Consider the following 72,089-nt stretch of genomic DNA (forward strand, 5'->3'; position numbering starts at 1 on the left):
ATAGGTAATAACAGAGAGTAGCAGCAGAGCAAAAGAGGGGGGGGGGGCAGTGCAAATAGTCTGGGTAGTCATTTGATTAGATGTTCAGGAGTCTCATGGCTTGGGGGTAGAAGCTGTTTAGAAGCCTCTTGGACCTAGACTTGCCGTGCGGTAGAAGAGAGAACAGTCTACGACTAGGATGTCTAGAGTCTGACAATTTTTAGGGCCTTCCTCTGACACTGCCTGGTGTAGAGGTCCTGGATGGCAGGAAGCTTGACCCCAGTGATGTACTGGGCCGTACGCATTACTCTCTGTAGTGCCTTGTGGTCAGAGGCCGAGCAGTTGCCATACCAGAGACAGTGATGCAACTGTAGCACATTTTGAGGATCTGAGGACCCATGCCAAACCTTTTCAGTCGACATGTTGCACACACCTGGACCTGGTCCAGAAAGACAACAATAGTCTGAATGTAGACTAAATGAATGGGTGTGTGTGACCTATACTCCCAATTGCTGATAATATTAAAGTAATCCTTCATTCACATTACCTTAGTGATGTGAACAAAACAGCCTACATGAGTCAAAAGGAACACCAAAATATAATCGTATTACATACAGTGCTTACAGCCACCTTATCCACCAACTCTAATAGTTTTCATTCTGTTGCTATCATAAAGAAATATTGGAGTAATATTGTCTGTAGTCTACAAAATCTGGGGGGCAAAGAGACGTAGAGACAACCGTCGGCAGGAACATACCTTGAAGTGCCGGCGCTAGGACCATGCGGCGTTAATCAGGCAGATGCAGGCTCTCGGTGTGCCCCATGCGCCACAATCCTCCAAGCACTGTTTCGTGCATTGTAACCTGCATTCATAAAAGCCCTATCACCACCAAGAAGCAAAGGAGCCTCTACTGCTAGCTGCCTTTCAGTTTATTTTCCTCCTGGAAAAGTAGCCGGCAAAGCAGTCCAAGTGAACGAAAATGGCCAGAAGTGATAGGCAGAAAAGAGAGTTGAAGAGCGAATATGTGTTTTTGGACTCCGAAACGTCTATGGATCGGCAAGATTTTGATATGTCTAGATGCTCTATCAATGACGTATTCAACTCCAGAGACTGCGCTTCTTCTCCATTGAGCCAGATTGATACTTTTCTGAAAAACGTTCAAGTTTTGCTGGAAGCAGCAAGTTTTATCGAGAACGCCGAGAGGAAGGATGGAAGTAAGTTTATTTTGTGTAACGGTTTCCCCCCAGTAGTATTCAGGGAAACAAGAGTTTCATTGTCAACAGACGCGAGACAACAAAGGGCTGAGTTCATTCAACTGATCTACTTATTATTCTCATGCATTATTATGCACTCGCGCTGATATTGCACCGCACTAATAGCCTAATATTCTGAATGTAATACATGATCTATTACTTTCCCTGTAGCCTAGATTTCTGATATGATTAAGATATATTTATTTTGTTGATTGTACGTTTTTCTACCCCTAAAAAGCATCATTTGCTTTGCACCTGCTCACTGTAACAATTTCATAATTTAGCCTAAATTCCTATTTCACCACATAGGCCTATTTCACCATATAGGCCAGGCCACTGACAAAGCCGAGATTGATTAAACCCCACAATGGTTTGGGGGTGTGGGTGCACAGAACATTGCATTGGCCACTACTTTGAGATTAGATATATCTGACCACAGCATCGCAGCGCCCTCCAACTCATTTTTAGGTGACGTCATAGTGCCCCGCATCCTTCTCTGTAGCCTAAACAGCTCGATTGTTAGGGGGGAGAGATAGGCCTATTGTTCGATGTTTGCACATGTTTCAAATAGGATGCCTTTTCTCACTATTTTGACGCTAGCCTAGAGCACCTGGTTTCAGTTGTATTGCTTTATATTTATGTTCATTGTGCAATAGTTTCACAATCTGTAAATCTCAATCTCAAGATGATTTTGTTGATTAGATGCTTGCCTACATTATTCGATTTTTAAAATAAAAAATACTTTATTTTGTACACTATTTATGTATCAGGTTATTGTAAAAAGTGTAATATAATAATTAAGTTTCAAAGTTACACAACATGGATTACTATTCTCTTATTATCTAACAAATAATGAGATCTTTCGTGCAACACTTTCATCTCCTCTTTTTCCTTCCCGATTGTTGTTGCTTCCTGATACCTGCGGGTTTTCCACATGGCGCGAAACCACTTTGTGATTGGTCAAGTGCAAGTTCGCACGAGATGCCTGTCACAAGGTATCACCAATCGAGCGTCTCCTTTGCGGTGATGTAATTTGTTGCTGGGCCTGGCTTCAGTCGGCTGGTACACCCCCACTCTGGTGTTGATTCATGGGACTTGCAGTCTTTTTTTGCCAGAAATTAATGCGAGAAGAGATATGATCATCGAGAATAGCATACAGACCTGCAGTCCAGTGGACAATATTCATGTTTGATGTATTTGGTCTGGAGTGATCAGTAACCCATTCCTGCTTTTAAACCCATTATAGACCAGCTAATAACATCTTATAACAACTTAATAACATATGAGTATCAGGCTATTAGAATATGGCTTATTCATATAATTTATCTCTTTCCTTTAAATTTCCAATTAAAAGTAATTATTTCAATAACATGAAACGTTGTACGTGGACCGAACCACCTTGCAAAGTTTCATAGCAGCCATAGCATAAGGGTCATATATTCAGTGTGGAGATCAGCGTAGAGATATTGTGTAATTTAACCATTTGTACATTGTTACAACACTGTGTATATATATATATATATATATATATAATATGACATTTGTAATGTCTTTATTGTTTTGAAACTTCTGTATGTGTATTGTTTACTGTTAATTTTTATTGTTTATTTCACTTTTGTATATTATCTACCTCACTTGCTTTGGCAATGTTAACACGTTTCCCATGCCAATGAAGCCCCTTGAATTGATCTGTAGAATAAAGACTATATATCCCATAAAGCTTTGCGTCGAGACCAGCCCCCAGCTTGTGCTAGGTCTCCGCCCCTCAGCTGTGGAGCTGGGTAAACAAACTGGGAGGACTGAACACAGGCAGCAGCAGGGACTTTTCAGGCTTTGGTTGGACATTTGATGTAGTTTCTATTCATTTTATACCATTTGTAACTGTTTTTCATGAATAATTTGAATACTTTGCCACACTCGTTTTTCGATTTTTGAAACGGCTGAAAACCTGAATCACTAGGCTGCTTAGCTACCTGTGTTGCATATTAAAGCTGGGCAGATATTTTTCGACAGCGCTTTTAATTACAGAGCCAGCAAACAAAATAGCTAACAAGACGAAGACATTCATGAAGTAACGTTTTGTGTTATACTCAACGAGGACCAATTATTCCGATTTGGATCTTGAACCGCAATAGTACCTGTCTTTGAAATAGTATAACAAGTTGTAGAAAGGTTTCGCTAACATTCGCTAGCTCCAGCAGAATGACGGCAGTGCAGTTGATGAACATCCAGAGGTTATTGGAAGCGGCAGAATATCTTGATAGAAGGGAGAAAGGTATGCAAAATAAAAACACGTTACACATTTGTGGTTAGATTAGTTTAATTTGATTATGTAGGTTAATTTGTGTCGTTTCAGAGTTGTAAATCATTTGCTTGTCATGTTCGACAACTTTAAAATACACCACAGACAAATGTAGCTAGGCTATGTGAGTGTTCTGTGTGTGTGTTGATGCTGTTTTCAAGCGTCATCCCCGAAAAACAAACGATTCATTCCGTTAACGGTAGATATGTGGGTGGCATGAGTTGCCCCATATATTCAGATGACCTAGCACCAACATTGTATATATTTTTCCATTGTTTACAAAATGTTGCATGTGGTGGGGGACGGTCCAACTCGCCCTAACCACAATTTTATTTCAACAGAGTGTGAACACGGATATGCATCGACGTTTCCGTCGTCAATTCAGAACACGAACTACCAGAGGCAAAATAAATTTCGAAACAAGAAGTTCCACAATAACCATAACAGGTAAGAAAAACGTTTGTTGGTCAATAGCTTCAAGCATGCGATGCCAATGTGTTATTTTCCTGGTTATGTATGTTGATCTAAACAAATAAATTAACTGTCATTCAGTTGACTTTCTCAATAATAAGCTGAATGACCGATAATAATGCTGCCATAATGTGATATTACTCGACTGTCAGTGCAACGTTGTAGCCTAACAGCTGGTAAAACAAGCCTAGATGTGGTTGCCACAACACCACTTGAGTGTCTTAACCTACTTCTGCCCTCTGTCGCAGCATGTAAGCTCGCTTATAGAACATCGTGGCATGTTATAAGCGGGAGTTAACATATATTCAGAGAAATTGTCCAAGCATAAAATATACACGTGGAATAAAGACCGTGTAGCCTACAGAGAGTGAATGTTAGAGCACTCTTTGCTTGGGGCATGGGGTAGCACTAGCAGATCGAGCTGCTATCATCAGCTGATTGTCAAACTGATGGAGGTTAGGGACTGGGAGAAAAATGGAGATGGAAAAACAGATGAACACCACAGGGTTTAAAATTATTTTATGTACAAAACAAATCATACTTGGTTATAATATAGTCGTTATTACAGTCTTACAACTGTTTGCCATTTTACAGTGTTGAAACATGAGTTAATTCTATATGTTGCTATACTCTTCCCAAGCTATAATATTTGGTTACTTTTGTCCCCAACCTTGAAGGGAAAAAGCTCCTATTTGCTGCTGGTGTTATATGTAGGCAGGTTGGTGTTGTATGTAGGCAGGCTGGTGTTGTATGTAGGCAGGTTGGTGTTGTATGCAGGCAGGCTTGTGTTGTATGTAGCCAGGTTGGTGTTGTATGCAGGCAGGCTGGTGTTGTATGTAGGCAGGTTGGTGTTGTATGTAGGCAGGTTGGTGTTGTATGCAGGCAGGCTGGTGTTGTATGTAGGCAGGCTGGTGTTGTATGTAGGCAGACTGGTGCTGTATGTAGGCAGGCTGGTGTTGTATGTAGGCAGGCTGGTGTTGTATGTAGGCAGGCTGGTGTTGTATGCAGGCAAGCTGGTGTTGTATGCAGGCAGGCTGGTGTTGTATGTAGCCAGGTTGGTGTTGTATGTAGCCAGGTTGGTGTTGTATGTAGCCAGGTTGGTGTTGTATGTAGCCAGGTTGGTGTTGTATGTAGCCAGGTTGGTGTTATATGTAGCCAGGTTGGTGTTATATGTAGGCAGGCTGGTATTGTATGTAGGCAGGTTGGTGTTATATGTAGGCAGGCTGGTGTTATATGTAGCCAGGCTGGTGTTGTATGTAGCCAGGCTGGTGTTGTATGTAGGCAGGCTGGTGTTGTATGTAGGCAGGCTGGTGTTATATGTAGCCAGGTTGGTGTTATATATGGGCAGGTTGGTGTTATATGTAGGCAGGCTGGTGTTGTATGTAGCCAGGTTGGTGTTATATGTAGGCAGACTGGTGTTATATGTAGCCAGGCTGGTGTTGTATGTAGGCAGGCTGGTGTTATATGTAGGCAGGCTGGTGTTATATGTAGCCAGGCTGGTGTTGTATGTAGGCAGGCTGGTGTTGTATGTAGGCAGGCTGGTGTTGTATGTAGGCAGGCTGGTGTTATATGTAGGCAGGCTGGTGTTATATGTAGCCAGGCTGGTGTTGTATGTAGGCAGGCTGGTGTTGTATGTAGGCAGGCTGGTGTTATATGTAGCCGGGTTGGTGTTATATATGGGCAGGTTGGTGTTATATGTAGGCAGGCTGGTGTTGTATGTAGCCAGGTTGGTGTTATATGTAGCCAGGCTGGTGTTGTATGTAGGCAGGCTGGTGTTATATGTAGGCAGGCTGGTGTTGTATGTAGGTCCTATGTATGTGGGTCCTGTGTGGCTCAGTCGGTAGAGCATGGCGCTTACAACGCCAAGCGTCGTGGGTTCGATTCCCGCTGGGGCCACCCATATGCAAAAGTAGTGGCCCCAGCCGACTTGTAAGTCGCTTTGGACAAAAGCGTCTGCTAAATGGGATATATTATTATTATTATTATTATTGTATGTAGCCAGGTTGGTGTTATATGTAGGCAGGTTGGTGTTATATGTAGGCAGGCTGGTGTTGTATGTAGGCAGGCTGGTGTTATATGTAGCCAGGTTGGTGTTATATATGGGCAGGTTGGTGTTATATGTAGGCAGGGTTGTGTTATATGTAGGCAGGCTGGTGTTGTATGTAGCCAGGTTGGTGTTGTATGTAGGCAGGCTGGTGTTGTTTGTAGGCAGGCTTGTGCTATATGTAGCCAGGTTGGTGTTATATATGGCCAGGTTGGTGTTATATGTAGCCAGGTTGGTGTTATATGTAGCCAGGCTGGTGTTATATGTAGGCAGGCTGGTGTTGTATGTAGCCAGGTTGGTGTTATATGTAGGCAGGCTGGTGTTGTATGCAGGCACGAGCAAGGTGAATACATAGAACCTTTTAAAAGAATGTCGATGTGGCTTTATGACCCCCCCATTTATATGTGTATTCTGATTATAACTTAAATGTATATGCAGTTTAATCTAATGTATAAACGTTAGCCTGCACTTTAATGGCCAATCTATTTGAAAAATGACATTCTACAAAGAGCCTTAGACGAGATTGATACTACTGCGCGTAATGCTCTTTCAGAGGAAAATGCATTGAAGACTAGAGACTGTATAGACTATAATAGCGTAAGGTGGTGTTTTCGGGTTAAGAACATGGACCGACTATTGTCCTCTACTTATACATCCATCTTATACATCCATCATGGACAGCCAGCCATGATTCAATCCTACTGAGAGACTGAGAGCCCTTTTCATCTTAAACGTGAGAGGAATGAAAAACAGGAACCAACATTTGACTCACAGCTATAGTGTAGCCTAGTTATGCATGGCGACGATAGTGATCAGATTGGCTCCGGTGTGTGTGTGGCCAGGTAAGGCCTCCTCATTTGTAGCATGTTGAGGCTTATAGGTGATGGGCTTATCTCACTCTCTCTGTCCCTCTTTCGCCCTATACAGCAGGAACATGTTTATCTCATCTTGCAGGGTTCCTCCATTCAAGTCATCCGTATCTGTTGAGTTATAGCTACAGACATTCTGATCGCTCTCTGATAGCTGATTTGATGTGTCCTGTAACCTACTGTAGAGGGTGATTATACACTATTGTCTACTGTGTAGGCTGGTGCAGCGTTTCCCGAACTCGTTTTGTGTTGGCTAACAGTAGCCTAGGCTAACAGCAACAGTGGAAGAGGAGTCTGATGCTCACCATCGTGGAAATGATACTGTGTTGTGTATTGATCTAGGTCATGTCTGGTGGACCCTCCGTTGGTGCGTGGCGGGCTGGTTGGTGCGTGGCAGGCTGGTTGGTGCGTGGCGGGCTGGTTGGTGCGTGGCGGGCTGGTTGGTGCGTGGCGGGCTGGTTGGTGCGTGGCGGGCTGGTTGGTGCGTGGCGGGCTGGTTGGTGCGTGGCGGGCTGGTTGGTGCGTGGCGGGCTGGTTGGTGCGTGGCGGGCCGGGGATGTCACTGATTCAGACTGTTGGTCGTCAGCCGCCATTAGAACAACTCAATAGCAACAGACACAGTTTGTCTGCACCCCTTTAATAGCTCTCCATCATTTTTTTTACATGGTGGGAAATAAACTGGCAAGGGCATAAAGTTTTAACGTTGTATACGAGACGGCTTTGTACAGTTTATGAGCTGAGCTGTAAATGTTGTGGTATTTACACAAATACATGGAGTCTGGCTCCTGGCTGGCTGGTGGACTATAGGCTCTATAGATAAAAACGTTTTGGATTCATCGAGATACGCTTGTGTGTGTGGTGGGTGTATGTTGTGTGTAGCCTAACACGCAGAGCCCAGCACTGCTGTTTATTTATACCACAGAGATGCAAAATGTTTTGGGTGAGGATGACGTTTTTGTACATAATTATTTAAAGTTAGCACAGGAACTTGGTTGCATCTTGGTCTTGCTCGGCAATGATGGCAGGCTTAGCAGAGTCCGGCTTCCCTGGTCCCGAGACCCTGTTAATGAGAAATGACTGTCACGGTTCAGTTGTTAACCCAGTCTTGCATACACAATAAGCACAAGAGCAGCAGCGGTGGTAATGTATTCTAATGGAGACATATGGTCTTTTTTATTTACATCAATAATTAAACATTAAAAAAAAGGATTTGGAGTCGCTCTGAAGAGGCGCCAACTCCCAGAATCCCTTGTAACCTGGCAGTGTCTTTTTTCCTCCCATTCTGTCTTTCTCCTTCCTCTCTTCCGCACTCGTCCCTTGTTCCCTGTAGCAGGACAGTCAGCTATCCAATCAGGTCAGCCACTGCAGACAGAGGCCATTTTTTTGCGTGTGAAAATGTTGCGACTGTAATAGTCCCTCTCCAATAAAGAGAAGTGTCTATATGACCTGGGAACCAATAAATGGTTCCTCCCTGCGGCGAGTGGGTTGAGGAGCTGAGGAGGAGTTTGTTTAAAAAGACACACACTCTCATACACACACACACACTGGGCGGGCAGGCAGGCCATTTAGGCCAAGGCAGGAGGGCCTGATTATCTTCAATGTGTTGCCATACAAAGAGGCTCTTAGGGGACCAGCTGAATCACTTTGCATTATTAACACAGCACTGAGTCTGAGGCCTGGACTGACACACACACACGCCACACTCAGGCAGCCATATACATGGGGCTACATGGACTATGCACTGTTGGAGGAAGAGGAGGTTGAAGTGTGTGACGATACAGGCCCTTTGTATGGGACTTAAGCCTGGCCGGGCGTATCGACCAAACGCACAGTTCATAGTGCACACTGACTCTCAGGCACGGTCTTGGTATGGTACATCACAGTCCAGCTGGCCCGTGTGTGTGTTGTTGTTGGTTTGTACAGTACTTCTCAATTGGGATTAATTGATCAGTCCAATTCATTCTAATCAGACCAAGTCAAAGTAAGTGCAGTATGCCACCAATACACTGTCGCCCTCAACTGAATTTGTGGCTGTTTGTTAAAATAGAGGCCAATTGACCTTTGAATTGAAGCTTGTTTAATTATTGGATGTGTTGAAATGTCACAGGTCTTTGCGATGTGTTGGTTCCTTGGTTAACAAGTTCCTTTCTTGTTTTTCTGTTTGCAGGTCTACACATAATGAGTTGGAGAAGAACAGGTGAGTTGGTCTTTCATTTTCATACTTATTAGACTTAAAACAAAAAGTAAACTTGTCCAAATCTATACTGAAAAGTCCAACTAGCTCCTCAAATTGCACTGAAAGAGCACTTGCTCTTAGCTTGCCAGTTTGGAGCTTTCCACCAGGCAACTTTACCCAGCAACAGGTTATTAAAACCAACAGTAAGATTTGCCCTAGTTCCTCTTAATCTAAGGACATTCCCTTCCTCTCTCCTATACTCCGCCCTCTCTCTCTCTCTCTCTCTCTCTGCTCTCTCTCTCTCTCTCTCTGTGTTGTCTCTATCTCTGCCCTTTCTCTCTCTCAATCTCTATGCCCTCTCTCTTCTGCCCTCCCTCCCCTCTCTCTCTCTGCCCCCTCTCTCTCTCTGCCCCCTCTCTTCTCTCCCTCCTCTCTCTATGTTGAGTCTCCACTGTACAGTACATTGGGTTCACTACTCTACAGTACATTGGGTTATGCAATGGGGCCATTGCTAAGGGCTTTGAGTTACACAGTTACAGCTAGGCAGGGCAGGGTAGGGTGCAAGCACAGCAGACTGGGCCTGAAACCAGAGGCATTTTCAGCGTCTCAAATGGCACCCTATTCCCTATAAAGTGTAATACTTTTCATCCGGCCCCATAGGGCACTATATAGGGAATATGGTACAATTTAGTCCCTTGTCAAAACTAGTGCACTGCTGAGTAAATAGGGTGCCATTTCAGACACACCCGGGGTTTCATGGTTGCTTTGTACAGACAGAACACAGTGGATCCTTAGAAGCCCTTATCAGATTTGGAGTTCAGCCGCCCACTTTGGAGGGTTTAGGCTTCATCAATCGCCTGGCAGGAGAGGAAGGTCTGGAAGGGTTCACCTGGAAACCATCAATAATACGAGGCGAGGCTGCGGAGGATTTCTAGTAAAATCAAGCCCACTCATCTCATAATGTAGCCACAAGCAATCCATTTAATTACATACCACCTCCTTATTTATTTTGTGACTTTTCTAAATGACAGGGACATTGGGAGAGGAGATGTGTTGGATGACCAACTAACTAGTTAAACAGACATGGTTATGATGTCATATCATCTCATGACTGTCCTGTGTTCTTGTGATACCATGCCATCCTACCATCCTGCCACAGAGACTGGTTCTGGCAGATAGTGCCCACATGGCTTTGCATTGTCAGTGCTGATGCAGCGTGTGGCTCTGTGTGGGTTGTGGCCGAGATAAGTGATGAGGAGACGTACAGATGTAGGATCTTCATTTGAGCCAGTTCGCTACAGCAGGAAAATAATCCTGCAGCAACTGAAAATGTGAATGAATATGTGGATTATAATTAATGGATGTTTTTGTAAGGGAAATCAAGTCTGAAATGTCAAAGTGGAAATTACAAACTTCAGAAGCCTTTTTAAACCTCAAATACACTACGAGTAAATAAATAAATAAAAATAAATACAAAAGGGAAGATCTCCTACGACAGGGTGATCAAATTAAGCTCCTACATCTGTAGGCTTTTACCGGTGTAACTAAGTGATGTGCTTGCCTAGCTGGTTTGGAACATCCCCTGCTCAGTGCAGTATGCTAAAACAGCACTGTAGCAGCCAAGTGCATCTGCTAGTTGCTGTTGGCAAGGTCTTCAACCTACCACATGACATTCAGACCTAGGCCACAGTGAGTGGTGTTGTTGCAGGGTAGATTAAGCCTAAAACAAATCAATATTAAATGAGAGAAATTAGTTTCATTCATGGAGCAATCGTAAACCGGCCCTTTAAGAAAAAACATGAAAAACTCTGAATATAACTTCTAATCCCTATATTTGCATGCTGTAAGCAAATTTAACGTACTTTATATGTCACGGGCCTAATAAGCCCGTTTGGCAGTGAATTGTCCAAGCCAGCCGCGCTGCACTCTGGATTCTGGCATGGAACACTCACCAGTTCCATTTTGTCAAGTTTATCAAACGGACTAGTTCCATTCCATTCTTCTTGCTACCGCAGCAGATCCGTGAGGTGATAACCCTGTAGTGAGAGAGCCGTGCGGCAGACAGAGATGACAGGGTAGGAGATGAAAGGGACCTGAAACCCAGAAACCACATTCCAGATGCTCACATACTGTAGCAACAGCCTCCACCGCCACCAGACTAGATAACGCCTCGGTTTCACCTTCTTTGATTATTTAGCGGCCTCTTATAAACCAGTTTCGCTCATACATGCAGACGTGAAATTATAGACTACTGCATTAGAGCCCGAGTTTAAACTGGTTGGTTTAGCTGGTTTGTTAGGGTATGCTGGGTGCTTCCCAAAACGTCAGTTAACATTACACAAAACAAATAATACCTAAGACAATTTATAAACTGGGTGGTTTGAGCCCTGAGTACTGATTTGCTGAAAGCCGAGGTACATTTGAAGTCGGAAGTTTACATACTCTTAGGTTGGAGTTATTTACACTCGTTTTTCAACAACTCCACAAATTTTTGTTAACAAACTATAGTTTTGGCAAGTCGGTTAGGACATCTACTTTGAACATGACACAAGTTCATCTCTACAAACAATAGTACGCAAGTATAAACACCCTGGGAACACGCAGCCAGTATACCGCTCAGGAAGGAGACGCGTTCTGTCTCCTAGAGATGAATGTACTTTGGTGTGAAAAGTGCAAATCAATCCCAGAACAGCAGCAAAGGACCTTGTGAAGATGCTGGAGGAAACAGGTACAAAAGTATCTATATCCACAGTAAAACAAGTCCTATATTGACATAACCTGAAAGGCCGCTCACCAAGGAAGAAGCCACTTGCAAGCCAAAGAACACCATCCCAACTGTGAAGCATGGCGGTGGCAGCATCATGTTGTGGGGGTGCTTTGCTGCAGGAGGGACTGGAGCACTTCACAAAATAGATAGCATTATGAGGGAAGAAAATGATGTGGATATATTGAAGCAACATCTTAAGACATCAGTCAGGAAGTTAAAGCTTGGTTGCAAATGGGTCTTCCAAATGGACAATGACCCCAAGCATACTTCCAAAGTTGTGGCCAAATGGTTTAAGGACAGCAAAGTCAAGGTATTGGAGTGGCCATCACAAAGCCCTGAACTCAATCCTATAGAACATTTTTGGGCAGAACTGAAAGCGCGTGTGCGAGCAAGGAGGCCTACAAACCTGACTCAGTTACACCAGCTCTGTCAGGAGGAATGGGCCAAAATTCACCCAACTTATTGTGGGAAGCTTGTGGAAGGCTACCCAAAACGTTTGACCTAAGTTAAACAATTTAAAGGCAATGCTACCAAATACTGATTGAGTGTATGTAAACTTCTGACCCACTGGGAATGTGTTGAAAGAAATAAAAGCTGAAATAAATCATTCTCTCTACTATTATTCTTACATTTCACATTCTTAAAATAAAGTGGTGATCCTAACTTAGTTTTTGCTGTTCTAATTCCATTGGTAACCAGTTTATAGTAGCAATAAGGCATCTCAGGTGTGCCACGACTAAGGGCTGTATTGTCCATATACCACACCGCCTCAGGCCTAATTGCTTAATTATACCATTTGATTGTTTCTTTGTGGGGTGCTTCCTTGCAAGAGTAGTATGTCAGTTAGCATTTTGCTTACCAAATAGCCCAGCCCCTAATGCACCAGTTAGTATTCTACTCACTAAACCCTACCATTAGCTTGTTTGCTATGCGTGATGCTAGGCTAATTATTGTATGTACGGTATACATGCTGCTAGTGAGGGATTCAATGACAGTAGTCCCTATTGAACCAGCTGTGTGTTCACCTGGCCATGTTGTTTAATGATGTCTCTGTTTATGGGTAATCAAGAGGGCCAGGCTTTTACTCTGGGACATAAATCTAGAGATGCCGTCTCTCTCACCCCTCCCTATTCATTTCATATTGTGTATTAGGCCAATAATACACCAGACAATAATAAAAACTCCCTAAATGATATTGGTGCTGGTGGTTGGGTGGCGCTGATGAAATGATATTTAGTTTTTACCCTCTACGCTTTATGACAACGGCTTGTGCAAACAGACTCTCTCTTACACGCCTTTCAGCAAACAGATGTTTGTGGTATATTAAGGGTACAATCTGCAATATTTACTGCAGTTCAATTGCCATTTCAATTACCCACTACCCAATTACCCACTACCCAATTACCCACTACCCATTGATTCTTGAAGTGGTCAGGGCCTCCATAGGAGTTCAGGGTTGTCCCTTTGCACTCATCTTTTCCCCATTGCGTCTGTCTGTCTGTCTGTCTGTATGTCTGTCTGCCTGTCTGTCTGTCTGTCCGTCCTTTGGTGGCATCCTGTCTGGTAAGGATGTGCATCGTTCCCTTTCAAAGTGAATCGATACGTATCTAGATACATCGGCTCTGATACAGGAATTATATGTTTTATTTGTTGCGATTGGGATTGATGAGAGAACAATACGATACACCAACATTTTCCATTCTAAATTCAAATCTGCTGCTGATGGAGCCCATAAGCTGAGCCTGTCTGAGCTGGGTGTGTGTGTGTGTACGTGTGTGTGTGTGTATGTGTGTGTGTAAATTATGTATGTCTATGGTGTATACTATGTAGGCCTCTGATCTGAACCATAAGGGAGACTAGGCGTCTACCACCCCACTATCAGATTAGGGGGGTAATGTGTTTTTGTACCGTCACTGTGTTTGAGCCAGTAATGTCAAATCTCCAAATCCAATGGTTTTTACCGCTTGGACGTTTTTAAGTGAGCTTCTTTTCTCCTTCTGCAGATAAGTGTTGTGTCTCCGGTAACTTGCTTCTATTCTGGTTAAACAGAACTTTCAACAGTGCATAGATAACAATAACCTAGCAAATTCCACAGGTTGTCACGCAACTAATAAAGCCTAATGTTTGCGCAAGATCAGCTGCCTAGTTGGCGCTGGTCAGCACTCCAAGCTGGGCACAGTGAGCAATTTGACTAGGCTTGGTTGTTCTGCATGAAAAATAACTTGTAGGTCAATGACTGTCAACACAGTAACAGGCTCAGTTTGACACTGAAGGAGAGGACGCATCAGTTGTCACAAAATATGAGAGGTATTTTCAGAAGATAAAAACTAATATGAGCAGAACATTGTAGAGAACCGGCAATTCGTTACGTTTGAATACATTTTCTGACCGATGAATGCTACATTTGAATCGGTTCTGAATCAGCTACAGTCTTATCTTAATCATTTGAATCAGTCTTATCTTAATCATTTGAATGGGGAACGATGCGTATCGGTGACTTGTTACATCCCTACTGCCTGGTGTTTGTTTTGGCTGGCCGACAGTCTGATGAGAATGTCCATGGCTCATTACCAGGGGGCATTTGGAATGGTGTGGGACAGAACGACGGCTGCTTCTGTTGTCACTCAAAACATTTCTTTGTGTCTGCATTTCTTTGTGTCTGCTCGTGTTATATATTGGATAGCATGCATGTGATGTTCTGAACAATGCTGATGAAGCTTCTAATATAAAACTGTATGCCATGGCATTGTTGAATACTCGTTTCTGATTGGCTTGAAGGGCATTCTAGAGTGTGCATTATTCCCCTACAACACACAGTATATCAGCATGGTGGTATGTAATGGCTTTAGTTCATTCTTACATGTTCTATGTTTGAGCTCACATTGAAAACATTATTGGCAATGTTGAATTCGATTTTCGTAATAGCAAGCTAGGACTAATGGTTTGGTTAGTGTAATTACCAAGTCTTATTTGTTTGGTTACCAAGGCAACTACTGTAGCTATCTAGTTAACTAAGCTACTTCAGTGGAGGTTAAACACATTTCTACATACAAATACAAATGAACACATTTGTAGCTGCAATTGTGTTAATTTTAGCCATGGTATAAAAGAGGTTGTCAACTCTGGGTTCTGTGCGTCCTCTGGAAAAGAATGCAACTCCGTAAACGGGTAGTTTCACTCCGTCGGCGCGTAATGGAACACACCTTCCACGTCGTTCATTATTTCCCATTGGACGCATTGCCCCTCATTGATTATCCCTTATGTGTTGCATTCAATTGAACATAAGTTCAGAAGAACCTCATGTCTTCTCTCAGCTGAGTATTCAGAATGACTTTAGGGGAGCACAATAAGACAATGAGGCACAAGTCGTGACTTTACATTGACAGCTGTTTTTGTCTTTTGGCCCAGGCTTTAGTACTCTCACGTGCTCAGGCCTACATCCTTCATGGCGTGTGAGAGCATAGTTTGCCCCAATTCTCCTCCAACCATAGCAACAACAATACCCACCCTCCCTGTTGTCAGGCCTTGCAGCCAGGCCCAAACTGGCCCTAGTTGGGCTTCATCCCAAATGGCAACATATTCCCTATATAGGGCACCACCTTTGACCAGTACCCTATCGGCTCTGGTCTAAAGCAGTGCACTAAATAAGGAATAGCATGCGATTTGGGACCTATTTGTTCCTAGCCAACCAACATGATGCCTTGTAAGCTTTTCTTGGCTCAGAAAAGCAGCTTACGGGACTTGATCTTTGGTTTGGCGAGCACAGCAGAGTCAGAGTGGAGCACAGCAGAGTCATGGTGGAGCACAGCAGAGTCGGGGTGGAGCACAGCAGAGTCAGAGTGGAGCACAGCAGAGTCATGGTGGAGCACAGCAGAGTCATGGTGGAGCACAGCAGAGTCAGAGTGGAGCACAGCAGAGTCATGGTGGAGCACAGCAGAGTCATGGTGGAGCACAGCAGAGTCAGAGTGGAGCACAGCAGAGTCAGAGTGGAGCACAGCAGAGTCGGGGTGGAGCACAGCAGAGTCGGGGTGGAGCACAGCAGAGTCGGGGTGGAGCACAGCAGAGTCGGGGTGGAGCACAGCAGAGTCGGGGTGGAGCACAGCAGAGTCGGGGTGGAGCACAGCAGAGTCGGGGTGGAGCACAGCAGAGTCGGGGTGGAGCACAGCAGAGTCGGGGTGGAGCACAGCAGAGTCGGGGTGGAGCACAGCAGAGTCGGGGTGGAGCACAGCAGAGTCGGGGTGGAGCACAGCAGAGTCGGGGTGGAGCACAGCAGAGTCGGGGTGGAGCACAGCAGAGTCAGGGTGGAGCACAGCAGAGTCAGGGTGGAGCACAGCAGAGTCAGGGTGGAGCAGGTGCTGGGGGCTGGAGCACTTTCCCCTCTAGTCAGCCAGAGCCGCTACGCTAGGCGAGGCTATTCTAACCGCTAACTTCCGGGTTTGGTAAAAGAGTTCATTAGGCATTTCTAGCCGTTAGCATTAGCAAAGCTAGCAAAGTTATATTCTGTTATAGGAGTTAGTTAGCGGTTAGCATAGTGTAGCGTTAGCTGATCTGGCTGTCAGAGTGTGCAGGGTGAATAGAGACAGAGAACACCTGTCTCACGAAGGGCCTGACTCTGAATGACACATATTTAGCCAATCGTGTGCACTTATCCACTCACATACACAAACCTAGATGTACTGTGTCCACACAGTCCTACATCAGCTCATTACACACACACACACTCCGTGGAGGAGACACAGGAGAATCTCTAGGTCATCCTCGTTACGCACGTCTTTCTGACTGCCCTACATTCTCCCTCTGCTGAGTCGCTCTGTAAGAGCACGCTGGTTTAGTGACACACACACACACACACCCTCCAGCTGGATTAGGTGCAGGACACTCGTCCTTTCTTACCTGACCTTTGACTCCGGATATCTTTTCACCTCCTTGTTGTGCCCTTACACAGGGGATGTTTGTGTTTATACAGGATATTTGCATTAGCACGTACAGCATTCCAAGATGTGCAGGATACGGGAGGGCCAGTTTGTTTCGGGATTACACACTGATGTTTGTTTAGGAGGATAGAAATAGAAACGTGTGTTGATTGTTTTTGGAATATCTCCCTGATAAGTCTGTAAAAAGCTTTCAAATGACACAAATTGATACCGACAGTGCTTTCAATCAAATCAACATCTCTCCCTCTTTCGCCTTTTACCACAACTGATACCTTATGTGGTGGCATTTTAACAAGCACCCCGTAACGATCGTGGGTCACGCTTCTTGACAATCCAAACCCACATCCCAAGGGGCTGTTTAGTTGGAGTGTTCCAGGACGGAATGCACTAATGTTCCGTCCTCTCCGCTACTGCTGCTGCTAGTCTAGATTTGTGTCCCAACTGGCACCCTATTCCCTATGGGCCTTGGTCAAAAGTAGTGCACTGCATAGGGAATCGGGTGCTATTTGGGACGCACACTAGAGAAGCGTGTCAGTCGGTTAGCATTCCAGCTAACCAAATCATCCAACGTTAAAGGAAGAACTAGAAGCCTGTTGGAAATGAACCACCTCAATAAATCTGTCTGGGGTCTATATTTAGACAGCTAGAGGGGAAACTGCTCCGTTTCCACCAATCATGGATTTTTAAGGATTGTTGCCCTCCAATCAAAATGCGGTATCTTCTGACGCCATCATATCCTTCCTGGATGGTTTGCGTGGGCGGTGGAGTGTCATTGTTTACAGTTAGTGGTCCGGAACAGGGACAGAGCTAGCTTATAGGGTCCTGGGTTGGTGAACTACTGTATCTAGACTCTGTTACAAGGCAGGGTTAAGTGGATATGCTTTTAGGCTTTGAGGCGGGGGTGGAGAGACAGCTGTGTGTGTGTGTGTGTACAGTATTAGCATAAACCAGAGCAGCGTGAGATGAGAGAGGATAGCAGGGATAGCAGAAGGACAGTTGTGCCCCAGAAGCCAACATCTGGTTGGTTGGATGTCGGAGGGATCTCCCTTGGTTTTATCTGTTCCAGCCCAAAGCGGTGTTTTAGGACAGTAAAGCCTTCTGGGTATTGGAGTTTAATCTAAAGCTCCTCTGACCTCAGGTCACTATAGAAGGGGGGATGGAGGCATGGGAAGATAGGGAGGCATGGGATGAGAAGGAGGGATGGATGGGGAGTGATAGAGAAGAGAAAGAGATGAATGGATGGAAGAAGGGGAAGCAGGGAACAATAAATGAAGGGATACGGGTCACCGTGGAGATTGAGATTGAGGAGGGATTGCCACACTTCTTGTTTTGAGTAGTAGAGGGTTTGTGGATGCCAGAATCACATGGGTCTGCTCTCTCTCGCTCTCCCGTCCCTCCCCATCTCTCCACCCCTCCATCCCTCTCTCCAGTGGACCAGATTAAAAGCTACAGAGCAGAGTGATATTAGGCATGTGTGAACTAATCCATGTGTGTTAGTGATGGGCTTCAGCTCCAGCCCCTTAGTCCCAGTCTCACTGGGGCCCTGCCTGCTATAACCTCCTGGACACTGCACAGCTGGCATAGCCTGCAGAACCCCCTCCTCTACCTCTAGTCATCCCCCACTCTGACTATTTCTAACTCTCGCGCTCTCTCAATGCAAAAGGCCAAAGCAAGCGACATAGACAATAGACAAGTATCTCTCTCTTTCACCTGCCTACTTTTCTCTCTTTCTTCAAGCTCTCTCTTTCTCTTTCACTCACTTGGTTTTTAGTTTTTACTGTACACCAGCTCTCTATCCCTTACATTTCACCCCCCTCTTCTCTCGTAATGTTTCCTTCTCATCCCTCCCTCTCCGTGTTGCTCTGTTGCCATGCGTCATTGCAGATTCCTCTCTGTGGTTTGGCAGGGGTTCAGTGAGCAGGCGTGACGTGAGGTGGAACAGACTACGGTGTATATCTGCCCGACAATTATCCTACAATTGGATTTATTTACCAACCAACCCTCTTCTGTGCGAGTGAGTGATGTGGTGCGGGGTTCCCGGATATTCCAGGTGTCCCGTGTTGATTCAACCCAGTGGTTTTGAGCGCAGTTCCACTGTGGCTCCAGACTAAAAAACCCAGTGGTTGTCGGGACGGATCCACAGGATGTGCTGCTCTCGACCAGCCAATCAAATCTCAAAGGAATGAAGAAAGGGAATGATTGATAGCCAAAAGAGAGAGAGAGAGAGACACACACACACACACACTGAATACCACCATACCCACACACTCAAAGTGATAAATCCCACCTCCACAGAATAGCTATATTCCCAATGTTTCTCTGTCATTCCGACATGGAATTTGGGTCACCATCTGACTTAATTCCGAGAGGGAATTCCGACTCCCGAGACTTACTAATCAGCCTCTCAGATCCCCAGTGAGTGTAGTAGGCTGTTACACACTTCTACAGTGAACACATTCCACATTCCTTTCATTCTTCAGTGCTGTTTGTTACATATATAACAATTGCCTGTCAGTGAAGAGCTCAAAAGGACGATTGTCCTCTAAGGACGTCCCCGACTCAGAAGACAGCGAAGGAGGGATCTCTCTCTTTCTCTCATTTACTATGTACCAGTCTAAGAGTCCCAGATAGTCAGCTAGACAGGCTTCATGTCCTTGTGTTTGTTGTCTTTTGTCCTATTGGCTTAATGAGGGTTTTCACTATACAAGGATGTTGTCTATGTTATCTCGACCGCGAAGAGCTGGAGCACTCTGTCTTTAGTAGCCCAGCTAACGACGCAACGTTCCATACATTTCTGTAGGCTTCAGATGCTAGTTTCTGGGCAGATTACACAGAGACGGACTAGTTAGATCTTTAATGACGGTCTCTCCCCCCTCTCTCTCTCTCTTTCTCCATCTCTTTTTTCCCCCCTCTCTGTTTCTCCCCACCTCTCCCTCCCCCACTACTTATTGTATGCCCCCCCCCTTCTCTCTCCCTACGTCCATCCCTCTCTCCCATCTGTCTATATTTTATAATAGATAACAGTAAAGTGGCCTCCAGTCCTTTAGTGTAAAGAAGCCATTGGCAGGACAGGGGTGTGTGTGTGTGCGTGTCCAGAAACGTGGCAGATCACGATGTCACCACTGGGTAAGATATTACAGTCCACCGCTCGCCAGGAATATCAATGTATTTCTTTTATTACATTCACGTCTTAGCTGTCGCTCGGATTTACATCCAATTTGCTTTGAGGGGGACAGTGACACTTCCTATTGTCCTATGGGAAGGTGGCTCTGTGTCGATCAGCTGTATGATCTGGCATTGGCATAGAATAAGTAGCCTTTTACTAAGGAATCAAATAGGGAATCGCAAAGTAATGAATTGAATCAAATAGATCATAACATGTTAATTTTGCTCTTTGATGATCATGGCAGTATGGTTCTTTAGGACATTCTGTTCCATTTAGAAAACCACGTGTTTGCTACAAATAAAACATTTTATAAACTGGGTGGTTCGAGCACTGACTGCTGATTGGCTGACAGCTGTGGTATATCAGACCGTATACCACAGGTATGACAAAACATGTATTTTTACTGCTCTAATTACGTTGGTAACCAGTTTATAATAGCAATAAGGCACCTCGTGAGTTTGTGTTATATGGCCAGTATACCACAGCTAAGGGCTGTGTCCACGTTGCATCGTGGATAAGGACATCCCTTAGCCGTGGTATATTGGCCATATAACACACCTCATTGCTTATTAGCATTGCGTAAATAGAGCATTGGAAAAGGTCAATCTAGTACAGAACCTCGACGTGGCATTGACTGACTCTTCCTGGTGTGGTCGTCCTATGGGAAGGCGGTGATATGTTGAGATGAAGGTGCTTTTGGGAGTTAACCATGTGGGGGCTTCAAAACAAAGACTAAGTGGGAGTTAACCATGTGGGGGCTTCAAAACAAAGACTAAGTGGGAGTTAACCATGTGTTTTAAGCATGCAGAACAAACCGTCCATTAGGCTACGTGACCTGTTGAGTCAGTTAGTTGGTCAGGTGCTGCTGGCACAACATGTGACCTGCACCATAGCAGTCACCACGTGACAGCACAGTGAGCAGTCGGCCTAAATGAAAGAGAAAGAGAACAACACACACACACACTGAACCACACAGGGCATCCTTACCAGAAAAACAACATCGCCATTGTGTTGGTAGCGTGATTCAACATTGGAGCCTGTGTTCGTGTGCTTGTGTGTGTGTGTGTGTGTGTTTGTGACTATGATACAGTAAGCTATCTTAGTTGTGTGTTTTTATAAGACGGGTGGGCGTGCACGTGACACAGAGCAGGGTTCATGTACTCACACGGCTGCATGTATGTAATATTTATGTAACATGTATGTGGGCTGTGAAGAGTGACTGCTACATGCATATTGCATTTCACCATCTGCAAAATGTACGTGGGGGGGGTGGATCAACGCTCTGCATGTTTGGCCCATATATTCATTCCAGATTATTCCATATGATCTACAGGGGCGTAAAGCGATTTCCCAAGAGAACACAGCTAAGCCAACATGCCCTGTTTGATATTTTTTTGCTTAAATTATAGATTTAACCTACACTTGAGTGTACAAAACATTAGGAACAGCTGCTCTTTCCATGACAGACTGACCAGGTGAAAGCTATGATCCCCTATTGATGTCACTTGTTAAATCCCCTTCAATCAGTGTAGATGAAGGGGAGGAGACGGGTTAAAGAAGGACTGTTAAGCCTTCAGACATGGATTGTTTTTATTGATTTACTTTTCTGCTCTTTTACACACCAGTATCTCTACTTGCACATGACCATCTGATCATCTTTCACTCCAGTGTTAATCTGCTAAATTGTAATTATTCGCTCCTATGGCCTATTTATTGTCTACCTCCTCATGCCTTTTGCACACAATGTATATAGACTCTTTTTTTTCTACTGTGTTATTGACTTGTTTATTGTTTACTCCATGTGTAACTCTGTGTTGTCTGTTCACACTGCTATGCTTTATCTTGGCCAGGTCGCAGTTGTAAATGAGAACTTGTTCTCAACTAGCCTACCTGGTTAAATAAAGGTGGAAAAAATAAATAACATTGTGTGTGTGTGCCATTCAGAGGGCGAATGGGCAAGACAAAATATTTAAGTGTCTTTGAACGGGGTACTGTATGGTAGCAGGTGCCAGGCACACCGGTTTGAGTGCGTCAACTGCAACGCTGCTGGGTTTTTCACACTCAACAGTTTCCTGTGTATCAAGAATGGTCCTCCACCCACGGAACATCCAGCCAACCTGACACATGGAACGCTTTCCACACCTTGCAGAGTCCATGCTTCAACGAATTCGGAGGGTTCTGAGGGCAAAACGGAGGGTGCAACTCAATATCAGGAAGGTGTTCCTTGTGTTTTGTACACTCAGTGTATGTTTAAAAAAATGTCCTCTTCATTGAAATCATACAGAACGTCTGTGTGTGTTTGGTGTGTATAGCTCTCAATTTTACTGCTCAGTAAAATACATAATAGTTCCAATCTATTTGGATTTAGGCTGTGGCTCTGGGCCCTCAGATAAGGCTGGACGAAGCTGGAAAGAAAGAAGTGGTGGATTTTATTATCCTTCCTATCCCTGGAAAGAGGCATGGTGATATTGGTCAGCGTCATGCTAACAAGAGAACATGTTCATAATGATTGTGGCTGCATCCCAAATGGCACCCTGTTCCCAAGTTGTGCACTTCTTTTGACCAGGGCCAATCAAGGTTCTGGCCAAAAGTTGTGCCCTATGTAGGGAATAGGGTGCCATTTAGGGCGTAGTTCATAATGACCATGATGTCTCCATTTCCTGACTGCCTTGTCGGCTTGGAGATTTACCACCGCGCTCCCACAAGGATCTGGAATAGTATAATATCCTGGGATGCGTGCCAAATGGCGCCCTGTTCACTACATAGTGCATGACTTTTGACCAGGCGCTGGTCAAAAGTAGTGCACCGTGTAGGGAATAGGGTGCCATTTGGGATGCCTGCAGCCTATGTGAAGGATCTGTAATTAGTTTAATATCTATGTGAAGGCTCACTTGTCAGCTCGCTACATACATAACTAGGTCATATGGGAGGTGGGGTTGAGGGTGTGGGGCAGAGTAGCAATGTGATCTGTGTTGATTAATCAGGAATGGGTGTTTTAATGTCATTACCCTCTTCATAGGCCTACATCATTGAAATTGATCTACCGCCAAACCAATATATTTTTTTACAACTTTTCCTGATGTTCTATACCGTCCTGATCACATCCTTCAAATATATGGCGTTCTGTCTGTAGGGTCTGAACGGTCCCTTTAAGAACATATGTAATGTATATCAGACATCTTGGATGGCCCGTGCCGTCAAGTCATGCATTATTTAAGACTTGTTCAAAAGTTCCAGGAAATGTAGGCCAGCTATAGTGTAAAGCTCCTTTATCTCTCTGCCTCGTGTGTTCCACGAAATACTGTCGAACTAGCAGGACTTGATGTCCTCAGCCAGATCAGTGTTTTACCCATGGGAAAAAATCTATTTCTAAAATAAGCTCTTTCTTTTTTAGGTTTGGGGTTATTAGACTACACCTTGGCTCTAGGTTTTCCCTGGGTTTGTTTCTCAAACAAACCCACCTTTAATTAGCCTTATCTGCAAAACATTACAGAAGCTACTATTTAAGCTACTCTGTTAAACTGGGAGACAGCATCCTGTGTTAATGTGATGCTGCAAGCCACAGACCATAATGAAACAGTCTACACAAAGACCACTCACATCTACCCTCTAACCTCACAAAGACCTCTCACTACCTCTAAAACAGCAGTTACCTCACAAACATAATGTAACAGTCTGTATAAAGACCTCTCACTACCTCCACTACAGCCTCTGTAGCTGCAGGAGGTGACGGTTGAAAAGAGCAGTGTTAAAAACACCAACCACAATAAAGGCTTGCTGCCTGTCTGTGTGCACAGCTGAGCCATCCTTTCAACTCTCTTTTCAACCTCTCTTCAAACCATTTTTCAACATCTTGTCGGGGAGTTTTTTATTTTTATTTCCTTTCAAACTCTCTCTTGATCTGATGAAACAGAAAGAGAGAAGAGTAAACGAGGAACCTGTGGAGGGATGAATAGAGAGAGAGGAGGAGTGCGTAGGCCAAGAGCCGTGAGCAGTGCTTGGGGCGATTCTGCTGGGTTACGAAGGAGGGTTTTGAAGTGCGGATGGCCTTTTTTCACTGAAGGGTTAGCCCTTATGTTGGAGGCAGGCTAGAATTGAGGGAAAGGAGAGGTGGAGGTTAGAGAGCGTGGAAGACCATCTCTCCACACAATTTGTTTATTTGTACCATCATCATGCAATCAGCGTCACAAACTACAACATTACGCATCCATTTACCTTTGTTGTTATTCAAAATCTTAGCTTTGATTTCCTGTGTGTGAGTTCTGAGGACTTCGCGGTAGCATCTGCATGCTATTAGCACGCATTGTGTAATCTGCATGATGCAGATGGGATCCCCATACACGTAAAGCTAATGCTAGGTAATGCTATTCATGGGATGACCCGGAGAACAGGGCTCTTTGGCAGGCTAACGTGAGCACACGTTCTAGGCTATCAATAGCTAAAGCAACAAGGCTCATTGGCGGGCTAACGCTAGCAAGCGCTAGGCTATTCATAAGGAGTGGCGCTAATGCCATCCAACCCCCTGCAGTGCTAAATTAGCTTAGCAGGTTATCTATACCCAGCACACTACTAACACTGAGGTTAGCGTCCTGGCATGATCCTTCCAGTAGCTAACTCTGGTGTGTGTGGTGTTGCAGTGTCCTACCACAGCAAATTAAATCCAATGCCATTTATGTAACGAGATAGGCCTAGCAGGGTTGGGGTTAATTCCATTGCATTCAGGAAGTAAACAGAAATTCTCATTTAAATTTTTACTCTGCATTTCAGTTTTACTTACCAGTTTGACTGAATTGAACCCAACCTTGAGACCAAGTCCCGTTACTAGGTCTATATTCCCTGTTTGCTATTTTGTCCTCAGGAGGCCCCAAAGGAGATTACAGTGCAGAATGCCTGTGTTTAAAATCCCACTTGGGTATTTAAGCCCACAAATGACTCATTCATTTTTTTAGTCACCTATTAGGGCATAAGCCCAGGTCTTTGACCCGACCGATAAACAACTTCCCAGCATGCTTTAGGGATTACCACCATTAACTCTTAAACCTAACTGGTAAATAACCACGCTTTAGAGGTTTAGGAACATTTAACCCTTGGTAGACATTGTGTATGGACAGTGACAGAATTATAGGGACATACTTCTCTATCTCGTTCTCACTCTCTATTTCGCTCTGTTTGTCTTCCCCCTTTTTCCCCCCGCCTCTGTTGATCTCTGTCTCTACCTCTGTCAATCTCTCTCTCTCTACATCTCTATTTTCTCTCTCCCTCTCTTTCTCCTTCTGCCTCTCGTGCCCCTTCTTCCTCCTCTCTCTATCTCTCTGTCCCCCCCATCTCTCTCTGGAGGAGTTGAGAGAAGAGGCAGAAGAGGGGAAGGAGAGAGATATTAACCTTAGTTACATTAACCTTGCGTGTGTAGAAATCAAGGCTGAGAAATGTGCTTTGAGAAGTCATCACATGGGTGTGGAGGTGGTTAGCTGCTGTGACTCACTATCAGAATAGGCCTACGCATTCAAACTTTATCCAGCCAAGTTCTGTGCGTGAAAGAACAGGAGGCCGTGACTATATAGACCTACAGTGATTGTGGTTAACTAGCCTTAGCCTACTCGTGAAGAGGTTAACCTTCACTTGAGACAGATGGACAGATAGGTCTGTGAACGGTGCCTGCCGTCTTCCCCCCCCCCCCTCCCTCCAGTAAGGGAGGGTTATCTAGGGTCAGCTGCTGAGACTGCAGTAGAGTGCATGGTTGTCTTTATCAGTGAGAGGTGAAGTGGAGAGGGGAGGGGAGGGGGGAGTAGAGGCCTGTAGAACTACTGTCTGGAGGAGCTCCATTCACCTCACACGCTGTAGCCTGACAGGCATGTCTAGACTTGTCTAGGATACCCCTCCCTTCTTTTCTTTCTCTCAGTGTGTGTGAGAGAGCATGTGTGTTCAGCCAGCTCAGCTTTACTGGCGTACTACAGCCATCTTCCAGGTCAAATAGTGTGATAACCTGAGGTCTCCAAACCTGTCTGTAGCCTGCTGTTAGCGCTATAAAAGCGGCACTCTCCTAGCCACGCCAGCCTCACCCTCATGTGGGTGCTAGCAAGCACGCTAAGTGGTGCTACGTATCAACAGCCATTGTCAGCCAATCCAGTAGAGGTTGGAAGCTGTGGTGAGCTTCGATTGGTCACTAACGTCACGCGACATCCCAGAGGATTTGAATAAAGTTCAGCTTTCCCCAACTTAAGCCCCGCCCTGTTCGGCTCCCTGGCTTTCCTTCCGTTTGAAGTGAATGGCTTCCGATGTTTCACCGTGCGATGCCGCTCCCGAGTGTAACCTCAGAGTAAGGCCTTGGGCACCGCTATGGAGAGGACACCCACACACACGCTAGAGATCAGAGATGAATCTGGATCGTAGTCCATCTCTGTGTAGGCCTGCTGGGTGAGAGGAGATGGTCACACACTACGTGCTGCACTAGGATAACTGAGATAAAGACTAAATGTGGGCTGGCCTGCCCTCTGAATGGGGCTGTTTACTGTCAGAGACAGACAGATATTTATCATATATAGAGACGTGTGTACGTGTTTTTGTACATGTGTGTGCTTGTGTGTGTGTGTGTGTGCGTGCGTGTATCTGTGTGTCTGTGTGTGTGTGTGTGTGTGTGTGTGTGTGTGTGTGTGTGTGTATCTGTCTGTGTGTGTGTGTGTGTGTGCGTGTGCACACGTTTATTATTTAGGTGTTATAAGCAATGCTGCCCTCCCATCCTGTCCCCAGACATCCCAGAGGCATAACGTTCACGTTCTTCACATAGTTGAACACACACAGACACACACACACAGACCGACAGAGACATACACACACACACACACACAGAGGAGAGTCGTTTCTGAGTAGTTGCTGGTGTCTTTAGGTTGTAATCTAGCCTCAGGGCCGAGACACTTTGAATGTCCTAGTCTGAGCAGCCTAACACCCTAGGTTAGCTAAAATACCTCTTCACTATAGCCTAATGCCCTAGGTTAGCTAAAATACCTCTTCACTATAGCCTAATGCCCTAGGTTAGCTAAAATACCTCTTCACTATAGCCTAATGCCCTAGGTTACCTCTTCACTATAAATGCCCTAGGTTAGCTAAAATACCTCTTCACTATAGCCTAATGCCCTAGGTTAGCTAAAATACCTCTTCACTATAGCCTAATGCCCTAGGTTAGCTAAAATACCTCTTCACTATAGCCTAATGCCCTAGGTTAGCTAAAATACCTCTTCACTATAGCCTAACTAAAATACCTCTTCCTAGGTTAGCTAAAATACCTCTTCACTATAGCCTAATGCCCTAGGTTAGCTAAAATACCTCTTCACTCTTCACTAGGTTATAGCCTAACTAACCCTAGGTTAGCTAAAATACCTCTTCACTATAGCCTAATGCCCTAGGTTAGCTAAAATACCTCTTCACTATAGCCTAATGCCCTAGGTTAGCTAAAATACCTCTTCACTATAGCCTAACACCCTAGGTTAGCTAAAATACCTCTTCACTATAGCCTAACACCCTAGGTTAGCTAAAATACCTCTTCACTATAGCCTAATGCCCTAGGTTAGCTAAAATACCTCTTCACTATAGCCTAACACCCTAGGTTAGCTAAAATACCTCTTCACTATAGCCTAATGCCCTAGGTTAGCTAAAATACCTCTTCACTATGCCCTAGCCTAAAATACCTCTTCACTATAGCCCTAGGTTAGCTAAAATACCTCTTCACTATAGCCTAATGCCCTAGGTTAGCTAAAATACCTCTTCACTATAGCCTAATGCCCTAGGTTAGCTAAAATACCTCTTCACTATAGCCTAATGCCCTAGGTTAGCTAAAATACCTCTTCACTATAGCCTAATGCCCTAGGTTAGCTAAAATACCTCTTCACTATAGCCTAATGCCCTAGGTTAGCTAAAATACCTCTTCACTATAGCCTAATGCCCTAGGTTAGCTAAAATACCTCTTCACTATAGCCTAATGCCCTAGGTTAGCTAAAATACCTCTTCACTATAGCCTAATGCCCTAGGTTAGCTAAAATACCTCTTCACTATAGCCTAATGCCCTAGGTTAGCTAAAATACCTCTTCACTATAGCCTAATGCCCTAGGTTAGCTAAAATACCTCTTCACTATAGCCTAATGCCCTAGGTTAGCTAAAATACCTCTTCACTATAGCCTAATGCCCTAGGTTAGCTAAAATACCTCTTCACTATAGCCTAATACCCTAGGTTAGCTAAAATACCTCTTCACTATAGCCTAATGCCCTAGGTTAGCTAAAATACCTCTTCACTATAGCCTAATGCCCTAGGTTAGCTAAAATACCTCTTCACTATAGCCTAATGCCCTAGGTTAGCTAAAATACCTCTTCACTATAGCCTAATGCCCTAGGTTAGCTAAAATACCTCTTCACTATAGCCTAATGCCCTAGGTTAGCTAAAATACCTCTTCACTATAGCCTAATGCCCTAGGTTAGCTAAAATACCTCTTCACTATAGCCTAACACCCTAGGTTAGCTAAAATACCTCTTCACTATAGCCTAATGCCCTAGGTTAGCTAAAATACCTCTTCACTATAGCCTAATGCCCTAGGTTAGCTAAAATACCTCTTCACTATAGCCTAATGCCCTAGGTTAGCTAAAATACCTCTTCACTATAGCCTAATGCCCTAGGTTAGCTAAAATACCTCTTCACTATAGCCTAATGCCCTAGGTTAGCTAAAATACCTCTTCACTATAGCCTAATGCCCTAGGTTAGCTAAAATACCTCTTCACTATAGCCTAATGCCCTAGGTTAGCTAAAATACCTCTTCACTATAGCCTAATGCCCTAGGTTAGCTAAAATACCTCTTCACTATAGCCTAATGCCCTAGGTTAGCTAAAATACCTCTTCACTATAGCCTAATGCCCTAGGTTAGCTAAAATACCTCTTCACTATAGCCTAATGCCCTAGGTTAGCTAAAATACCTCTTCACTATAGCCTAATGCCCTAGGTTAGCTAAAATACCTCTTCACTATAGCCTAATGCCCTAGGTTAGCTAAAATACCTCTTCACTACAGCCTAATGCCCTAGGTTAGCTAAAATACCTCTTCACTACCCTTAGCTACAGTCTAATGCCCTAGGTTAGCTAAAATACCTCTTCACTATACTAACTAAAATAACCCTTCACTACAGCCTAATGCCCTAGGTTAATGCCCCTAGGTTAGCTAAAATAGCCGCCCTAGGTTCTAAAATAACTACAGCCTAATGCTCTAGATTAGCTAAAATACCTCTTCACTGCAGCCTAATACTCTAGGTTAGCTAAAATAACCCTTCACTACAGCCTAATGCCCTAGGTTAGCTAAAATAACCCTTCACTACAGCCTAATGCCCTAGGTTAACTAAAATAATCCTTCACTACAGCCTAATGCCCTAGGTTAACTAAAATAACCCTTCACTACAGCCTAATGCCCTAGGTTAACTAAAATAACCCTTCACTACAGCCTAATGCCCTAGGTTAGGTAAAATAACCCTTCACTACAGCCTAATGCCCTAGGTTAGGTAAAATAACCCTTCACTACAGCCTAATGCCCTAGGTTAGCTAAAATAACCCTTCACAGCAGCCTAAATGTTATTTTGTTACACCCTCAGTGATCTCTCTCTACCTCTCTACTCAGCCATTACCTAGGTATACTGTCCTACCTTCAGTAATGTAGTCTAGCTAGCTATGATTATAATGAGCCAGAGAGGGAGAACTGTAGTGGGATGGGGTGCAGGAAATGCCATTACACCTCTCTGTGTCATTTGAGATTGTGCGTGTTGTGGTGTAATGTGGGCTCAGACAATTTCATTTACATTTTATTAGTCAGGTCACATGGTCAGCCACGGAGGGGGGAAGTAAAACTGAGTAGGGTGCAGGAAACACCATTACACCTCTGTCTGTCTGTCTGTCTGTCTGTCTGTCTATTTCTCTCTTTCTCTCTCTCTCTCTCAGTATCATCTGGACCTATGTGTTGTCTTGTTATCTGGCTCCTGAATCCTTCAATATTATGTTTTTAACCCCCCCCCCCCTCTCTCTCTCTCTCTCTCTGTGTGTTCCTCTCTTCCAGGAGAGCCCACCTGCGTCTGTGTTTGGAGAGGTTGAAGGCCCTCATCCCTCTGGGAAAAGACTGTAACCGCCACACTACCCTGGGGCTGCTCAACAAAGCCAAATCACATATTAAGGTAACTATACCGCACAGACACACATGCATACTTGTGACCCGTTCATGTCTAAAAAACACATACATACTTATGACCTGTTCAAGTGTAAAACACACACACTTGTGACCTGTTCAAGTCTAAAGCACACACACGTATGACCTGTTGAAGTCTAAAACAGCTCTCCAAATGCTTTAAATATGTATGACAAATATTTGACATTTTCCATTGATTTATTTGAGTTATGAAGCTTTACTATTTAAACTCCAACAACACATTTGAGTAGTAACCAATGTTCCCTCTGAGCCGAGTTTCCCCGTCAGTTAACTCTATCGACGTTTCCCTTCACTGTGGGAATTGTGATCGTATCAGAGCAGTCATTATTAGCCCCTTTCAACACAACATACCGAAACAAAACAAACTGTGCAAGAGACTGTGTCGTGCGCAGAGCGCGTCGGATTTCAATTGCACTGCCAGGCACGTGTCACGATCGTCGAAATAACATTCGGACCAAGGCGCAGCGTGATATGGGTTCCACATCTTTTTATTCGTGAAAAAGCAAACGATACGTGAAGCTATGAAGTGCTCACAGGCAACTACACATAAACAAGATCCCATAAAACACAGTGGGGAAATGGCTGCCTAAATATGATCCCCAATCAGAGACAATGGTAAACAGCTGCCTCTGATTGGGAACCATACCAGGCCAACATAGAAATAAAACAACCTAGATTACCCACCCTAGTCACACCCCGCCCTAACCAAAATAGAGAATAAAAAGTCTCTCTATGGTCAGGGCGTGACAGCACGACTCTACACAGTCCGGTACTCTACACAGTCCGGTGCGCCATAACCAATCAGAGCTTCAATAGGCCTATATGCAAATAGACCATTTTCAAATATGGTTTTGTGCCATTCACTTTGAACTGGACTGTTTTACAGCATGAGCGGCTGCGATCGTTATGCTCTTGTTTTGAAATCAAAGCCAGAGCTGCATGTAGCCACGTGTGCCCATTTGTTCACATTCTTTGCTAGTTAGTGAGTTGTTAGCCCAGTTATAGATCATTTGTAGTCAGCAACGTGGCAGTGATTGCTTCCTACAAGAGAACAAAGCGTGTACATTTCTTGGCATGTTTGAACGCGAGTCGGGTAAAGAGCTTTTTTATGGCAGTTGTTTATTTTCAGACGGTCTTGAATAAGCTAAGTAGCCATAGGCAGAGGGTAGCACCTTTGTCTGATTCTCTGTGATAATGGTATGGAAATAATCATTCATTTTATTTTGGAAAGTGGCTTCTTGCATCAAACAACAACTCCTTCAGGATAAGCAGGTTCATGTCAAGCCCAGCATGTGTTTCTCAAAGTCTCCTGGAATGTAGGTCTACATTGAACACCACACATTGTCTGTTACTGTAGGCTGAACGATAGAACAGCCATTTCCATGTTTAAATGTAACGTGATAAATATTCTCCATATTTGTTTATGTTAGGCCACTCTGGTAGTCCTACATTATGATCAAATAGCCACAGTCGTCTACCTGGTCACTGTTAAAACTGTAACTTAAAGCGGGTACAGCCTCAGTGTTCACAGTAAACGCGCACTGGAAGTTGCACAGAATTTTCAGAATTTTCACAACGTTCAAGTTTGCGCTCAGCCGACCTGAAATTCTCTCACTGCCGGAAAAAAATGAGAGGGAACATTGGGCTCTTAATGAGAAACATGTTGTTTGTTCTGAATCTATGGCCAGTGCAGCTTACCCACTACTGACAGACACCTGAATGAGGTTAACATGGGAATGAAGATCAATAACATTGACCCTGACAATGACACAGAAACATGGAATGAAGGGTCGCATTGTTGTTGCATGTCTCTCGTTCGCTCTTTCTCTCTTCCCCCTCTCTCTCTCTCTCTCTCTCTCTCTTTCACTCTCACCCCTCCCTCTCTTTCACTCTCACCCCTCTCTCTCTCTCTTTGTCTCATCTCTCTCTCTCTCTCTTTCTCTCTCTTTGTCTCATCTCTCTCTCTCTCTCTTTGTCTCATCTCTCTCTCTCTACCCCCTCTCTCTCTCTCTCTCTCTCAGTGCTGTAACTGTCAGCTCTAGTCTTTATCAAGTATCGACGTGACTCTGTGTAACAGCAGTAGTAAATAAACGCATCGTAAACAAAACACTGATACAAGATAAACAACGCCAAGTCTGGAAAGACAGAACATTACTTCTGTGGTGGACTGTTGGGTGATTTCCCTTCCAAAGGTTAGAGTTCGGATACAGGATACTAAAGTCTGACATTGGAGTTGTAGCGTTTGGAGAATTGATTGGCGGTTTCATTGACTCCTCTATCTCTCATCCTCTCTCTTCGTGCCAATTTTTAGTCTACTTCCCTATCTGTATCTCTCCCTCCATCCCCCTCTCCCACTGTCACTATCCCTCTGAGAATATCTTCTCTATCAACCTTACCCGCTAAAATATATACATTCAAATCTATTCATAACCATGCTCTCTCGTCTCTTTCTTCTCTCCTCTCCCTCCTATAGAAACTTGAACACACCTGGTAAAATATCCTTTTAAATAGATAAAGGAACACACAAAGGATAGCAACTCGTCATCTCTCTGAGGGTGTGGTGGAGGAGGCAGGTGCTCTTTGGAAACAGGTATACAAATCCAGTTTGTTCAAGATAACTAAACACATGCTCTCTCTCTTCTCTCCTCTCTCCCTTCTCTCCTCTTTCCCTTCTCTCCCTTCTCTCCTCTCTCTCTCTCTCTCTTCTCTCTTCTCTCTCTCCCTTCTCTCCTCTTTCTCTCCCTTCTCTCCTCTTTCTCTCCCTTCTCTCTTCTCTCTCTCCCTTCTCTCCTCTTTCTCTCCCTTCTCTCCTCTCTCTCTCCCTTCTCTCCTCTTTCTCTCCCTTCTCTCCTCTCTCTCTCCCTTCTCTCCTCTCTCTCTCCGTTCTCTCCTATCTCTCTCCCTTCTCTCTCTCTCTCTCCCTTCTCTCCCTTCTCTCCTCTCTCTCTTTCTCTCTCCTCTCTCTCTCACTTCTCTCCTCTCTCTCTCCCTTCTATCTTCTCTCTCACTTCTCCTCTCTCTCTCTCCCTTCTCTCCTCTCTCTCTCTTCTCTCCTCTCTTTCTTCTCTCTCTCCTCTCTCTCTCTCGCTTTTCCTCTCTCTCTCCCCCTTCTCTCCCTCTTCTAGAAACTTGAAGAGGCGGACCGTAAGAGCCGTAACCAGCTGGACAGTCTGGAGAGGGAGCAGAGGCACCTCCAGCGCCAGTTGGACCTGCTGCAGGGGGCACCGGGGCCGGGGTAGGAGGCACTGGGCCGGGGGAGGGAGAGAGGATACGCATGGACAGCGTGGGCTCCACCCTCTGCTCCTCCGAGCACTCGGACTCGGACCAAGGTGAGCGACCGTGACCACCGAAAGGGATCTTTGTCAGATTCCAGTCTGTATTTCATTGTATCACACACATAAGAACATCAGTTAAAGAGATGTGGACTTTGCACACTTGTACCCTATTCTTAGGATAACCAGAAAGCTTGATTCTGTGTGGAAACAAACCAAACTTCTCAGTTTAGTAGTGTTCCTGTTTAGTTCCAAGGAGCTCTTGTTTCAAGTGTGTTATTCCAACGTTCTGCTCCTCTCTTACTCTCTCTCTCTCTCTCTCTCCCTCTCTCTCTCACCCTCTCTCTCTCGCCCTCTACAGAGGAGATTGAGGTGGACGTGGAGTCTACAGAGTTCTCGGAGCACGGGGAACTGGACTCGGTGTCTACGGCCTCCACCAGCGATCTAGACGACCACAGCAGCCTTCAGAGTCTAGCCAGCGACGAGGGCTACTCCAGCTGCAGCATCCTCAAACTCTCCTCAGCCTTCTCCGGATCCTCCTCATAGGAGATGTTGGGTGTAGACTCCTCCCCCCGGCTCCAATCTGCAACCTCGGGGGGCTAAATCAACATCCAAAGACCAACCACCTGAACCTGGCCAGCGACGCAGGTTACGAGGGCAAACGTTAATCCAGCGTCCTCGTCAAACTCAGCGCCTTCTCTGACCGGCCAATTAGAGTTGTCTCCAGCCCCAGCTCCAACCTGCAAAAACCTTGGCCTCCCCCCTCCATCCACCACCCCTGTTGTGTGTCGTCATATCACCCATCTACATGTATCATCGCCGATTACACCATCGCCATGGCATCCCTCAAGTGGCACCCTGACATCCTTCTAACTTCCTGTCTGTAACCCCTCGCCATCGCACCATCCGTCGCTCTGCTCCAACTCGCTGCTGAACCTCAACCCCCAGTCCGAGAACAACCCCCCTCCGTCCCAAGCAGAAGGTCCAACCCCCCCCCCCCGTATCGTCCCGATAACGGGTACATGAAGAACAGAGATTGATCCAAACACAGAACCAACCTTTATTTTGAGAATCTGAATAAGAGCAATGGTTTGAGATTAGATTTTGACTTGGGTGGCTTTATGAATGGTTGAAACTGAAGATAAAAAATGATGTATTTTTATATGCTGGGATCAGCATTATCTTGGTTTTATTGCAGACATAATCAAAGGGAATTAGACCCCCTTTTTTTAAATCAAACAATTGATTAAGTTATTTTAGAATCAAACAAAAAAAACAACCCCATATTTTAGCATCAGAAATGCACTTACATTTCTAATATATATTAGAATATTTTCTGATGAGTTTTCTGAGTTTTAAAACCTTGTTTGGTTCTGTGTGTTTGAGTGTTTGCTCTGGTCTCGTGTCTGAAGTCAATGTTCTGCTGGACTTAAAAACCAATTTGGGAACAAGTGGTAATTTGGACACAGACTCTGTGGAATGTCAAGAAGTCTAGTTGCCATATCAACACATTTTGGCCCTTGAACGACGTTCCTTTTTATTTTACATTTCTTGTCTTTGTGGGTTTTTTTTACCACTGTGCAACCACAGCACTGCATCCAACAGACACTTGAAATGGTGCTACCTGAAACAGCAACAACAAACCCATCAACAACGCAGCTCAAACGCTTGTACAACCAACGATCCTTGTCTGCCGTGTCATACAGGACGTTTCCATCCAAACGAATGGAGGAGAAACAGAAACATGCATCATATGCATTCCCATGGAACGTGGGCGGTGCTCGGTGTGGAAATCAATCTTCAAATGTGTTTTTACAACAACGCAGCTACCACAACAAGCTATCCTGCACCTGCCTACCTTATAGCTGTCTATAGAAACAAATCGGCACAATTTAAAAAGAAGGAATAGCAAGGAACTTTGGACTATAGAGACAACATCCATCCTTTCTCTCTATCCAGCAGTAACAAGCAATAACCATTTCTAGTATTTGAAAAATATATGATTTTTTTTAAATTTCGACCATTTGACCTCCTGTTTTTTCCCCCTCTCTTTTCCAAGGCAACAGACCTGTGGCCGTCCAAAAAAAGCTCATTCAACTTGCTTTGTTTTTTTTGTACATAATTAAATTAGCTTAATAAATTAACGATGAAAAAAAGGAGTGTTAAAAAAAAGTTAGAAAACTTGTGTATAGAAAAAACCTATTGCCTCTGTTGCTGTTTTTGACCTTGTGTTTTTGTGCATTTTAAATTATATTTTTGAAAAGATTTATTCTACTTCTCTCAGAGTGTGACTGGCAAGCGGTCAGTCAGTCGTCCATGTGGCATGAATTGGACAGTAATTGCTTTGTTCATTTTGCTGGTTGAAACGTTCAAAGGTTACCATTCTGTAGCTGTCCCCCATCAACCCCAAGAGAAGATCCACTTCATAGTACTTAACTTAAAGTTCAAGACACAACAACAAGAGAACAACAACTATATGGCTGTTATACAAAATGGCTGCCACCCCAGGACATCTTCTGTTCATAAATACAGAGTTTGTGTGGCACTCTTATTTATTCAAACTTGTTTGTTTCTTACTTTTCTTTTGAAAACTCCTATATGGCATTCCACTGGTGGTATCTCGTGAGCTGTGGTGGAACTCGAGTCTGAAGTGACAGCACCAAGGTGTATGATGATGTCATTGACTGTGTGTGTACATCCTTAGCCCTTGTTACTGAAGCGAGCCCAACTTGCACTTTGAAAAGTCTGGTTTTCCACCGGTATTCACATATCTCTTCATATGAAAGAACAATCCCACCCTGACCCTTGAGTTTTTGAAGTTTATATATTTATTAGCCTATTTCTCCATCCCTCACAGAACCAACACAGAATGAAAAAAGTTAACTTATTTGGTTTCTGTCTTATCTTATTATTCTCCCTATTTTTTTATGATTTTATCCCTTATTTTAAGATTTAATGTTTAAAAGTGGAACAATTGTTGTTTCCCAAATGGCACCCTATTCCCTACGTAGTGCACTACGTTTGACCAGACTCTGTCAAAAGTAGAGCACAAAGTAGGGAAAAGGGTGCCATTTGGGAAACAGACCATGGTGAATCGTAGTGAAGTCAGTCAGGATACCAGGCTAATGTTGTTTTGTTAGACGGACACTTGAAATGTAATCAGCCCCCAAGCTGCTCCCAGTACTGAGCCTTGCCTCTCATGCATCCATGGTCGAGTTCCAAACTGACCCCAAGCTGCTCCCAGTACTGAGCCTTGCCTCTCATGCATCCACGGTCGAGTTCCAAACTGACCCCAAGCTGCTCCCAGTACTGAGCCTTGCCTCTCATGCATCCACGGTCGAGTTCCAAACTGACCCCAAGCTGCTCCCAGTACTGAGCCTTGCCTCTCATGCATCCACGGTCGAGTTCCAAACTGACCCCAAGCTGCTCCCAGTACTGAGCCTTGCCTCTCATGCATCCACGGTCGAGTTCCAAACTGACCCTAAGCTGTATGGTCATTTCTTCTGCTTCTCTGATAGGCTGGGTGCATTTTTTGTCCTAACAGTTTACACCTATCCAATAATCCTAGAATTTGCTAGGAGGGGATGGGGGTGTAGGGTCAAGGGGTTGATTTTGGACTCAGCCTACAATAGCCGAGTCTAATGGGCAAATACTGAGCCAGCTACTATACAAAATGGGGGCTAACTAACTAACTCCACACTCTAGTAGGAAGACAAGTAGTAGTCTTTACTAGATTTGGTTTTAGTCAACAAAATGTGTCTTACATTTACAAAAAGCCTCAGATTAATATTATTGAGATCAAAAACCTATGGTTTCAACGAATGACATCATTCAAGGTGTAAAGTTAGAGTGTAATCTTGAGGGATTTCATGATCTCCTCAAATTTGGATGGTTCACTGACGATGGTGCTTTCTCAATAGAAACAAATAAGCCAAACGACCTCAGAACACCAACAGTGTCCTCTTCTCTTTCACAGGGGGCAGATTACTTCACTCTCCTTCATTTACACTTTTATCTTCTAGCGCGTTTTGTTTGTCGTTTTTTGAACCTGCACTATGAGAAAAAGGGCCCATATTTAATGAAAAACTGTGTTTTTCCCCAATACCCTCTCTCTTTTGTGTGTGTTGCCTGGTGTCCTTCGTACGGCCTTGTAAGTGATACCTGCTTTTGGCTGTGTATGGCTAGCAGTATGTTGTTATATCCAGATTTGGGGTCTATTCTAACTCAGTTCCAATCTGTTGAGTTCAAGATGGGAATTTCTTACCTGGTATCCAAACTGAATTCACATTCCATTTTGCGGATGGAATTTAGATGGAATTGACCTCCACCCTGAATAATGTCACTCCAGTGTACTAGGTATTGGTCTTATAGACAATGACTCGAAAGGGGGGAACGAATTGCCTGGGACCCAGATCTGTTTGTGCTGTCTTTCCAACTCCTGTGGTCATTCTGGTCAAGACAGCACAAACCGATCTGGGAACCAGGTTAAGGCAGAATGAATGGGTAAAAGTAGATACAACTATTCCCACCTCCAAACAGGACAGACCTAGCCTGGGTTAAACTAGGCTGAATGCTGTGATACGAGTTAGCGTAGCATTCAGTCTGGTTTAACCAGGCTATAGGAGAGACTATAGTCCCCTTGTTGTTCAGATGAACTCTGTGGCCATCAATCCTTTGTAGAACATGCTCTCTGATGATGATGATTCTCGCTGTGTAAGTTTGAAAATGCAATACTTACAATAAAACACCAAGATTTTCAAACCGGAACTAGTTGACTTTGTCTACTATCTATATTGTTATTTTCAAGGTTGTTTTTAATCCATTCTCCGTTCATTTTGAGGAAGTCAGACACTTCTTGTCGGTTGGGTTCCTGTCAGTCAGCGATTCAAGCCTCAATTGGTCGGGGCATGAACTCTACAAGGTGTCGAATGCTTTCCACAGGGATGCTGGACCATGTTGACTCCAATGCTTCCCACAGTTGCGTCAAGTTGGCTAGTTGTCCTTTGGGTGGTATGTGGACAATTCTTGATACACACAGGAAACTGTTGAGCGTGAAAAACTCAGCAGTGTTGCTGTTCTTGACATTCAAAGGCACTTAAATCTTTTGTCTTGCCCATTCACCCTCTGAATGACACACCATACACAACCCATGTCTCAAGGTTTAAAAATTTGTCTTCAACCTGTCTCCTCCCCTTCGTCTACACTGATTGAAGTAGCTTTAACAAGTGACATCAATAATGGATCATAGCTTTCACCTGGATTCACCTGGTCAGTCTATGACATAGAAAGAGCAGGTGTTCATAATGTTTTGTACACTCAGTGTATCTTAAAGGGTGAACTGGGTAAACAAGACCCTGTGCAGATTACAGTATCTTAGTTTATATATTGTATGTACATATCATATGCAGACTTTTGCCAGGCACTGTAAAGATCTGATAAACCTCTGCAGAAATGCACAGACTTTGCATGACTGGAACGAGCCCAAGTGTATAGCTATATATATATATGTATGTATGTATGTATGTATGTATGTTTGGGGTCACTTAGAATTGTCCTTGTTTTTGAAAGAAAAGCTAATTTTTTGTCTATTAAAATAGCATCAAATTGATCAGAAGTACAGTGTAGACATTGTTAATGTTGTAAATGACTATTGTAGCTGGAAATGGCTGATTTTTAAAAAAATGGAATATCTACATAGGCGTTCAGAGGCCCATTATCAGCAACCATCACTCCTGTGTTCCAATGGCACATTGTGTTAGCTAATCCAAGATGATCATTTTAAAAGTCTAATTGATCATTGGAAAGCCCCTTTGCAATTATGTTAGCACAGCTGAAAACTGTTGTTCTGATTTAAAGAAGCAATTAAACTGTCCTTCTTTAGACTAGTTGAGTATCTGGAGCATCAGCATTTGTAGGTTCGATTACAGGCTCAAAATGACCAGAAACAAATAACTTTTTTCTGAAACTCGTCAGTCTATTCTTGTTCTGATAAATGAAGGCTATTCCATGCGAGAAATTGAAGATCTCATACAAACCTGTGTATTACTCCCTTCACAGAACAGAGCAAACGGGCTCTAACCAGAATAGAAAGAGGAATGGGAGGCCCCGGTGCACAACTGAGCAAGAAGACAAGTACATTAGAGTATCTAGTTTTAGAAACAGTCCTCAACTGGCAGCTTCATTAAATAGTACCCGCAAAACACCAGTCTCAACGTCAACAGTGAAGAGGTGACTCCGGGATGCTGGCCTTCGAGGTTGCAAAGAAAAAGCCATATCTCAGACTGGCCAACAAAAATAAAAGATTAAGATGGGAAAAAGAACACAGACACTGGACAGAGGAAGATTGGAATAAAGTGTTATGGACAGACTAATCTAAGGTTGAGGTTTCGGATCACAAGGAAGAACATTCGTGAGACACAGAAAAAATGAAAAGATGCTGAAGGAGTGCTTGACGCCATCTGTCAAACATGGTGGAGGCAATGTGATGGTCTGGGGAAGCTTTGGTAGTGGTAAAGTGGGAGATTTGTACAGGGTAAAAGAAGGAAGGCTATCACTCCATTTTGCAACGCCATGTCATACATACCCTGTGGGCGGTGCTTAATTGGAGACCATTTCCTCCTACAACAGGACAATGACCCAAAGCACAGCACCAAACTATGCAAGAACTATTTAGGGAAGAAGCAGTCAGCTGGTATTCTGTCTATAAGGGAGTGGCCAGCACAGTCACCGGATCTCAACCCTATTGAGCTGTTGTGGGAGCAGCTTGACCACATGGTACGTAAGAAGTGCCCATCAAGCCAATCCAACTTGTGGGAGGTGCTTCAGGAAGCATGGGGTGGAATCTCTTCAGATTACCTCAACAACTTGACAACTAGAATGCCAAAGGTCTGCAAGGCTGTAATTGCTGCAAATGGAGGATTCTTTGACAAAAGCAAAGTTTAAGGACACAATTATTATTTCAATTAAAATTATTTATAACCTTGTCGAAGTCTTAACTATATTTATATATTTATATTTGCAACTCATTTCATGTATATTTTCATGGAAAACAAGGACATTTCTAAGTGGCCAAACCTTTGAACAGTAGTGTATATTTAAAAGTATGTGCACCCCTTCAAATTAGTGGATTCGGCTATTTCAGCCACACCCGTTGCTAATAGGTGTATAAAATTGAGCACACAGTCATGCAATCTCCATAGACAAACATTGTCAGTAGAATGGCCTTACTGAAGAGCTCATTTAATTTCAACGTGGCACCGTCACATGATGCCACCTTTCCAACAAGTCATTTTGACAAATTTCTGCCTTGCTAGTGTTGCCCTGGTCTACTGTAAGTGCTGTTCTTGTGGAAAGTGGAAAACCTAGGCACAGCATTGGCTCAGTCACGAAGTGGTAGGCCACACAAGCTCACAGAACGGGACCACCAAGTGCTGAACCATGTAGCACGTAAAAATAGCCTGTACTCAGTTACAACACTCACTACCAAGTTCCAAACTGCATCTGGAAGCAACATCAGCACAAGAACTGTTCATCTGAAGCTTAATGAAATGGGTTTCCATTGCCGAGCAGTCGCACACAAGCCTAAGATCACCACGCACAATGCCAAGCGTCGGCACCTAGGTGTAAAGCTCGCCGCCAATAGACTCTGGAGCAGTGGAAACGCGTTCTCTGGAGTAATGAATCACCACACTTCACCACCTGGCAGTCCAACGAACTAATCTGGGTTTGGCAGATGCCAGGAGAACGTTACCTGCCCGAATGCATAGTGCCAACTGTAAAATTTGGTAGAGGAGAAATAATGGTCTGGGGAGGTTTTTCATGGTTCAGGCTCTGAAATTCCAATGAAGGGAAATCTTAACGCTACAGAATACAAAGACATTCTAGACGATTCTGTGCTTCCAATGTTGTGGAAATAGTTTGGAGAAGGCCCTTTCCTGTTTCAGCATGACAATGCCCCCGTGCACAAAGCGATGTCCACACAGAAATGGTTTGTTGAGATCGGTGTGGAAGAACTTGACTGGCCTGCACAGAGCCCTGACCTCAACCCCATCGAATACCTTGGGATGAATTGGAACACCGACTGCGAGCCAGGCCTAATCGCCCAACATCAGTGCTCGACCTCACTAATGCTCTTGTGGCTGAATGGGAGCAAGTCCCCGCAGCAATGTTCCAACATCTAGTGGAAAGCCTTCCCAGAAGAGTGGAGGCTGTTATAGAGCAAAGGGGGTACTAACACCATATTAATGCCCATGATTTTGGAATGAGATGTTCGACGAGCAGGTGTTCACATACTTTTGGTCATGTAGTGTATATCATAATATCCCTCAAATGTATGCACTCCATGTACTTTCATTCACTTTATATTATAGAGTAGCTAGCTAGAGATTTAGTTCAGCCACTTGTGCCATGAGGTTCACATGGCTTGTGGGGAGGGTTAGAAGGCAACACAAACCACATGAACAAACCACATGAACATGATGCACGTCTACTACACCATATTGAAGTGGTCACATCTTGTGAAACATGGCTAGGAAGACCCAAACCTCCCAAGAAGAGCTGAACCATAAAATAACAAATTCAGATGTTCCTTTCAGCTGGGCATAATTCTTTAAAAAGGGATATTTTGTCTTCTGATACGCATATGGTGAATATATGGTGGCTGTGCCATAAACATAAACCTCTATGTTGTCGGCCGAGGTCCTGGAATCCTCCTCTGGCTGCCTCACTGGGACCCAAAAAACTTCCTGGCCCTACCTATATGGATCATGTGTTCCTATCAGTAGTAATATCTGCCCCAAGCCATACGGCTCTTAGATAGTTCACCAAATAGCTACCAGGACTATTGGCATTGACCCTTTTTTTGCAGGAACTGTTTTTACTCGTCACATACGCTGCTGCTGTTACGATCTGTCGCTTTATTCCCTATAGGTCGGGCCAGGAAGCTGTATGTACATACAGGTGAAGTCTGAAGTTTACATACACCTCAGCCAAATACATTTAAACTCAGTTATTCACAATTCCTGACATTTAATCCTAGTAAAAATTCCCTGTCTTCGGTCAGTTAGGATCACTACTTTATTTTAAGAATGTGAAATGTCAGAATAATAGTAGAGAGAATGATTTATTTCAGCTTTGATTTCTTTCATCACATTCCCAGTGGGTCAGAAGTTTACATACACTCAATTAGTATTTGGTAGCATTGTCTATAAATTGTTTACCTTGGGTCAAACGTTTCGGGTAGCCTTCCACAAGCTTCCCACAATAAGTTGGGTGAATTTTGGCCCATTCCTCCTGACAGAGCTGGTGTAACTGAGTCAGGTTTGTATGCCTCCTTTCTCACACACACGCTTTCAGTTCTGCCCACAAATTTTGTGGTGGCCACCCCAACACCTTGACTTTGTTGTCCTTAAACCATTTTGCCACATCTTTGGAAGTATGCTTGGGGTCATTGTCCATTTGGAAGACCCATTTGAGACCAAGCTTTAACTACCTGACTGATGTCTTGAGATGTTGCTTCAATATATCCACATCATTTTCTACCCTCATGATGCCATCTATTTTGTGAAGTGCACCAGTCCCTCCTGCAGCAAAGCACCCCCACAACATGATGCTGCCACCCCCGTGCTTCACGGTTGGGAGGGTGTTCTTTGGCTTGCAAGCCTCCCCCTTTTTCCTCCAAACATAACAATGGTCATTATGGCCAAACGGTTCTATTTTTGCTTCATCAGACAAGAGGACATTTCTCCAAAAAGTTTGATCTTTGTCCCCATGTGCAGTTGAAAACCATAGTCTGTCTTTTTTATGGTGGTTTTGGAGCAGTGGCTTCTTCCTTGCTGAGCGGCCTTTCAGGTTATGTCGATATAGGACTCGTTTTACTGTGGATATAGATACTTTTGTACCTGTTTCCTCCAGCATCTTCATAAGGTCCTTTGCTGTTGTTCTGGGATTGATTTGCACTTTTCACACCAAAGTACATTCATCTCTAGGAGACAGAACTCATCCCCTTCATGAGGGGTAGTGTCACGTTCTGACCTTAGTTCTTTTGTTATGTCTTTGTTTTAGTATGGTCAGGGCGTGGGTGGGTTGTCTATGTTCCTTTTTCTATGTTTTGGGATTTCTGTGTTTGGCCTGGTATGGTTCTCAATCAGAGGCAGCTGTCAATCGTTGTCCCTGATTGAGAACCATACTTAGGTAGCCTGGTTTCACTTTTGAGTTGTGGGTGATTGTTTTCTGTTTTGTGTCTACACCAGGTAGGAGGACCAAAGTCAGGTTGGAGACCTGAGCCAACTCCCCGTGCTTATAGTGGAGAGAGAGACCGGGCAGGCACCGTGTTATGCCGTGAGGCTAGAGTGGGCATCGAGACAGGTGCCATGAAGCCGGCTCAGCGCATCTGGTATCCAGTGCGTCTCCTCGGGCCGGGGTACCTGGCACCAGCCCTACGCATGGTGTCCCCGGTTCACCAGCACAGCCCAGTGCGGGCTATTCCACCTCGCCACACTGGCCTGGCTACAGGGAGCATTCAACCAGGTAGGGTTGGGCAGGCTCGGTGCTCGAGACCTTCAGTGCGCCTTCACGGTCTGCTCTATCCGGTGCCACCTCCACGCACCAGCCCTCCGGTGGCAGCCCCCCGCACCAGGCTGTCTCTCCGTCTCCTCCCTACAGGTGCTCCCGTCTGTCCTGAGCTGCCAGAGTCTCCCGTCTGTCCTGAGCTGCCAGAGACTCCCGTCTGTCCTGAGCTGCCAGAGCCACCCGTCAGCCAGGAGCTGCCAGAGCCACCCGTCAGTCAGGAGCTGCCAGAGCCACCCGTCAGTCAGGAGCTGTCAGAGCCACCCGTCAGTCAGGAGCTGCCAGAGCCACCCGTCAGTCAGGAGCTGCCAGAGCCACCCGTCAGTCAGGAGCTGCCAGAGCCACCCGTCAGTCAGGAGCTGCCAGAGCCACCCGTCAGTCCTGAGCTGCCAGAGCCACCCGTCAGTCAGGAGCTGCCAGAGCCACCCGTCAGTCAGGAGCTGCCAGAGCCACCCGTCAGTCAGGAGCTGCCAGAGCCACCCGTCAGTCAGGAGCTGCCAGAGCCGCCCGTCAGTCAGGAGCTGCAAGAGCCGCCAGTCAGTCAGGAGCTGCCAGAGCCACCCGTCAGTCAGGAGCTGCCAGAGCCACCCGTCAGTCAGGAGCTGCCAGAGCTGCTCGTCAGTCAGGAGCTGCCAGAGCCACCCGTCAGCCAGGAGCTGCCAGAGCCACCCGTCAGTCAGGAGCTGCCAGAGCCGCCCGTCAGTCAGGAGCTGCAAGAGCCGCCAGTCAGTCAGGAGCTGCCAGAGCCGCCCGTCAGTCAGGAGCTGCCAGAGCCGCCCGTCAGCCAGGAGCTGCCAGAGCTGCTCGTCAGTCAGGAGCTGCCATAATCGCCCGTCACGCCGTCGCTGCCGGAGTCTCCAGCCTGTACGGTGCTCCTGGAGTCTCCCGTCCGTCCAGTGCTGCCGGAATCTCCTGTCCAATCGGGACCCGCTGCTCTTAAGAGGCCACGGAGGCGGTTAAAGAGGCGGAGAAAGACTATGGTGGAGTGGGGTCCACGTCCCGCGCCAGGGCCGCCACCGCGGACAGACACCCACCCAGACCCTCCCCTATAGGTTCAGGTTTTGCGGCCGATGTCCGCACCTTTGGGAGGGGGGGGTACTGTCGCGTGTCTGTGTTTGCACCATATGGGACTGTTTCGATTTTCGTTTGTTCTTTCACTTTGTTATTTTGTATTTTGTCGTGTTCAGTTGTACATATTAAAATGGACACTTACCACACTGCAAATTGGTCCGATATCTCTTACTCCTCGTCAGAAGAAGAGGATGAACGTTACAGGTATGACGGCTGCGTGGACCCATGGTGTTAATACTTGCGTCCTATTGTTTGTACAGATGAACGTGGTACCTTCAGGCCTTTGGAAATTGCTCCCAAAGAATAACCAGACTTGTGGAGGTCGACACATTTTTTCTGAGGTCTTGGCTGATTTCTTTTGATTTTCCCATGATGTCAAGCAAAGAGGCACTGAGTTTGAAGGTAAGGCCTTGAAATACATGTCACGTTCTGACCTTAGTTCTGTTGGTTTTTGAGGTTGGCCTAGTATGGTTCTCAATCAGAGGCAGCTGTCAATTGTTGTCCCTGATTGAGAATCATACTTAGGTAGCCTGGGTTTCACCTTTGGGTTGTGGGTGTTTGTCTTCCGTGTGAGTGTTTGGTCCACACGGTACTGTTTTCAGTTTTGTATATTCACGTCATCTTTTGTTGTTTTGTTCATGTGTTCTATTGTCTTTATTAAAAAAAAACATTATGGACACTTACCACGCTGCATATTGGTCCTCCGATCCTTCTCGCTACTCCTTCTCAGAAGAGGAGGACGAGAACCCTTACAGAATCATACTTAGGTAGCCTTTTTCCACCTGTGTTTTGTGGGTGTTTATTTTCTGTTCTGTGTTTTGTTTCACCGTTCAGGACTGTTCGTTTTGTCGTTTTGTTTAGTGTTCAGTATTTCTTATTAAACAAGATAAACACTTACCACGCTGCACCTTGGTCCTCCTCTCTTTCTCCCAACGACGAGCGTTACAATACATCCACAGGTACACCTCCAATTGACTGAAATGATGTCAATTAGCCTATCAGAAGCTTCTAAAGCATGACATAATTTCTAGAATTTTCCAAGCTGTTTAAAGGCACAGTCAACTTAGTGTATATAAACTTTTGACCCACTGGAATTGTGATACAGTGAATTATAAGTGAAATAATCTGTCTGTAAACAATTGTTGGGAAAATGACTTGTGTCATGCACAAAGTAGATGTCCTAATCAACATGCCAAACCTATAGTTTGTTAACAAGAAATTTGTGGCGTGGTTGAAAAACGATTTTTAATGATTCCAACCTAAGTGTTTGTAAACTTCTGACTTCAGCTGTATTTCCCTCAATTACCTCGTACCTCCTGCACATGAACTCAGCACTAGTACCTGAGTATATAGACACATTATCACTACTCATTGTGTATCTACACTATTATTACTTTTATTATTACGTTTTACTTTTCTTTGTCCATTTTCTTTCTCTCTGCATTTTTGGGAAGGGCCGTAAGTAAGCATTTCACTGTTATTCTACACCTGTTGTTTATGAAGCATGTGACGAATAGTATTGGGTTTGATTATGGACATCACCATTAAGAATAATTTTGTTTATTGTAACAGCAGGCTGTTGTGCTGTGTAAATCCTCACACGTACTATACTTAAGGAGGTGCTCCCCCTAGTGGTTGAATGTAGTTGTGAACCTCTCATTTATACAGTGCATTTGGAAAGTATTCAGACCCCTTGACTTTTTCCACATTGTTACGTTACAGCTTTAGTCTAAAATTGATTAAATAGTTTCAATCGACACACAAGACCCCATAATGGCAAAGCAAAAACAAGCTTTTAGATTTTTGACATTTTAAAATGTATTACAAATTTACATAAGTATTCAGACCCTTTGCTATGAGACTTGAAATCCAGCTCAGGTGCATCCTGTTTACATTGATCATCCTTGAGATGTTTCTACAAATTGATTGGTCCACCTGTAGTAAATTCAATTGATTGGGACATGATTTGGAATGGCACACACCTGTCTATGTTTAAGTCCCAGAGTTGACAGTGCATTTCAGAGAAAAAACCAAGCCATGAGTTTGAAGGAATTGTCCATAGAGCGAAGGTCGAGAGCCAGGCGTCCTCTGAAATACGACCCTGCCAATCCGCACTGCTTCTTGACACACTGCTCAGGGCTCCTGAGTGGCGCAGCGGTCTAAGGCACTGCATCTCAGTGCTAGAGGCATCACTACAGACCCTGGTTTGATTCCAGGCTGTATCACAACTGGCTGTGATTGGGAGTCCCATAGTGTGGCGACAAATAGCTGGGCCGGAAGCCAGCCACACCAATGTGTTTGGGGGAAACACCGTACAACTGGCGCCCGAAGTCAGCGTGCATCACCTGGCCTGCCACAAGGAGTTGGGACAAGGACATCCCGGCCGGTCAAACCCTCCCCTAACCCGGACGACGCTGGGCCAATTGTGTGCGCCGCCTCATGGGTCTCCCGGTCGCAGCCGGCTGCAACACAGCCTGGGATCAAACTGTGATTTATAATGAAGACTTAAGATTGCAATGCAGTTCCTTTATTTCGCTGCGCCACTCCTGCGGCCCTAGGACAACCATCTCTGCAGCACTCCACCCATCAGGCCATTATGGTAGAGTGGCCAGAGGGAAGCCACTCCTCAGTAAAAGGCACATGACAGCCCACTTGGGGTTTTCCAAAAGGCACCTAAAGACTCTCAGATCATGAGAAACAAGATTCTCTGGTCTGATGAAATCAAGATTGAATTCTTTGGCCTTAATGCCAAGCGTCACATCTGGAGGAAACCTGGCACCATCCCTACGGTGAAGCATGGTGGTGACAGCATCATGCTGTGGGGATGTTTTTCAGCGACAGGGACTGGGAGACTAGTCAGGATGGAGGGAACGATGAATGGAGCAAAGTACAAAGAGATCCTTGATGAAAACCTGCTCCAGAGTGCTCAGGACCTCAGACTGGTGCGAAGGTTCACCTTCCAACAGGATAACGACCCTAAGCACACAGCCAAGACAACGCAGGCGTGGCTACAGGACATGTCTCTGAATGTCTTTGAGTGGCCCAGCCAGAGCCTGGACTTCAACCTGATCAAACATCTCTGAAGAGACCTGAAAACAGCTGTGCGGTAAGATAAGGGAGGTAAGGCAATAAAAGGGAGGAAAGGCTTCAACAAAGTACAGAGTAAAGGATCTCAATACTTATGTAAATGTATTAATTTTTTATTTTAAATAAATGTGCCAAAAATACAAATAAATCTGTTTTTGCTTTGTTGTTATGGGGTATTGTGTGTAGATTGATGAGGGGGGGTGGAATAATTTGATCCATTTTAGAATAAGATTGTAATTTAACAAAATGTGGAAGAAGTCAAGGGGGCTGAATACTTTCCGAATGCACTGCATGTCAACAAACCCACTCGAACTTGAAAGCACATCCCTATTTATACCAGTAGATGGCGCAAAAGCCTTGAAAATACTGGCTCTACTACATTGCATCCAGTAAACTGATCGCTGGTCTCAAATTTATGCTCCATAGTCTTTAAATGCATTTTTCAAGGTTGGTAAACTGTTGTCCCAAAGTAAACTGAGTTTGCCTACACCACTGATTGCATCCAGATTCCAGTTGATAATCTCCCTAATGGCCAAACGCCTGCTCTGAGTCTCCCACTATCTCTGTGCACACATCATAATTAGTTTACATCATCACAATTCACTTGCTACTTCTGTAAACGACAATTATCTTTTGATTTCAACATTTGAATTTGATGGTGATTCATTGATTACCTGAGCAGAACTGTAAAATGTCAAGGACCAGCTTTTAGTTACAGACAACACACCTGTATTCTCAAGACCAAGGTAATCAACAATTAAACACTGATCCACAATAAAATAAACACCTGGATCATTGCCTCTCAAACAACATGGTTTGATTGGTTTTGACTTAATCAAGGCATATCCATAGCCCAATAAAATTCTGAATTCATTGGAATACAGGTAGCGTTTATATATCTCTAACACTGCATAACTCTAATCTCAAATGATATGTATCTAATGAGCTATGTTAGAATGCGTGGTCTGACGACTAATTAATGTCATAACAAGATGAGATCCATATGTGAAATGTCACACGATTCTCTCTCTCTCTCCACTCCCTATGACTCATACTCTGAGACTCATCTTCTTCACTGTTTACCATTCCAGCAGCAAACACAGAGACACACACACACACACACACACACTCCAGATGAATTCCTTCTCCCTATGACTCATTATCTGAGACTCCTCTTCTTCCGTATTTACCGTTCCAGCAGCAAACCAATAGGACCAATTATAAGACTGATAGGCCAGACAGCGGAGCACACGCACAACCACACACACACACACACTGTGATATAATGAATACACACGGATCCCCCATTGAGACCTGCAGGGAGGGTAGTCCCACTGATGACCTCATGACTCATACACACAGACGCAGCGTTGACATCTACAGACTTGTGTGTGTGTGTGACGAGGAAAAGCAATTCCCTACGAGCTCGATATGAGAAAACGTATCAAAATAAATATCCAGCAGTCAGCCTTATTTTCCTGCCAGGGATTGGTGAGGTGGATGAAATATGAGATATTGATATTGGTTGGGGTTGTTATTGACTATGAAATAAGTGGAGAGGTAGAGGGAGGAGGGAGAGAGCGGAGATGGGTGATGGATTGAGATAAGAGGTAGTGCGAGAGAGAAAGACTATTTGTAGGAGAGGCAGAGGGAGGAGGGAGGGAGGGAGATGGGTGATGGAAGCGAGATAAGAGGTAGGGCGAGAGAGAGAAAGACTATTTGTACGTCATTATAATACTGTATATAGCCGTAATATGACATTTGTTATGTGTCTATTCCTTTGAAACTTTTGAGTGTAATGTTTACTGTTCACATTTTTGATTGTTTATTTCACTTTTATTTATTATCTATGAAACAGAGTGAAGATCAGTTGTGTGCATTTGATCGTTCTCCCGCTTTTTATCTCCCTCGCTCTCTTTCTCTTTCGCTCTCAATTCAATTCAAGGGCTTTATTGGCATGGGTTGTATTTACAATGGTATTTGGTATTTACAATGGTGCTGTGATGGCACACTGTGGTATTTCACAGAGTAGATATTGGAGATTATCGAAATTGTGGATCTGTGTAATCTGAGGGAAATATGTGTCTCTAATATGGTCATACATTTGGCAGGAGGTTAGGAAGTGCAGCTCAGTTTCCACCTCATTTTATATCTTCTCTTAAGAGCCAGGTCTGCCTACGGGGGCATTTCTCAATAGCAAGGCGATGTTTACTGAATCTGTACATATTTAAAACTCTCCTTAAGTTTGGGTATTTTGTATAGGTTGTATAGGTGTGGACGGCAGGGCTGTATAGGTGTGGATGGCAGGGCTGTATAGGTGTGGACGGCAGGGCTGTATAGGTGTGGACGGCAGGGCTGTATAGGTGTGGACGGCAGGGCTGTATAGGTGTGGACGGCAGGGCTGTATAGGTGTGGACGGCAGGGCTGTATAGGTGTGGACGGCAGGGGTGTATAGGTGTGGACGGCAGGGCTGTATAGGTGAGGACGGCAGGGCTGTATAGGTGTGGACGGCAGGGCTGTATAGGTGTGGACGGCAGGGGTGTATAGGTGTGGACGGCAGGGCTGTATAGGTGTGGACGGCAGGGCTGTATAGGTGTGGACGGCAGGGGTGTATAGGTGTGGACGGCAGGGGTGTGTCCTTACAGTCATATCAGAAAGAGGGAACATGGTGGGTGGGAACTAGAAAGCCATACAAGTCACAACAACAGCTGGATATGACTCTGATGACTGTCATTCATACTTAGAGGTTGAGTCAAACCCACACAGTTCATTGAAAAGCAGGCTTTATTTGCCAAAGGGGCTGGCATATATACATATATAAATGAGAGAGAGAGAGAGAGAGAGAGAGAGAGAGAGAGAGAGAGAGAGAGAGAGAGAGAGAGAGAGAGAGAGAGAGAGAGAGAGAGAGAGAGAGAGAGAGAGAGAGAGAGAGAGAGAGAGAGAGAGAGAGAGAGAGAGAGAGAGAGAGAGAGAGAGAGAGAGAGAGAGAGAGAGAGAGGAGAGAGAGAGAGAGAGAGAGAGAGAGAGAGAGAGAGAGAGAGAGAGAGAGAGAGATGATTCACCATTAGTGGTAGAGCACATGACAGGATATACTGATATAGAGTCAACACATCCCTTTAGACAACAAGTTCAGCCCTGACCTGGGTTCTGAGGCATCACCACAAGGCAGGGGAGGACAACAGCCTGAAAATCAATCCTTGTTTTGTCACTGGAACCTAAATGGCCTGGTATTTTTAAACAGTAAGTGTTATAGAGCACTTGACAATAAAATATAATTTCCCGATTTCATGAATACATTAACATTACCTTTAATGCCCACATTGCCTAAAAGCACGATGGGATTGAATCCCGGCCAAGACTGTAGTTCAAACTGTATCATACGGCATATACAGTACACTATTTTGGGCAGCACCTCTGGCCCTGTTGTTTAAACCAACTGTCTTGTGGGTCACACACACACACTACACACACACACACGCACGTATCTACCAACTGAATATCTCATTAAGGCTAATCTTCAGGTTGACACACTGACATATATGTCAGTTCACGTGATCACTAACCTCCTACAGAGTTTCAACCCATAGTATGACTAATGTCTGTGTATGTGTGTGTCTTTCCTTCATCGTTTGACCTCTCAACACCAACCCCTATTACTTAACCACCAGTCATTGTTAACAACCGTTACAGTGACATTTCACATATCTCCTGAGCAATCTCTACACACACACACACACTCTTATCTACCAACACACATACACACACACACACTCTTATCTACCAACTGAATAGGTGAAGTGTGACTATACTGTTGGCCACATTCATCCTACTGTGGAACTGAATTGTTCTGCTGGTAAGAGCCTTTTGACTCCACCACAGTTATTGTAGGTTTTGAGAGAACACCCTCGACTGTACCTTTTTTTTGATCTAACCCTAATTAACGTGAACTTGCGAACTTGCGAACTTGCTAAGTCTCTACTGCTTAATAAAATAAATTGTTCCACTGGTCTTAGCTTAGCCTTATTGGTACAGGTGTCTGTAGCTATAAACCTGCCTACCAATTAAGATATCTGTACAGCTGGCTACAGTGAGATTAGGATAATGACGGACAGACTAGGATGACTAATCTTCTGCTGTACTCTGAACCCTTGAGGATCTGCCCTTACACTGTGGTAGTGTGATTATTATTACACTGTGGTAGTGTGATTATTATTACCTGTGGTAGTGTGATTATTATTACACTGTGGTAGTGTGATTATTATTACACTGTGGTAGTGTGATTATTATTACACTGTGGTAGTGTGATTATTATTACCTGTGGTAGTGTGATTATTATTACACTGTGGGAGTGTGATTATTATTACACTGTGGTAGTGTGATTATTATTACCTGTGGTAGTGTGATTATTAGTACACTGTGGTAGTGTGATTATTATTACACTGTGGTAGTGTGATTATTAGTACACTGTGGTAGTGTGATTATTATTACACTGTGGTAGTGTGATTATTATTACCTGTGGTAGTGTGATTATTAGTACACTGTGGTAGTGTGATTATTATTACACTGTGGGAGTGTGATTATTATTACAGTGTGGGAGTGTGATTATTATTACACTGTGGTAGTGTGATTATTATTACACTGTGGTAGTGTGATTATTATTACACTGTGGTAGTGTGATTATTATTACCTGTGGTAGTGTGATTATTAGTACACTGTGGTAGTGTGATTATTATTACACTGTGGTAGTGTGATTATTATTACAGTGTGGGAGTGTGATTATTATTACACTGTGGTAGTGTGATTATTATTACACTGTGGTAGTGTGATTATTATTACCTGTGGTAGTGTGATTATTATTACACTGTGGTAGTGTGATTATTATTACACTGTGGTAGTGTGATTATTATTACACTGTGGGAGTGTGATTATTATTACAGTGTGGGAGTGTGATTATTACTGCCCCCTGCAGTGAGGAAGGGATTTAAAGGCAGTAATTTGTCAGTCACTCCATTCTAAACATTCCTTGTAAATCCCTGAACCATATCATATAAAAAAAAGAACATCTCCAAACATCGGAAGCTGCTCTGGTTGAATGTTGTTCCGATGTTTTCATCTTGTGACAGACATCTACAGTATCGTCATCCACATCATCTTTCAGGCCCAATAATGACAAATGAGTTGGGTGAAGCACGTGTCATATCTCTGCTTCTGGTGTCACACACACACACACACACACACACACACACACACACACACACACACACACACACACACTAGCTTTGATCTCTGCACTTTGATCTCTGTGACTCCGTTTACATGCCCACCCGTCAATGCAGGGTGACTCACTCTGTGGTGTGTGTGTGTGTGTGTGTGTGTGTGTGTGTGTGTGTGTGTGTGTGTGTGTGTGTGTGTGTGTGTGTGTGTGTGTGTGTCTGTCTGTGTCTGTGGCATCACTGCCACAGCCTCATAGACGCCACATTATTTGTAATGTCTGAGAAAACCAAGTATCCAAAATGCACTGTCTCTCTGCACTTTCTCTGTGAAGAAGAAATTTGGGCCAACAGATTGTGTCCCCAATGGAACCCTACTCTCCTATACCAGTGGGTCCCAACTTTCGCTCCTCCAGTACCCCGGACAAACCTACGTGATTCAACTCATTGCAGGCTTGATGATTAGTTGGTAAGTTGAATCAGATGTGCTTGTCCAGGGCCACAATCAGAATGTGTACTGTTGGAGAACTGGAGTTGGAAACCACTGCCCTATGTATGAACTACTTTTGACCAGAGCTCTATGGCCCTATGGGCGCTGCTCAGAAGTAGTGCACTACATAGGGAGTAGGGTGCCATTTGGGACACAAACAGTTTTCTGTTTATGTCAGCCAGTCAGCCAGGCAGAACCACAGTGATGTAACACCATTGTGCAGCGACTGGGTGACGTTTGGAAGGGTGTCATCATTCTTCTTATAGTCATTGGAATGGGTCATTTCCTGTGACGTCATCGTGCCAATTTGTCTCATCAAGGTCACAATGCCATCACACCACGCAGACACATGCATGCACACACACCCTGCCATCGTACACAGTCTCAGGCCTGTCATCCCTGTCTTTTCATCTTTCATCAAGAAACACTTTCTGTTCCCTCTCTTTTTATCTTCTTTTCTTTCTTTTCTTTCTTGTGTATTTCACAAGCTTTAGAATAATAATAATAATAATAATACATTTCATTTGGAAGAACACCTGAAGCACTTTTCTCAGACCAAAGGCGGATTTAAAAAAATAAAATAAAAAATAATAATAATTAATTAATAAAAACATAGAACACAGATAGCAATCAAAGCTGTATACAGGTGTGGTTAGATCTGGAGGACATGAGAACAGAATTAGCAGAGGTCCTTCAAAGCTTTTCTGAACAGCACAGTCTTGAGCTGTGTCTTAAAGGAGGCCAGATACTCTGCAGCCCTAGTAGTGTCTGGAAGAGACTCTGCAGCCCTAATAGTGTCTGGAGGAGACTCTGCACCCCTAATAGTGTCTGGAGGAGACTCTGCAGCCCTAATAGTGTCTGGAGGAGACTCTGCAGCCCTAATAGTGTCTGGAGGAGACTCTGCAGCCCTAATAGTGTCTGGAGGAGACTCTGCAGCCCTAATGGTGTCTGGAGGAGACTCTGCAGCCCTAGTAGTGTCTGGAAGAGACTCTGCAGCCCTAATAGTGTCTGGAGGAGACTCTGCAGCCCTAATAGTGTCTGGAGGAGACTCTGCAGCCCTAATAATGTCTGGAAGAGACTCTGCAGCCCTAGTAGTGTCTGGAAGAGACTCTGCAGCCCTAATAGTGTCTGGAGGAGACTCTGCAGCCCTAATAGTGTCTGGAGGAGACTCTGCAGCCCTAATAGTGTCTGGAAGAGACTCTGCAGCCCTAATAGTGTCTGGAGGAGACTCTGCAGCCCTAATAGTGTCTGGAAGAGACTCTGCAGCCCTAGTAGTGTCTGGAAGAGACTCTGCAGCCCTAATACTGTCTGGAGGAGACTCTGCAGCCCTAGTAGTGTCTGGAAGAGACTCTGCAGCCCTAATAGTGTCTGGAGGAGACTCTGCAGCCCTAATAGTGTCTGGAAGAGACTCTGCAGCCCTAATAGTGTCTGGAGGAGACTCTGCAGCCCTAATAGTGTCTGGAGGAGACTCTGCAGCCCTAGTAGTGTCTGGAGGAGACTCTGCAGCCCTAATAGTGTCTGGAAGAGACTCTGCAGCCCTAATAGTGTCTGGAGGAGACTCTGCAGCCCTAATAGTGTCTGGAGGAGACTCTGCAGCCCTAGTAGTGTCTGGAGGAGACTCTGCAGCCCTAGTAGTGTCTGGAAGAGACTCTGCAGCCCTAATAGTGTCTGGAGGAGACCCTGCAGCCCTAATAGTGTCTGGAGGAGACTCTGCAGCCCTAATAGTGTCTGGAGGAGACTCTGCAGCCCTAGTAGTGTCTGGAAGAGACTCTGCAGCCCTAAAAGTGTCTGGAGGAGACCCTGCAGCCCTAATAGTGTCTGGAGGAGACCCTGCAGCCCTAATAGTGTCTGGAGGAGACTCTGCAGCCCTAGTAGTGTCTGGAGGAGGCCCTGCAGCCCTAATAGTGTCTGGAGGAGACTCTGCAGCCCTAATAGTGTCTGGAGGAGACTCTGCAGCCCTAGTAGTGTCTTGAAGAGACTCTGGAGATGGACATGGAGGAGAGAAGGCTGCTGGAGGGAGATGGACATGGAGGAGAGAAGGCTGCTGGAGGGAGATGGACATGGAGGAGAGAAGGCTGCTGGAGGGAGATGGACATGGAGGAGAGAAGGCTGCTGGAGGGAGATGGACCTGGAGGAGAGAAGACTGCTGGAGGGAGATGGACATGGAGGAGAGAAGGCTTCTGAAGGGAGATGGACATGAAGGAGAGAAGGCTGCTGGAGGGAGATGGACATGGAGGAGAGAAGGCTGCAGGAAGGAGATGGACATGTAGGAGAGAAGGCTTCTGAAGGGAGATGGACATGGAGGAGAGAAGGCTGCTGGAGGGAGATGGACATGGAGGAGAGAAGGCTGCTGGAGGGAGATGGACATGGAGGAGAGAAGGCTGCTGGAGGGAGATGGACATGTAGGAGAGAAGGCTTCTGAAGGGAGATGGACATGGAGGAGAGAAGGCTGCTGGAGGGAGATGGACATGGAGGAGAGAAGGCTGCTGGAGGGAGATGGACATGGAGGAGAGAAGGCTGCTGGAGGGAGATGGACATGTAGGAGAGAAGGCTGCTGGAGGGAGGAGAGAAGGCTGCTGGAGGGAGATGGACATGGAGGAGAGAAGGCTGCTGAAGGGAGATGGACATGGAGGAGAGAAGACTGCTGGAGGGAGATGGACATGGAGGATTCACTTCTGACTCACTGTTGCTGGATTATGTATTAATGTGATTCCCTGTGTGTGTGTGTGTGTGTGTGTGTGTGTGTGTGTGTGTGTGTGTGTGTGTGTGTGTGTGTGTGTGTGTGTGTGTGTGTGTGTGTGTGTGTGTGTGTGTGTGTGTGTGTGTGTGTGTGTGTGTGTGTGTGTGTGTGTGTGTGTGTACGCTTACTGTTTACTGTAGCAGGGGAAGGTTTTAGGCTGAATAGGCTCCAGAGCAGTAATAACAAGCTGTGCCAACTGGGCTGAGAGGAGTATCTCTCTCTCTCTCTCTATCTCTCTCTCTCTGCCTGCCTGCGTCTTTCTTTCTTTCTTTCTGTGTCTTTCTTTCTTTCTTTCTGTGTCTAACGTGAGTCAAACATTAGACAGAACCCCATCTTGTTCGGGCAAAACACATCGAACAAAATCATTTCCGTTGAGTCAAGTCGCATATTGGATTTGGTATGGAGTCACATAGCATTAGCAATACCGTTATAATTTTGTTATAATAATCCAGTAATAATTCTGTTCCAGTCCTGTCTGGTCTGCAACATTAAAAGCTGACGGTGTTATGATCATACAGTATATACGGAGCCTTTAATAGACATGGTGGGGAGATGGGGAAGAGATTCCTCTTGGAGGGAGTTGAGCCTGTTGTGCGTCATCAAAGGGCTTTGGAAGAGTCATGCAGTTCATCTAATGACAGAGACTGTGGAATGAAACACACACACACACACACATGTGTTTTACTATCCTTGTGGGGACCCAAAAATTTATTCCCATTTATTCTCCATTTTTTTCCTAACCCCTAACCCTAAACCTAACCCTAACCCCAAACCCCTAATCCCTAACTCCTAAACCTAACTGTAAAACTAAACCTAGCCCCTAACTTTAATCCTAACCCTAATTGTAGCCCTAATCCTTAAACCTAACCCTAAACCTAAAATATAATTTTTGTCAAAATGATTCTTGCTTTACTATCCTTGTGAGGACTTCTGGTCCCCACAAGGATAATAAAACCAAACCACATGCATGCACCCCCCCCCCCACACACACACACACACACTCTTGTGCATGCAGGTGCAGGAGAGAAGCGTGGTAGTGTATGAATCAGCCATCAGCAGCACAATTGCACATTTTGTGTGCGTGGGCCCAACCCCTTCCACCTGGCACAATATACTACCATACGGCCAATATACTACCATTCGGCCAATATACTACCGTACGAACAATATACTACTAATATACTACCATACGGACAATATACTACCGTACGAACAATATACTACCAATATACTACCATACGGACAATATACTACCGTACGGACAATATACTACCGTACGGACAATATACTACTAATATACTACCATACGGACAATATACTACCGTACGGACAATATACTACCGTACGAACAATATACTACTAATATACTACCATACGGACAATATACTACCGTACGAACAATATACTACCAATATACTACCATACGGACAATATACTACCGTACGGACAATATACTACCGTACGGACAATATACTACCGTACGGACAATATACTACCAATATACTACCATACGGACAATATACTACCGTACGAACAATATACTACCAATATACTACCATACGGACAACATACTACCGTACGAACAATATACTACCAATATACTACCATACGGACAATATACTACCGTACGAACAATATACTACCAATATACTACCATACGGACAATATACTACCGTACGGACAATATACTACCGGACAATATACTACTGTACGGACAATATACTACCAATATACTACCATACGGACAATATACTACCGTACGAACAATATACTACCAATATACTACCATACGGACAACATACTACCGTACGAACAATATACTACCAATATACTACCATACGGACAATATACTACCGTACGGACAATATACTACCGTACGGACAATATACTACTGTACGGACAATATACTACCAATATACTACCATACGGACAATATACTACCGTACGAACAATATACTACCAATATACTACCATACGGACAACATACTACCGTACGAACAATATACTACCAATATACTACCATACGGACAATATACTACCGTACGGCCAATATACTACCGTACAAACAATATACTACCAATATACTACCATACGGACAATATACTACCATACGAACAATATACTACCGTACGGACAATATACTACCGACGATATACTACAATACACTAGCTATATACTACCATACTGACAATATACTACCATATGGACAAAATACTACAATACATCTGGCTATATACTACCATATGGACAATATACTACAATACAGACAATATACTACCATACGGACAATATACTATCATACGGACAATATACTACAATACAGACAATATACCATGGACAATATACTACAATACACTAGCTATATACTACCACACTGACAATATACTACCATACGGACAATATACTACAATACAGACAATATACTACCAATATACTACCATACGGACAATATACTATTGTACGGACAATATACTACCAATTTACTACCATACGGACAATATACTATCAATATACTACCATGCAGACAATATATTACCAATATACTACCATATGGACAATATACTACCAGTATACTACCATATGGACAATATACTACAATACAGACAATATACTACCAATATACTACCATACAGGCAATATACTACAAATATACTACCATACGGACAATATACTACCATACGGACAATATACTACCATATGGACAATATACTACCAGTATACTACCATATGGACAATATACTACCATACAGACAATATGCTACCAATATACTACCATATGGACAATATACTACCATACGGACTATATAATAGCATACGGACAATATGCTACAATACGCAAGCAAGGAACTCAAAATAGACATCTTTCATACTGTTGTTTTATCCATCCCTGAGGGTCTGGAGGTGAGTTATCATCCCCTCTCTCTTCCCCCAGGGGAGCCCCAGGAAAAGATCCCCCAGTTGGATTGACTCATCCAGCTGGGTTGACTCATCAGAAGGCCCTGGGGAGCATGGTTCCTGGTTCATGCCTGGGAGTGTTAATGCAGGTAGACTTGCTGACATAGATCATGTCAGGTGAATTGGTAGAGAAAGGAAAGAGTTCCTGTAATTTACAGGGAGTGTTAAAACAGGAAGATGTTACTGACACAGATAGCATCTTCACAGGTGAATTAGAATACGGATCGATTTCCAGTTAAAGGTGTGTGGTCTATAGAGGCAATGGCAGGGTACTTAAGCTGATTACAAAAAAACTGTACTTGTAATCAGTTATGTTACCAGCAAAGATATTGTTATCAGATTACCGATACTTTTGAAAAACTAGATGATTACTTCTTGGATTACTTTTAAATTCAGAAAGGATGTTTGCAAGAAAAAAGTATCCATTATGATTAACTTTCTGTTTTCTCAATGACATTCAATTCAGCATTGACAAAAGGTACAAGTTTATCCTCTATGGGATCGGTGTCCCCCCCGCGGGACGGTTGAGCTAACGTAGGCTAATGTGATTAGCATGAGGTTGTAAATAACAAACACAAATATTGTATTAATAAACCAATTAGGCACACTTGGGCAGTCTTAATACAACATTTAGAACAGATATGCAATGGTTCATTGGATCAGTCTAAAACGTTGTACATACACTGCTGCTATCAAGTGGGCAAAATCTAAATTGCGCCTGGGCTGGAATAATACATTATGGCCTTTGTCTTGCATTTCAAAGATGATGGTATAAAAAAAAGGCATGTTTTTTCTCTGTATTATCTTTTACCAGATCTAATGTGTAATATTCTCCTACATTCCTTCAAAGTGTTTCCTTTCAAATGGTATCAAGAATATGCATATCCTTGCTTCAGGTCCTGAGCTACAGGCAGTTAGATTTGGGTATGTCATTTTAGGTGAAAATTGAAAAAAAGGGTCAGATCTTTAAGTTTGTTCCAGCTGAATGAGTCTAACCACAAGTCAGAAACCACTATGATGACACACCAAATGTGTTTGATGGATCATTTTTGTCTTCTTCTAATCTCTTTTAAGGGGAAAGTAACTGAAAGCAATCAGATTACATAACTGAGTTTGGGCAATCCAAAAGTTACGTTACTGATTACAATTTTGGCCAGGTAACTAGCAACTGTACGGACTACTTTTAGAAAGTAACCTACCCAACCCTGATTGTTGACCAATGACACCAGAAGTATGGTGGCTTAGTTGACCACAACAACAAGAAAGTCTGTCCACAGAATGTGGGTTGCAAAGATCAGTCCCTGATCCATGTGAAGTGGTTTAGATTGTGCAAGCTTTGGACCCATATCCACCCAGGCCCACTTCTCTTCTCCACTGTGCCCCACCAGAGTGTCTCGAGGCTGGGGGAAGGAAGCCAGAGCTGGTAGTTCCATGGCCAGGAGCTTTGTGTGTGTGTGTGTGTGTGTGTGTGTGTGTGTGTGTGTGTGTGTGTGTGTGTGTGTGTGTGTGTGTTGTGTGTGTGTGTGTGTGCGCCACTATGCTATGAGTCAAACGTTAGACAGAACCTCCATCTTGTTCAGGCAATACACATCAAACACAAACAATTCCATTGAGTCAAGTCACATATCAGAACAGAGTCACAGTGATCAAATTTGCGGCATGGCGTTGGCAATGTTATAACTGTGAAATAATAACGTAATAATGGTAATACAACATTGTAATGCCTTTGTCGTGTCTGGCTGACAACATTAAAAGCTGACAGTGTTCTGCCCATATTGGCACACACACACACACGCACGCACGCACACACACACACACACACACTGGGGCGGCAGTGTAGCCTAGTGGTTAGAGCATTGGACGAGTAACCGAAAGGTTGCAAGTTCGAATCCCCGAGCTGACAAGGTACAAATCTGTTGTTCTGCCCCTGAACAGGCAGTTAACCCACTGTTCCTAGGCCGTCATTGAAAATAAGAATTTGTTCTTAACTGACTTGCCTAGTAAAATAAAATAAACACACACACCATACTGTAATTATCCTGTCTGGTTTACAACACTAAAACCTGACAGTGTTATGATCATATTACAGAAGAGTTCATTGGCCTCAACGGTCATCATCCACACACACACACACCTATATATGGGGGCTCTTAATAAATAGGGCAGGGAGATGAGGAAGAGATGTATTACAGAGCTGAGCCTGTTGAGATGTGCGTCATCAGAGAGGGCTTTGTAGGAGTCATGCAGTCTTATATTGATGGAGACCGCGGAATGACACACACACACATGGAAGAACACACAGGTGCGAACACACAGGTGATACCATGCAAACACACACACACACACACAGACTCTTGTGCATGCAGGTGCATTGTAGTGAATTAATCAGCCATCACTATTGTACATTGTGGATGTTACGGCCCAACCTCTTCCACCCAGCGTTCATTTTCACACTCTTCTTTAGATTCCGTCTAGTATTAGTCATTTTGACGTCTTAGTTACATTTTTGTCATTCGAATATTGATTTAGCTATTGTCAAAATGACAAAAACAGTAGGCCATTTTAGTCAACTAAATGCCCTTTCATTTGAGAGAGAGAAGCACTATCGCCAGATGGTGCTGTAAAGTATTGGCAGTAGTATGGGTTGCACCTCTGTCACTCAGTGTTGTCATTACCATTGTTATCAACGTTCCAGACGCGGCAGATCACGGCTCAGGCTAAGACCCAGAATGCAGACACAGAAGGCGGATAGTATGAGTCTCAGAGTTTATTATAGAACAAGGGGCAGGCAAAAGGGAAGTCAAGGCAGGCAAAGAGACGTCGTCCAAATCAGAGACAGGCAGGTACAGGACGGCAGGCAGGATCAGGGTCAAGACAGGCAGGTACAGGACGGCAGGCAGGATCAGGGTCAAGACAGGCAGGTACAGGACGGCAGGCAGGATCAGGGTCAAGACAGGCAGGTACAGGACGGCAGGCAGGATCAGGGTCAAGACAGGCAGGTACAGGACGGCAGGCAGGATCAGGGCAGGTACAGGACGGCAGGCAGGATCAGGGTCAAGACAGGCAGGTACAGGACGGCAGGCAGGATCAGGGTCAAGACAGGCAGGTACAGGACGGCAGGCAGGTCAAGACAGGCAGGTCAGGGACAGGGTCAAGCAGGCAGGTACAGGACGGCAGGCAGGATCAGGGTCAAGACAGGCAGGAACAGGATCAGGGTCAAGACAGGCAGGTACAGGAAGGCAGGATCAGGGTCAAGAAGACAGGCAGGATCAGGGAGAAACAGAAACTTGAGCAAAGGGACCAAGACATGAACAGGATCAGGACACGCAGAAAGGTTGGTCGGAGGACTTGATGGGACAAGACGTTGGTAGGACTTGATGGGACAAGACGAACTGGCAACAGACAAACAGAAAAAATAGGCATAAATAAAGAGGAGATAATGGGGACAAATGGGAGACACCTGGTGGGGGGTGGAGACAAGCACAAGACAGGTGAAACAGATCAGGGTGTGACACCACAGCCGCAAGTAATACGGGGATAATGACTTTGAATGGGAGTTAATGCCTGTTTCGCCCAGTGATGTGGTCGTGGGTCCACATGAGCTCAAAATAAAGTTATTTACCCAGCCAGATACAAAAACAAGCAAGATTTCTAGCTCTCACAGACCTGTAACTTCTTCTTTAAGAGGCTCCTCTGTCCTCCACTCGTTACCCATATTAATGGCACCTGTTTGAACTTGTTATCAGTATAAAAGACACCTGTCCACAACCTCAAACAGTCACACTCCAAACTCCACTATGGCCAAGACCAAAGAACTGTCAAAGGACACCAGAAACAAAATTGTAGACCTGCACCAGGCTGGGAAGACTGAATCTGCAATAGGTAAGCAGCTTGGTTTGAAGAAATCAACTGTGGGAGAAATTATTAGGAAATGGAAGACATACAAGACCACTGATAATCTCCCTCGATCTGGGGCTCCACACAAGATCTCACCCCGTGGGGTCAAAATGATCACAAGAACGGTGAGCAAAAATCCCAGAACCACACAGGGGGACCTAGTGAATGACCTGCAGAGAGCTGGGACCAAAGTAACAAAGCCTGCCATCAGTAACACACTACGCCGCCAGGGACTCAAATCCTGCAGTGCCAGACGTGTCCCCCTGCTTAAGCCAGTACATGTCCAGGCCCATCTGAAGTTTGCTAGAGAGCATTTGGATGATCCAGAAGAAGATTGGGAGAATGTCATATGGTCAGATGAAACCAAAATATAACTTTTTGGTAAAAACTCAACTCGTCGTGTTTGGAGGACAAAGAATGCTGAGTTGCATCCAAAGAACACAATACCTACTGTGAGGGTGGGGGTGGAAACATCATGCTTTGGGGCTGTATTACTGCAAAGGGACCAGGACGACTGATCCATGTAAAGGAAAGAATGAATGGGGCCATGTATCGTGAGATTTTGAGTGAAAACCTCCTTCCATCAGCAAAGGCATTGAAGCTGAAACATGGCTGGGTCTTTCAGCATGACAATGATCCCAAATACACCGCCCGGGCAACGAAGGAGTGGCTTAGTAAGAAGCATTTCAAGGTCCTGGAGTGGCCTAGCCAGTCTCCAGATCTCAACCCCATAGAAAATCTTTGGAGGGAGTTGAAAGTCCGTGTTGCCCAGCAACAGCCCCAAAACATCACTGCTCTAGAGGAGATCTGCATGGAGAAATGGGACAAAATACCAGCAACAGTGTGTGAAAACCTTGTGAAGACTTACAGAAAACGTTTGACCTCTGTCATTGCCAACAAAGGGTATATAACAAAGTATTGAGATAAACTTTTGTTATTGATCAAATACTTATTTTCCACCATAATTTGAAAAATAAATTCATTAAAAATCCTACAATGTGATTTTTTGGATTTTTTTTCCACATTTTGTCTGTCATAGTTGAAGTGTACATATGATGAAAATTACAGTCCTCTCTCATCTTTTTAAGTGGGAGAACCTGCACAATTGGTGGCTGACTAAATACTTTTTTGCCCCACTGTACATTGTTGTGGCAAGAGGAATTTAGTCAATAAATATTTTCCTATCCATTGTCCTTTCTTTCTGTGCTACCAAATGTCTGTATATAGGGTACTGGTAATTTATTTTACTAGGCAAGTCAGTTAAGAACAAATTCTTATTTTCAATGACGGCCTAGGAACAGTGGGTTAACTGCCTGTTCAGAGGCAGAACGACAGATTTGTACCTTGTCAGCTCGGGGGTTTGAACTTGCAACCTTTCGGTTACTAGTCCAACGCTCTAACCACTAGGTTACCCTGCCGCCCTAGCCCTTACGTTCAGTTGCAAAACGTTCTTGAACGTTGCAGATAGAAATTCCATGAATTTCACGTTATCCCTTATTCAACATGTCAGAGAGTCATGTTCGTTCTACATTGTATATTTCTATCTGAATGTTCCAAAACGTTGCATCCGGCTGAACGTGCCAGGATGTTAGCTATAGCTAGCTAATGAGGTAACATGACTGAACAAGGTGTAGCCTAAACAAATGATTAACGGTCCGGTCCGCAAGTAACCTTATTTTAGAACAGCCTGCGATGTGCTTTATGAACGCAAGATGTGGCCCACCAACGCACGATAGAAAGAAACAAACGTAGCGCCGGTATTATGGGTCATATCTTTTGAACAGTAATGGCTAGAAATCAAGCCGTTTTCCCTGAGAAAAAGAAGGAAACCTGGCAAGTGTGTTGGCTACAGAACCTGGTAATGAAACGCAGTGGGGAAAGTGCAAGGGTTTAGCGAGACCGCAAATTCCAAAACGTTTCTATACTCAAGGAAGAGAAAAATATAGCTAGACTGATGTTTTGCCATTACTTAATGCTGCTATTGTTTTTAATTCATTTGGTAAAGCAGCTTGTGTTTCTTAACCAGGTAACGGGTTTCTAGAAGGCTGGTGGTGACTGGTTAGCTACTGGGAAGCCAAAGATCAAATCAAATCAAACTTTATTTGTCACATGCCCTGAACACAACAAGTGTAGACTTTACTGTGAAATGCTTACTTACAAGCTCTTAATCAACAGTGCAGTTCAAGAAGAAGAAAATATTTACCAAGTAGACCAAAATAAAAAGTAACAAAATAAGAATAACAATAACAAGGCTATATACAGGGGGCACCGGTACCCAGTCAGTGTGCAGGGGTACAGGCTAGTTGAGCTAATCTGTACATGTAGGTGGGGGCGAAGTGACTATTCATAGGTAACAAACAAACAGCGAGTAACAGCAGTGTACAAAAGGAGGGGGTCAATGTAAATTGTCCGGTGGCGACCTTATGGTTTGGGGGTAGAAGCTGTTGAGGAGCCTTTTCGTTCTAGACTTGGCGCTCCAGTACCGCTTGCTGTGCGGTAGCAGAGAAAACAGTGACAATTTTATGGGCTTTCCTCTGACACCGCCTGGTATAGAGGTCCTGGATGGGTTGACCCCAGTGATGTACTGGGCCGTACGCACTACCCTCTGAAGCGCCTTACGGTCAGATGCCGAGCAGTTGCCATATCGGAGCCAAAGTGGAGCCTGTCTGTCTGCCTGGTGCCTGTCTGTCTGGTGCCTGTCTGCCAACACTCATCACTTGCTCCCCCGCAGTTCACAAGCGGATGTAGACTAGGCTGTGTTCCGGGTGTGGTGCATCCTTCCCACTGCTGAAAAGCTAATCACTGAAAAGCTCTCATTCTCTTGTTCAGTGCACTTAGTAGTCAGATTTGAGTCGTTTTAGTCAACTGAAATGGAAACCATTTTTGTTTAGTTATATGTTTTTCTGGGTCTATTTAGTCAGTTTTAGTCTTGTTAATTGGCACTGTAAAATAGGTGGTTGACAAATATTTGAGTCACCATTTTTGTTATCAGAAATTAACCCTTTTTCCACCTTCCCTGCCCAAAGCCACACAACCATAACCATTACACACACAGGAAGCTGGAAACAGCCCCTTATCTCTCCTCAATGGCCCTATCAAACTTCTCTATCATACCTCTCTTTTACACATCGCTGAGGGTTTGGAAATTCTCCAGGAGAGCCCAAGGTCACCAAGACGTCTCCCCCAGTTAGAGGCATCCGTCTCTGGGTTGACTCATCAGCAGGCCTTGCGGGTATGGTTTGTGGATCCTGCCTGGGAATGTTAAGGCAGGTCGATGTTCTTACAGTACACATACAGCATTATCTCAGGTGAATAAGTATGAAGAGAGATCTCCGGTGAAAGCGTTGTGGTCTACGGAGGCGTTGGCCAATGACACACAGAGGTAAGGTGGTTTAGTCACAGCTCTTGATTGACCACACCCACAAACAAGTCTGTCCTCGTCGTTACCCTTGCTATTGTTATCATGAATACCGGTTAGAAAACAGCCGTCAACAATGTCAGCCAGAGCACTCATTCTAATGGTTTTCTCCCTGTATTTTATTCAACTACAATTCTCTACACTGTACTTCAAATCAGCACTTTTATATCCGGAGTGTTAATACACACTCCCACTTCTTCATTGTCACCCCCCCCCCCCCCCACGTTACAGCCAAGACTCTTTCATCACATCTAGCTAACAGCCAGGCATGCTGACTGCATATGTGGCATCCTCTTCCTGTGTAACTCTCTGTTTCAGGCCAAGATATAGCCTGGTGCCAGATCGGTAGGGGCTTCAGCCAAACCCTGCCATGACACTGATAGTCAGAGCTGTTGGCTAAATCATACAGATCTGGGACCAGGCTAAATCAAACATATTATACCATTGTATGGCATGATGGTGGTCAGTTAGTTGGCTAAAGTATATAGAGATCTTGGACCAGGCTTGGCATGGCAGCGTTGGCTAGAGCATATACTGAGCTGGGACCAGGCTATATGATAGCATGAAGGGAGATGGCTGAAACACACACAGATCTAGGACCAGGCTAACTTAGTGCATGACAACGATAGCAGTTGACAACAGCACATACAGATCTGGGACCAGCCAAGCCCTGCCATGACACTCATTGTCAGAGCAGTTGGCTAAAACATATAGATCTGGGACCAGCCAAACCCTGCCATGACACTCATTGTCAGAGCAGTTGGCTAAAACATACAGATCTGGGACCAGCCAAACCCTGCCATGACACTGATAGCCATTGTATGGCGTGACGGTAGCCAGTTAGTTGACTAAAGTATATCCTGATCTGGGACCAGGCATGACAACGTTGGCTGTAGCACAAATAGATCTGGGACCAGACTGGTTCTTGGCGTGACATTGATAGACAGAGACGGCTCAAGCAGAGGCAGATCTGGGACCAGCCAGTGCCAGGCTGATTCTTGGCAGGGCTGGGTGGCGGGTGGTAGAGCAGACGCCAAGCGACCGGGGAAACAGAACAGATTGGGGGCAGATTATTCACTGTTGGCAGCAGTCAGCAGGCAGGATGTTATTACATAAACATGGAGCTCCTGGCCCTGGACCCACCCGCTACGGCTTCCTTCCCCTAGCCTCGAGACAGTCTGGTGGGGCATGGTGGAGAGAAGATGGGGACCTTGGTGGATGTGGGACATGGGACCAAAGTAGGCCTGCACAGTTTCAGACCCTTCAGTTAGATCAGGGACCGAACTACGTCACCTAAATTGAGTTTGTTCAAAGCTTCAAACGACAACATCTCTGAAGGTAAGAATGTGGTAGTCACTCATATAAATTGTGTTATAGCCATTCAGGTTCAGCCAGAATCGAATAGTAGTCATTTAGAATTGTCCTTAGGCGTTGATACTGAATCCCTCAGACAGTAGCATAAGGTCATAGTTAGTTATCATTTACATATGGAAATGATTTGATGTTCTACTTTGAATAAAATGCAAGTGATGGGAACTGTGAAGTCACACTCCTTCCCATTACTGAGGATATGCCTTAGCCTCAGGCCCAATACCATGATTATTCCTCATCGTAAAATCAGCATGTGTAGGCTTGTAGTCTCTCACTACTGCAGAAATAAGGGTTTCACAACACACACACACACAACACGTGCACACACACACAAATACCCAACCCCCCCCCACGCACACACACACTAAACACCACATTTGTGTCAAAGTTGCCTTACACCCCGCTTATTTCCTAAACACTTGCGTATTTCCTTTGCGCACATGAGACACACACCCCACCCAGCTCAGATATGTGAGCTTCGTGCTTTGACAAAAGCCTGTTTCGCTGCTGTCGTTTCACTCTCACTCCAACCTTGGCGGATTCCACCCCTGCAGTATGCAGAAAGGGGGCTGTCCTCACCCCTACCACTCACTGACAGGCCTAATGCGTGAAGATGACTCATCTTCCAGTACTTCTACATAACGTGTGTAAAGAAATATTCCAGCTATTTTGTTATGGTTTATTTTTAACCTTCTCACCTTACATCTGTAGATACAACCTGTAGAATGCAACCAGAATTATGTAGGTCAATGTACGAGCTAACTAGAATAACATGCTATGTTCAAAGATGAAATTGGCCTGAAGGACCCTGATCTAGAGGCCCAGTTGTAATGTATATGCAGGGAGTCAGGAAGCAGGTGCAGAAAGTGAGTTTCAAAATAATAAACATGAAGAAAATACAAAACAGGAGAAGCGTACTGAATGTAACCAAAACCAATACTGCCTGATGACTGAGGCTTATTGAGGGCTACCATCAGGGTGGTGATGACGTCCAGATGTGCTAAACGATGGGGAGCAGGTGTGCGCAATGATGGTTGCCAGGACTGGTGGTTAGCAGGAGTAGGCTTAGCACCAGTTGAGTTTAAAGTATCTCCACCACAAGGTAATGTATTGAAACATACATAGACTTCAGAATGAAACAGGCCTTGAGGTGCCTTTGTCTAAACTCTAAAGGCACAGTTTAGTTTAGGTCCAGTATGTTCCAGAGGCCCAAGGCACCACAGGCTTCTCCCAGCCATTTCCTGTCCTACAGGAAGTGCTGTTGTCACTCAGCATTGCTAGGACAGGAAGTGTGTCCTGGGCCAACAGGAAGCAGTGTCCTCCTGCATGCCAAACATTGTCCTCTTCTTCTACAGTCGGGGAAACTGATGTTTGGACAACCTCTCTTATCGCAGCCAGCAAGTTTTAGTGCTGAATCCACATTTTGTGTTGTTTTGTGTGGATTGGAAAATGTATTTAGAGTTACAGTTGGTTTCTGAGACTCCTTTTCATGGCTGGTTACATATGGGTTGTGAAATGTATTGAGAGTGACAGTGGGTTTGTAAGACATTTCTAATGTCATTCTGGTTGCACAACTTACTCAGTTTGTAGTCACTGTGATGGAAAACACCTTTCCTATAAAATGCTCTTTAACAGGAAACAACTCGCAAAAAATAAAATCACTGTGTATGTTTCATACGGGAAGTTTAACAGGTGGTCTAACCTCCCACAGAAACGAAATGTCTCTGTGTCACTTTGCATCTAAATAAAGGGGAAACACTAGTATTTTTCTCATTGGTTAACATTTTAAAGCACTGTTGAGACAAAGTAGCTTCTTTCACATTGTAGGCTACAACAAGACGACCAGCTGGTATCTTCTGCTTTACCCCCGGTTGCACTACATTAGAATCTCTCACCCTTTCACCCTCCATCCAACCAGCCTACGTGTGTTTCAGCCTGAGAAGAGGATCTCACTAAAAAACTGCACCAGCTCAGTTCTGGTCAATTTGACCTAAAATGGGCATCGCCACTGAGGTCATCAACTTCCTCCTGATGATGGCAGCTGCTAATAAGTGTGTGTGTGTGTGTGTGTGCGTACTTGTTTGTGCGTGCCTGTGTGCGTGCCTGCGTACGTACATGCGTGTATGTGTACTTGAGTGTGTGAATGGCTGGAAGGCCAGTGAGTCACCGCGTAAAGCCCTGGCCTGGCCAAACAAGACGTTAATGAACCCGGCTGCCGAGGGCTGCTAACATACGCATCTCCACATTATATGGGATTGGCTGACCAAAGTTAATAGGAAGGTGGGCGGGTCATGGGGAGGATAGTGGGGAGACTAACAGTAACATTTCAACTAACTATCTACTAACCCTAACCTTAACCATTATACTAACCCTAACCTTAACCATTATACTAACTCTAACCTTAACACTTACCCTAACCTTAACACTTGCCCTAACCTTAACCCTTACAATAACCTTAACCCTTACCCTAACCTTAACCATTATACTAACCTTAACCATTATACTAACCCTAACCTTAACCCTTATAGTAACCCTAACCTTAACACTTACCCTAACCTTAACACTTGCCCTAACCTTAACCCTTACAATAACCTTAACCCTTACCCTAACCTTAACCCTTACCCTAACTCTTACCCTAACCTTAACCCTTATACTAACCCTAACCTTAACCATTATACTAACCCTAACCTTAACCATTATACTAACCCTAACCTTAACCATTATACTAACCCTAACCTTAACCCTTATAGTAACCCTAACCTTAACACTTACCCTAACCTTAACACTTGCCCTAACCTTAACCCTTACAATAACCTTAACCCTTACCCTAACCTTAACCCTTACCCTAACTCTTACCCTAACCTTAACCCTTATACTAACCCTAAACTTAAACCTTACCATAACCATAACCTTAACCCTTACCCTAACCTTAACCCTTACCCTAACCCTTATTCTAAACCTAACCATAACCTTAGAAGCAGTTGCTTATCAACAGATAGTTTGTTGATAGTATGACCAGAACATCTACAAGGGAACGTTCCAGACAATCCAAATAGTGTAAGTGTAAGAGAGCCATAATATAGTGTAAGGATAAGAGAGCCATAATATTCAAGTCATGCAGGCAGAGTGTCCTCTTTGCTCTTGAAATTGGTTGATTCTTTAACCTTTTACCAATGTGTAATGCTAATGCTAATAAAAATGTCTCTTGTAATATGCTCTTTTGCTAACCTGTGGTCTGTTGCAGTACTTTCCAAGGTAACACTCAACCCTACCCGTGTCTTCTGAGTGAGAGAAGTCTAGCCCCTTTAATCAGCAGCCAGGGTACTTCTGAATGAAGAGGTTTTGATAACAAGGTTTGAACTGCAAAAGCAGCATTCAACTTCCTTGGTTGCAAGACAAATAGGGCCTTTTAAGGTCAATGCTGTGAGAATTGCATATAGGAAAATTATTTTATTTCCATCATATCATACAGAAAACAAATGAGACATCTGTACATTCCAACACCATTCTTTAAGGGCAAAGTTCAGGCCCAGAGATTTTCCCAATCAGCTTTAGGGAAGGCCCTAATTATATGAATGAGAAATCGCTACTGTTTCTACACCTTTATTACTCATTAATGTCCGAGAAGGCAATCATCTTTACAGTAACAAAGGAACCAATCAGATGATATTCTCTGAATCAGTACAGCAGGTCGGCGAGAAACATCCGTGGTTGCTCAGGGGATATTGCAGAAGCTTTCTGTGGACTTCCTCCAGACAGACCTATTGTTACATATATGATTCAGGTTTTTCAGGTTTGAAATACAGTTTGAGGTGGTTGAGTTGGT

At 44.4% G+C, this 72,089-nt stretch overlaps 1 protein-coding gene and 1 non-coding gene across 2 annotated transcripts; both read left to right on the plus strand.

The window, feature by feature from the left end:
* The first annotated feature begins 831 nt into the window (after positions 1-831).
* Positions 832-38,225, plus strand: mxi1 (max interactor 1, dimerization protein). Its single transcript, XM_064962004.1, is given in 7 exon segments — positions 832-1,194; positions 3,877-3,982; positions 9,087-9,116; positions 30,040-30,154; positions 33,312-33,404; positions 33,407-33,515; positions 33,820-38,225. Coding segments are annotated over 7 exon segments (873 nt in total). The 5' UTR covers positions 832-959; the 3' UTR covers positions 34,005-38,225.
* trnav-uac (transfer RNA valine (anticodon UAC)) lies at positions 5,827-5,902 on the plus strand. The gene has a single exon. It is a non-coding gene; the product is annotated as a tRNA-Val (tRNA).
* Positions 38,226-72,089: the final 33,864 nt, after the last annotated feature.

The sequence above is a fragment of the Oncorhynchus masou genome, chromosome 5 (genome assembly GCF_036934945.1).
Source record: "Oncorhynchus masou masou isolate Uvic2021 chromosome 5, UVic_Omas_1.1, whole genome shotgun sequence".
Lineage (NCBI taxonomy): Eukaryota > Metazoa > Chordata > Actinopteri > Salmoniformes > Salmonidae > Oncorhynchus > Oncorhynchus masou.